Source organism: Cannabis sativa, chromosome 7 (genome assembly GCF_029168945.1).
Source record: "Cannabis sativa cultivar Pink pepper isolate KNU-18-1 chromosome 7, ASM2916894v1, whole genome shotgun sequence".
Taxonomy (NCBI): domain Eukaryota; kingdom Viridiplantae; phylum Streptophyta; class Magnoliopsida; order Rosales; family Cannabaceae; genus Cannabis; species Cannabis sativa.
This window is the reverse complement of record NC_083607.1, coordinates 52,663,434-52,724,381: the sequence shown is the minus strand read 5'-3', so window position 1 is coordinate 52,724,381 and position 60,948 is coordinate 52,663,434. Positions and strand designations below refer to the sequence as shown.

Sequence of the window (60,948 nt, the reverse complement as noted above, 5' to 3'; positions counted from 1 at the left end):
AGATTGTGAGCGAGAGTATTGTCCAATTTGGGAAGATAGTGAACTGATGCGCCTGGAAAAAATGACAAAGAGGAAACAATACTTGCAATATATCTTGAAAGAGTCGAACGATCAAAGGACTTTTTCTGAATCCTGAGAACCAGATTATGGCAGTCGGAGACAATAATGCCGAGAGGAAAACGAACTGCCTGACACCAAAGCAAAGCACATTGTAGAGCTTCTACTTCTGCAAAAATTGGGGGGAGACTTGAGGAAGATGAGGCCGAAAAACCAGCAATGACTTGCCCTGTGGAATCAGTAACTATGCACCGTAACCATGCTTGTTGGAGCTCGAGCAAAGAGCCGCATCCACATTAAGTTGAAACATACCACAAGGAGGCTGCAAATTGGTATTGCCACATTGAGTGAGGGTGGACGAAGTGTTGATCTTCGATTGAGCTTCCCTGTACTCCTCCACGTAATTTAAAACTGATGTTTCCACATCTAAGTCAGTGTAGTTGTTATCAGTAAAAATGGTTTTGTTCCTTCTATTCTAAATTGCCCATAAAAAACCCAGGAAGATGGAGAAATTATCCTTGTCAAAATGTTCAAAGCCACGCAGCAAAAATTCTTTAATATCATATTTATTATTAGTAAAATAAAAGGAAGAGAAAGAAGAGTTCTTCCAAAACTTACCTGCTCTGGAACAAGTAATTAGGGAGTGAGTGTTAGAGTCTAAATGTGTTAAGCAAATCGAACAATAAGGATAAGAAATGGACTTGCGATGAAAAATGTTAAGATTGGAAGGAAGGAGATGGTTAAAGGCTTTCCATACGAAATGCTTAATAATAGGGGGTATGTTAGAGGACCAAACAGATGTCCACCAAGATTTAAAGGCAACAGGATTAGAGGAACTAGGAGCAGAGGAATGAGAATTGGCTAAATGGTATGCAGAATTGACAGTGAAGCAACCTGAAGGGTGATGTTTCCAAGTAAGGCAATCGTTGTTAGAAGGATCAAACGGAACACTGAGAATGGAATTTATGATATTATCATCAAAGTATTGATGAAGTTTGATTGTGTCCCAGTGTCTATCCTCAGTAATGAAAAAAGAGAGTGGAGAGAGGGGGAGATAAGCCAGCTTTGAAAGGAATATTATCCCAGTTAGGAAGCCATTTGGGGTCAATGATTTTAACAGAAGTTCCATTCCCAATTTTCCAGGTGAGGCCCTTAATGAGAAGTTCCCTAGCCCAAAGAATACTACGCCAATAGAAGGAAGGAGAGTGGCCAATTGGAGCATTGAGAAAATCATTGTGTTTAAAGTATTTAGCTTTTAAAAGCGAGGCAACCAATGGATTGGGGCTAGTGCAGATTCTCCAGGCTTGCTTAGCTAACATGGCCTGATTGTGATGGACAATGTTACGGAAAACCAAACCCCCAAAGAATTTAGACTTACACAAATGGTCCCAACTTTTCCAGTGAATCTGTTGCTTATTACCAATTGAACCCCACCAGAAGTTTGACATAAGTCTACAAAAATATTTACAGACAGAGACAGGAATCCGAAAACATGACATGGCATAAGATGGAATGGCCTGAATTACCGATTTGAGAAGAATCTCCTTACCAGCTTTAGAGAAAAGGTTTTGGTTCCACACAGATAATTTGGAGCTGGCTTTTTGAAGGAGAAAAAGGAAAGATGATTTTTTGGAGCGTGAAAAACATTGAAGGACACCTAAATATTTATCGATAAAAGGCTTATTATCCATATACAAGGAATTTAGAAAAAAAAAAAATCGAGAACCAGAGTTAGTATTGGGAGAGAAAAGGATGGAGGATTTTTGGAGGTTGACCGATTGACCCATAGCCTTATGATAAATGAGTAGAATGTCTTTGATATCACTACAAGAAGAATCAGAGACGTAACTCTAGTGAAAAGCAGGCTGTCATCAACAAACAGAAGATGGGATATGGGAGGGGCAGACCTACAAATGGTAATACCATGAAAAAGGTGTTGGAATTATTTTACCAGGATCTTAGATCTACTCACAAATATGTTAATTAACAACCTAAATATGAACTTCTAAAATGAATATAAATAAACACACATAAAGTATGAGAAACCTTACATTGGGTGCAGTAGAATAATATGTCTCCTTCCACTCAGATCTCCAACCCTTGTATCCTTTCTGTTGCAGAGTATTATCAAGATCTAAGCCAGAATGTCCTTCTTTGTTGTATCTGAATTCTTCACAGTCTTCCTCACTATGATTGAGGTACTACTTGCTGTGTGTGGGCACTACTCTATCACTTAGAGATTTCAAAACAGAGAAAAAGAAAGAGATAGATAGATAGATAGAGAGAGAGAGAGAGAGAGAGAGAGAGAGAGTGGCGGCTCAGGAAAATTTCTGTGTAAGGAAAAGAATGCAATTGTGTTGTGTATGTTTCCTGAAGCCTTTACATTCTATTTATAGAATACCACACAGGGTTAGGGTTGAATTACTTGGCATTAAAAATTGAAAAAATTAAATGATAAAGGGCAATGATGTGGCCGGCCATGGCAATATGGAAATAGGCCTCCTATTTGCAATTTTCTTATTTTATCATTTATGTTTCCCATTTTCTCAAAAACTGCCAATTTTCACATTCAACCATATAAATATCAATTCTAACTATTTAATAACTATAATTAATTATTAAATAATATTGTCATTTATTATATTTATTAATTAAACTAATCAAAGTCTCTTAATTAATAAATATACCCTATAAACTTTCTTTACAGTTTCGCCATTAATAAGTGATAAATTCTCAAATAGACATAGTCTAACTTGAGAATTATAATTGATTAATTAAAACCAATTAAATGAGTCTTACAAGTAATATTGTCTCAACTAATGTGGGGACCATGGGTCTATATATCTGAACTTTCAATAAGGAGATCAAGAATTTACATCTTAAATTCACTGACTTATTAATTCTTCGTTGAATCCACGCATAGAACTTAGAATTGCACTCTCAGCTATACAGAACGCTCTATATGTTCCACCATATAGATACGTCATTAATTATCAATTGTTATAATCCTAATTTGATCAATGATCCTCTATATAGATGATCTACACTGTAAAGGGATTAAATTACTGCAACATCCTACAATGTATTTTATCCTTAAAACACTTAACCCCGTATAAATGATATTTCAGCTAAGTGAAATGAGTACTCCACCATTTATCTTCATTTGGTTAAGCTCGAAGGAAGTCATCCTTTACTTTCTATTCGCCAGATAGAAGCTATAGATTCCATATTTATGTTAACGCTCCCACTCAATTGCACTGCCGTATTCCCAAAATGTACGTATCAACCTGACCCAAAAGTAGGCTTAACTAACAAATCAAAGAACACGAATAACAATCTTGAGATTGAACCTAATCATATCAGGATTAAGATCATTTGATCTAGGATCAACTAAGTGATATTGAATTGAATAGATATTACGGTAAGTTTAATAAATCTATATCAAAGTTCAATATCGGTCCATTCCGATGCATACTCCATGCATCCAACCCAAGCTTTACTTTAACCAATGCTCTGGAAAGAACAAAGTATTTCTCCAAATGCAAGTAAACTCTGTTGTCGATTGTCATATCAGTAAAACCCCAGTGTTCTGATAAATCTAGAAATCTTTAATCACATACTCATGTTTACTTTCCATTGTGTTGACAACACAATAAACATGATCAAGTATGTGAAAAGAGTTTGGATGAATTTATAAATCAAATAGTCAAATAAGTGATAAGGTGAACCAAAACATACAAAAATGAATGAAAAATACTTCTGTTTCTTTATTGATATTGAATAATCTAGATTACATTGAAATAGAGTTTTATTTAGGGCATAAAACCCAACAAACTCCCACTTGCACTAATATAAAACTAATCAGTACATCTCAATTAATCCTAAATTCTGACGGTGCTTTTCAAATGCAGTCACTACCAATACTTTGGTGAATGGATCAGCTAAGTTGTCTTCTGTGTCCATTTTTTCCACCAGTACATCCCCTCTTGCCACATATTCTCTGATGATATGATATTTCCTTTCTATATGTTTGCTTCTCTTGTGGCTTCGAGGTTCCTTACTGTTGGCTATTGCTCCATTGTTATCACAAAGTAAGACTAGAGGTTTTTCCATTCCAGGTACGACACCAAGACTGGTAAAGAACTTTCTCAGCCAGACAACCTCTTTGGTAGCTTCCGCTGCAGCTATGTATTCTGCCTCCATGGTAGAATCTTAAATCGCGGTTTGTTTAGAACTTCTCCAAACCACTGCTCCACCCCCAAGAGTAAACACCATCCCAGATGTAGATTTCCTGTCTTCAAGACATGCCTGGAAATCTGAGTCGGTATAGCCTATGGGATTTAAAGCACCACCCTTCTAGACTAACACGTAATCTCTTGTACTCTTCAAGTATTTCAGAATATACTTAACAACATTCCAATGTTCCTAACCTGGATTTGACTGATACCTGCTCACGATTCCAACTGCATAACAGATGTCAGGTCTAGTGCATAACATTGCATACATTAGACTTCCAACTGCAGAAGCATAAGGAACTTTTCCCATGTCCTCTATCTCTTGAGGATCAGTAGGACATTGTTCCTTAGATAGACGGATACCATATCTAGAAGGCATATTCGCCCTGTTGGTGTTGGTCATAGAGAATCTCTCTAAAACTTTGTCAATGTAAGTTGTTTGAGAGAGAGCAAGGGATCTGTTCTTCCAGTTTCTAATAATTTGAATACCGAGAACAAAGGCAGCCTCACCCAAATCTTTCATATCGAATTGAGTGTCAAGCCATTCCTTGATGTCAGTCATTTTCTTGATATTGTTGCCAATGATCAAAATGTCGTCAACATAAAGGACCAGGAATACTACTACTTGGTCTTCCTTGAGTTGGTAAACACAAGGTTCATCTTCATTCTAAAGAAAGCCGTAGGTTTTTATGATTTCATCAAACCTTTTATTCCATGAGCAGGAAGCTTGCTTAAGTCCATAAATAGACCTATTTAATTTGCAAACTTTATTTTCTTGCCCTGGAAGAACATAGCCTTCTGGTTGCTCCATATAGATGGTTTCTTCAAGAAGCCCATTAAGAAAGGTTGTCTTGACATCCATTAGCCAGATTTCATAGTCGAAAGCGACTGCGATGGAGAGAAGAATTCGGATGGATTTGAGCATGGCGACAGGACTAAAAGTTTCTTCATAGTCCACACCTTCTCTTTGGGTATAACCCTTGGCGACCAATCTAGCTTTAAAAGTTTCGACTTCGCCTCCAGCGCCTCTTTTCTTCTTGTAGACCACCTTGCATCCAATTGGACGATAGTCATCGGGTGCATCTACATATTCCCAGACTTTGTTCTTTTTCATGGAATCCATTTCTGAATCCATGCCGCCTGACCATCGCTTCCGTTGCGGACTTGCCATTGCCTGTTTATAGGTTAATGGGTCGTCTTCAATACCGTCACCAACGACCATATTGATTTCACCATCCAAGCCATAACGAGACAGTTTTGTAAAAACCATCCCACCACGACGAGGAGCGGTGATCTTCTGAACAGGAACTTTGGTAGTAGTTTTCTCAGTTGCGTCGACTGAGGGAGTGGGATTATCCTCTTCTTGAGTGGAAGAGGACGAAACATTGGAAGGAGTTATATCTGTAAGCATTTCCTCTAATACAACTTTACTTTTCGGTTTGTTATCTTTAATATAGTTATCTTCAAGAAAAGTAGCATTTGTAGAAACAAACACTTTGTTATCCTTGTAACTATAAAATAGTCCACCCCTAGTCTCTTTAGAATTTCCGACAAACATGCAAATGTCAGTTCGCGATTCCAGTTTGCCTTCTTTCTTTCTCAAGACATGAGCAGGGCATTCCCAAATCCTATAATGGCGTAAACTAGGTGTACGACCATTCTATAGTTCGACGGGTGTCTTAGGGACTTCTTTAGATGGAACAACATTTAAAATGTCATTTTCTATCTGAATAGCATATCCCCAGAAGGACGTAGACAGAGTTGAATAACTCAGCATAGACCTAACCATTTCTAAAAGTGTGCGATTTCTTCTTTCTACAACTCCATTTTGCTGTGGAGTGCTTGGGGCAGTGTATTGGGATTCAATTCCAAGTTCAATTAAATGATCTTTGAACTGCATATCCATATATTCTCCACCCATATCAGTTCACAAGATCTTTAATGTTTTACCTAATTGGTTTTGAGCCAAAGCATGAAATTCCTGAAACTTTTCAAACGTTTCAGATTTCTTTTGCATTAGGTAAAGAAAACTGTATCTAGAGAAATCGTCAATGAAAGTGACAAAATACTCATAACCACCTCGGGCTTTTACATTCAAAGGTCCGCAAACATCTGAATGCACTAACCCTAGGGGTTGTTTGGCACGCTCTCCCTTTGCAAAGAAAGAACGTTTGGTCATTTTTCCTTCTAGGCATGACTCGCATACTGAAAATTCACCTAAGACGACATTTTTCAATGGACCGTCCTTGGTTAGCCTATTAAGTCTATCAAAGCCTATATGACCTAAACGTAAATGCCATAGATAAGTTTGTTCATCATTATCAATCTCTTTTCTCTTAAGGCTTCTAGGTTTAGCTACATTAAAAAGTTCAGTATTTAGTGAGATTTGCGTATCAGGTCTTAGAACATAAAGCCCTTGTTCCATGTTAGCAACACATATATGAAATCCATTATGAGAAATTGAACAATTAGAGCTCGAAAAATTCAATATATAAAATTGTGTTTGTAAACATGAAACACTAATCAAGTTTCTACTAAAGTTTGGAATAAATAAAACATTGTGTAAAAGTAAAAATCTTTTTGAATGAAACTTGATACGGGCCGTTCCTTTAGCTTTGACCGATACTAACTCGCCATTTCCAACTTTTAGCTTTAAATCATCTGGGTGAAGATTTTCCCAAGTTTCAAGCAGCTGCAGTGAAGAACATACATGGTTAGTAGACCCAAAATCAACAATCCATTTGGATTTGTCATTCTCTAAAACACATGATTCAAAGACAAAAGCATCACCTTCGTTTGAATTGTTTAGAAGCCTGGGACATTGTTCTTCTTGATGTCCCTTTTCATTACAATTCGCACATAGAACATGATGTCTGCTAATTGTATTTGAAGAAGCAGCTTTGTTAGAGCCTTCATGCTTAATCCTCTTCCTCTGATTAAAGTTTGCAATACCAGGAGGTCCCATTGCAATCAAATTCCATTCATGAGCTCGTAATTCAGATTCGAGCTTGTCCATGTCGGAGGAGTTAAAATTGTTGATCATGTAAGATACAACAAATTCATTATACTCCGGAGGAAGACTATTAAGAATGAATTGTACCCATTGTTCCGTTGATAATTCAATTCCAAGTAGATTTGCCTTTTGGAACTTCAGATTCATCAATAATAGATGCGAGTTAATGCAACTACCAGGATGCATTTTCACACTATAGAGTTCATTTGCTAAGATATTAGCTAGGAGTGGATCGGGGTGAGGGTTATTCATATTGGCACTACAACATATCAATAAAACAGAAGTAAGGTTTTGGTTCTATAAATTCATATACAAGTTCAGAAAATAACAAATAATCATGTATGTTATAAAAATACTAAATCTAACATAGTTTATTTTCCAAGGTTTCCAACAAACTGATACAGTGTCCCGTTTAGGCGAGAGTCAAAGCATCATCCATTGAATAGAGTTGTCAATTCATCTAAAATGATAAACATTCTAGCAACCTTTTATTCGATCAAGATTGGAATCCAACGTTGTCCCGTTTAGACGAGAGTCAAGGCTATTCTATCTTATGAGCTTCCACCATTGTTTCATACTCATGTAAGTCTTATACAGTCGCCACCATTAGGGTGATCAATACTAATATAAAAAACTTACAAGAATACTTATCTTTCGAGATTAAACGGTGCTAACTTGCTAATGAACGTTCCTCCATTAGGGAGAATTACTCACTAAAACAATAGCTATGTAAAACCAACAATGGAGATCGAATGCCTCTTGATTAAAGCTCATTATTTAAAAATATGTATTGTATTTAATCATTTATTTTATTCCATATTTTAATAATGAAAAATTACCAATTAAAGTTGGTTTAGTAAAAAAAACATATTTATATATATATAAAAAAAATCCAACTTTAATTAAATTTTAAAAAATGGAATAAATTTGAAAAATATCTTATTTAAGTTGTTTAGAAGAATGTAAAAATATCCAACTTAAATATTCTTCAAACTGAATTAATTAAATATTAACAATTAAGTTGTAACCACTTAATTTAAAAGATATTCCATTTTAAGTTTGTCCATATTTAAAAAATATCAACTTAAAAAATATCCAAAGAATCTTAATAACCAATTCCTAAAATTCCTAAACTTAATTTTACAATTGGAAATTCAAAAGATATTCAAATCTAAGTTGGTTTGTTAGAAATAACAAATTTTCAACTTAAATAGGAATATTTAATGAAATAATAAAATTAAGCTTCAGAAAGAATCTAGTTGGTTATAATTCTATATTTAATTAAATACAGGAAAATACATATAGCTTTCTAGAATATTATTCATCAAACTATGTTTTCTTGAATTAATTTCAAGAAAAATGAAATTAATTATGTTGCTAATAAATTTTATTAGGCTAAACTAATTTAATTAACCTAGCACAGTTATCCAAATCAGGCAAATGGGCCTTCACAATTGGGGTTGTTCATGTGAGGGGGGGTTGGGTTCAGTATGTCGTACCCACTTCTATGGCTCCCATCTCTCACACAAGGCCCAAAAAAGAGGAATTTAACCTTAAAATGAACAACTGTTATTAATTGAATAGGCCCAAAAACTAGATGGGCCTAAATAAAATCTATCAAGTTATGACATTTTATTTAGCAGCAACAACGTATATGTATCTATAGCAAAATAAACGTATGGGCTCACACAGGTACACATATTTGGATGGATCCTATCATGTTACTAGGTCATACACAGATGAAAGAAGAATGTAAAATTTACCTGTTACAAATTATTTACTTGACCTATTGACAATTGAACCATGGGTTAAAATCAGATCATTGGATCTGTCAACAAGTTAACCATGACAATTTAGATCAAGCAATAATAGGTTTTAGAAAAACTTACAAACAATCTAAAACACATACTCCTGCAACAAGTTAGATTGGATAGTTGGATGTAGGATTTGTTTAATTTTAAAATAATTAAAAAAAATCGAAAAAAAGTAAAAAAAAAAAAATAAACCTACAATTTTTGAAAAATTAGGTTTCAACTAACCTAAATATTATTTCAAAAAAAATTTGCTAACCACCTTTTAAATTTCATGTTATTTTATAAATTAAATGATAAATACATACCCTTTTGTGATTTTATAATTTAATTTAAGTAAAAATAATAAAATTTAAAAGTTAGCAAAATTATCTTATTTCCTTTTTAAAATATCATGATTATAGTAATCTTATTTTAAATTTAAATAAGGTCAAATTGCTTAAAATAGAATATTATATATAAAAAAAAAATTAATATCTGACCTTAGATTTAAAAATAAAATAAAATAATCAAAATTAAAAAAAATAAGAAAAGAGGTAAGCAAAAATTGATTTTTACCTATTTTCAAACTCAAATTTCACTAATATCTAAAATTAATTTTAAAAATCAAATTAATTTATTTCTGATAATTAGATTTGAAATATGAAAATTAAAAATCAAATTAATTTATTTTTGATAATTAGATTTGAAATATAAAAATTAAAAATCAAAATACAAAACTACACAAAAAATCGGAAGTTAATTCCGTGAAATAGCATGAAAAATCGAAGAAAACGAAAAAAATGGCAAGTGGTACGGACAGTATGCACGCAGGTGGGGAAATTGCCGAGAAAACTTGGCGAAAGGATCCCCTGGCATGATTTACGCGCGCGTGGGAAGGGGAATCACCACCCTGATTTTTTCCGATTTTCGAAAATTCATAACTAATTCAAATAAAATCGAAATCGAGTTCTGTAAAAAAGTAAATTGCTTAATTTTTTCCATACTATCCAATAAAAATAATTTTAGAAACGAAAGTTCAATTATTTTTCCCAGAATTTCCCAAACATCAATCAATCATCAATACAACACACAAAACAACATGATACCATCCAAATCACCAACAAATCGTTTTAAGTCAAAATTTCTTGCAAGCAAATCAATTACCATGGCTCTGATACCAGTTGCTGGAATTATTTTACCAAGATCTTAGATCTACTCACAAGTATGTTGATTAACAACCTAAATATGAACTTCTAAAACGAATATAAATAAACACACATAAAGTATGAGAAACCTTACATTGGGTGCAGCGGAATAATATGTCTCCTTCCACTCAGATCTCCAACCCTTGCATCCTTTCTATTGCAGAGTATTATCAAGATCTGAGCCCGAATGTCCTTCTTTGTTGTATCTGAATTCTTCACAGTCTTCCTCACTATGATTGAGGTACTACTTGCTGTGTGTGGGCACTACTCTATCACTTAGAGATTTCGAAACAGATAAGAAGAAAGAGAGAGAGAGAGAGAGAGAGAGAGAGAGAGAGAGAGAGAGAGAGAGAGAGAGAGAGAGAGAGAGAGAGAGAGAGAGAGAGAGAGTGGGGGATTAGGAAAATTTCTGTGAAAGGAAAATAATGCAATTGTGTTGTGTATGTTTCCTGAAGCCTTTACCTTCTATTTATAGAATACCACACAGGGTTAGGGTTGAATTACTTGGCATTAAAAATTGAAAAAATTAAATGATAAAGGGCAATGATGTGGCCGGCCATGGCAATATGGAAATAGGCCTCACATTTGCAACTTTCTTATTTTATCATTTATGTTTCCCATTTTCTCAAAAACTGTCAATTTTCACATTCAGCCATATAAATGTCAATTCTAACTATTTAATAACTATAATTAATTATTAAATAATATTGTCATTTATTATATTTATTAATTAAACTAATCAAAGTCTCTTAATTAATAAATATACCCTATAAACTTTCTTTACAGTTTCGCCCTTAATAAGTGATAAATTCTCAAATAGACATAGTCTAACTTGAGAATTATAATTGATTAATTAAAACCAATTAAATGAGTCTTACAAGTAATATTGTCTCAACTAGTGTGGGGACCATGAGTCTATATATCTGAGCTTTCAATAAGCAGATCAAGAATTTACATTTTAAATTCACTGACTTATTAATTTTTCGTTGAATCCACGCATAGAACTTAGAATTGCACTCTCAGCTATACAGAACGTTCTATATGTTCCACCATATAGATACGTCATTAATTATCCATTGTTATAATCCTAATTTGATCAATGATCCTCTATATAGATGATCTACACTGTAAAGGGATTAAATTACCGCAACACCCTACAATGTATTTTATCCTTAAAACACTTAACCCCGTACAACTGATATTTTAGCTAAGTGAAATGAGTACTCCACCATTTATCTTCGTTTGGTTAAACTCGAAGGAAATCATCCTTTACTTTCTATTCGCCAGATAGAAGCTACAGACTCCATATTTATGTTAGCGCTCCCACTCAATTGCACTATTGTGCTCCCAAAATGTACGTATCACCCTGACCCAAAAGTAGGCTTAACTAACAAATCAAAGAACACGAATAACACTCTTGAGATTAAACCTAATCATATCAGGATTAAGATCATTTGATCTAGGATCAACTAAGTGATATTGAATTGAATAGATATTACAGTAAGTTTAATAAATCTATATCAAAGTTAAATATCGGTCCATTCCGATGCATACTCCATGCATCCAACCCAAGCTTTACTTTAACCACTGCTCTGGAAAGAACATAGCATTTCTCCAAATGCAAGTAAACTCTTATGTAGATTGTCATATCAGTAAAACCCCAGTGTTCTGATAAATCTAGGAATCTTTAATCACATAGTCATGTTTACTTTCCACTGTGTTGACAACACAATAAACATGATCAAGTATGTGAAAAGGGTTTGGATGAATTTATCAAACAAATAGACAAATAATTGATAAGGTGAACCAAAACATACACAAATGAATGAAAAAATACTTCTGTTTCTTTATTGATATTGAATAATCTGGATTACATTGAAATAAAGTTTTATTTAGGGCATAAAACCCAACAAAAGGTTGGAAGAAGTCTTATAATTAATGATCCCAGAAAGGCCTTCAACAACCAGAAGCAAAAGATAGGGGAGAGAGGGTCACCCTGTCTAATTCCACGAGAAGGGAAAATTTGGGGAGATAGACTATTATTGATATGGAGACAAAAAGAAACTGAAGAAAGACACCGCAGAGTGAGCGAAATGAGATGGGAAGGAAAACTGAAATGATGAAGGACGTGGCGGATGAAATCCCATTCCACTTTGTCAAAGGCCTTTTCCATATCAAGTTTAAGAGCAGCCCAGCCCACTTTCTCAGTTTTACGATTAGTGATAGCATGGATGACTTCATTAGCGATAATAATGTTATTAAAAATTATATGATCGCTAAGGAAAACACCTTTATTATGCGATATAAGATCAGGGAGGATAGATTTGAGACGGTTAGCAATAGCCTTAAACACGACCTTATAAATAGTGGAGCAAAGACTGATAGCCCAGAAATCCTTGATACGACAAGCATTATTGACCTTGGGAATAAGGACAAGGATCGTCTCATTAAGAGGAGCAATGTCAGCATTGGTGTTGAGAACATGAAGGGCAGCATTACAGAGATCAATGCCAACTATGTCCCAATGTTTCTGATAGAAACCATAATTCAAACCATCAGGTCTAGGAGCTTTGTCCCCAACAAGCTGGAAGAGAGCCCTTTTGACTTCAGCAAGATCAAATTGACTGTCTAGGAAAGCATGTTGATCAGGGGTGATGGTTTTGTTAATCCCCTGAAGGATCAGGGCTATGGAATCATAATCCGTACCTTGGGAAGTGAAAAGATTAGAGTAAAAATGAACAAAAGAGTTGGTAATATCCTGAAGCCTGGAGACACTTGAATTGTCGTTTAAAGTAAGGGACTTGATGAAGTTATTGCGTTTTCTAGTAGAAGCCCGGCTATGGAAATATTTTGTATTTTTATCACCCGCTTTAAGCCAATTAGCCCTGGACCATTGTTTCCAAAAAAAAAAAAAACTTCTTCTTTAAGCAAGAGATTGTCAAGAGAATGTTGAAGTGTGTTTGCTTTTTGAACATCAGAGGGAGAAATAAAGGGGCCAGCAAAAATGTTATCAATTTCAGACTGAATTCTTTCCCCTTTGAATTTATTTTTATCCCTTCCTCAAGAAACCATAAAAGCAATGCAATTATTTTGTTTTGAAAGAAAAGACTGAAGAGGGAACTTTATGGTATCTGGAGTGACCTTAAGGGTCCAACCAATCTTAACAAGGTCGAAAAAATCAAGTTCAAGAAACCAGTGGTTTTCAATACAAAAATGGGAGTCATGCCTGAAGATCATAGGATTGCCATCAAAGACAACTTTAATAGCCCTATGATCCGAGCCAAAAAAAAAAGGAAGGTGGTGAAGGGAAGCAGTGGGGAAAAGAGTGTTCCACTTGTGGTCAACAATGGCCCAATCCAATCGCTCTAAGGAAGTGCCATGTTTCCAAGTGAAACGACTGCCAGAGAAAGGTAAAGGAGAAAGAGAGTATTTGTACAGAAAGTTCTGGAAACGATGCATGGCATGAGGGGGAGGCAAACAATGGCTGTTACGGTCATTATGGCCAAGATAATCGTTAAAGTCTCCAACGATAATCCACGGTGCCAAAGGGGAAACATCAAAGAGACGAGATAAAAGAGTCCAAGAATTATTTTTATCAGTAATATAAGGAGAACCATAATAGCAAGACAAATGAAACATATTATTATTTATAGTAACATTACAGTCTATGTGATGAAGGGAGTAAGACAAAATATTAACATGGACATCATCCTTCCAAAAAAGAAACAGACTTCCTCCTTAACCATTCCTAGGAACCTCTAGAACATTAGCAAAATACATCTTAGCTTTAGAAACAAAAGTAGAGTGAGCAACAAGTTTAGTTTCCATAACAAAAAAGATCTGAGGTTGGTGTTGCTTGCAAAGGAGGGAGAAGTTATTGAATACTCGGGAACTCCCTAATCCACGAGCATTCCAACTGAGAAGACTCATTATTCTAGGCAGAGTTGCCGAGCAACACCTGCCGATTCATCATTATCGGACATGGAAGGAACAACCGCAAAGTCAAAATTAGAGGCACGCGCACGTTTCAGCATACTACGAATAGAAGAGCCCACTTGACAGTTGTGACGGGTATAGGAATGTTTCCTGGTGGTAGAAATAGCTTTTCCTGGGGGGTTCAGGGTACATTGGATCTTTTCCTTTGGAAGATGAGGTTATGACAGTGGGGGTCATGAGAGGACGAGAGGGGAGTGGGCAATTGATGGTGGAAGAGATGGGGTTATTTTGGGTAACGCTTACAATGGTAGGTGGAGGAGATGTTGGGGGGGGGGGCAACTGTAGTAGCCTCAACAGTAATGAATATGGTAGTAAGGGTAGTGTTAGCGATACTTGGGATAAGGAAATGATCAACAACCTCCTGAGTATCAGAGTTCACAGCATTTGATAGAGTTGGTTGTTCCTCAAAAGGAATGGAAGTGGAGAACTCAAAAATGCTTTTTTTGTAAACTGACTTGGTTGGGGCTCAAAGGGCATCTTTGTAGCTAAGGCTGGGGGAAAAGGATTATTATCACAGTGGTGAAGAAATTTCTTACACTTGTTGAAAGTGTGATCGAGCTTACCACAGTGGTAACAATAGTTCTGGATTCCTTCATAAAGAAGTTTAAGCCATTTGGTAATAGATAGCTTTCGGAAGTGGACATTCATGCCACGATGAAGAGGTTTGGTTGTGTCAAGCAAAACACGAACACGCATAAATGGGGTAATAGCATCATAGAGAGAGGCAAGGTGCACCTCAATAAGATCACCGATGGTATCAACAACAAATTGGGCAAGGCTATAAGAACGAGAACCAAAAGGAATAAGATGGACTTGGACCCATAGAGGAATGAAACGAAGCTGATTGGGGAGTATGGTATCAAAACCATCTGGGATGGCAAAAATCATGAGAGAGTGATCAAAATACCAAGGCTGGCCCTCCATCACCCTTCTGCAGTCACCCTCACAACCAAATCGAACCAGGAACATACCAGAGTGGTACTCAAATATAGAGAAAGGGTAGCGGACAATCCAGGCATCTTTCATGGCTTTGTGGATCCAGTCAGCTTTGATAGTTTTGGGGTTGAGTATCTTGACAACCAAGCAGAAAGAGTGGGCTTGTGGTTCGGGATGGATGGACACATGATCAAAGTCATGGATAAGAGCTTCTTCTTCCGTGAGTTGGATGGAATGATTATCAGGCAAGGTATTCATGGTGGTGAGCAAATATGGAAAAAAAAATGCAGAGGAGACAAAGGGAATAAAGCAGGGATGGAGTAAATAAAACCCAGACAATATAACCTTAAATAGGTGAAAAAAGGAAGAGAATACCTGGAGTGAATAGCGAGTAGAAGATGAGAGGATGCTATTTCTATCCTAGCTATCGGATGTCTAGATCTCCTTCTGCCCACAATCATAGCAATGATTCGTCTCCACCTGAGTATGGCGTCTAGAATTAAATGCTTGAAAAAATCAGGGAGAAGAGGATAGCCAAAGGATTTCTGTAAGAGTAATAAATGGAGTTCTCGGTTTTGAAAATGAATAAGCTGCATTAAATATTTGTAATGATTATGGGGAAACATTAAATGGGAAAGCATTAATTGGAAGTGAGAGGTGGAAAGAGGAAGAAGAAATGGTTGGGCACCACGCGGGTAAGGTGGAAGCTGGATAGACCAGAAAAGAAGGGAAAATCCCTAGAAAGTTCTAGAGCAGACTAATAGTTTTTTTAAAATTAGTAACTTTTAAACTATTTTATATAATAAAAATGATAAGAAATATGAATAAGGTAACACATATCACTAAAAATGTCACACAATGTTTTAATATAAAAAAATATAGTGCTCAGTATAAAACAAATACAGTATTTATGTAAATATTCGCGTGCTACAGTAAAAATGAAAGAAAAACAAAAAGACAGTATCCAATGTAAAAATCCCTAGATTTTTTAGATCAAAGTTTACATTTTTATTTTAGTATGCAAAAATAAACAAAAAAAAAAAAAGAGAGAAAACTTTTTTTCTTAAAAAAAATTCGAACTGAACAAAAGAGTCCCCTCTTTCTATTTTTTCCTTCATTTCCAGTTGCACCAAAACTTTCTCTTCTCCTCCATTTTTGTTCTTAACCAAGGGACAATTTCAAGTCTGAAAAAATCGTACTAGCTGTATAATGAGAAGGGTGAGATCGTAAAGCAAAAATCATACAAGATTGATGATAAGATCGTCTTCTTTTTTTGTGAAATTTCCATGTTGGAGGTCAAGTCTGAGGTAATTAATCTAACGAAGCCTACAACTCTTGCCACACCTTCGGTAGTGAGCACCAACAACCATGGTTGCGAGCCCTTATATATGCAATAAGTCGATCATCTTCTTCTATAGTCCAAGCCCCTTTGTTTGTATTGAGCAGGAAATGAAGAATTATAGATCTGAAATAACTAGTTTTCTTTTCTTTTTTTTTTAAATAAAAATAAAAATAAAAAATAAATAAACAAAATTTCTCTTATATTCTTTTCTTCTTTATTTTTTGCTTTTTAGTAAGAGCGATAAGAAATTCGGTGGCCTTATTTTTTGTGGGGATATTGGCGACTAAACTACCTGAACTTTACGGTTTGTAACACTTAACCACAAAAACCAAATTTTTGGCGACTGAACTACCTAAACCCTGGTTCTGTTTCGCTCTGCACACCTCCGTCCAAAAATCACAGTTAAGTTCCACGGTGGACTGTCCACGTGTACACACTTGTACACGTGTGCACACTTGTACACGTGACAAATTTTTAGTGGTCCACGTAATATTAGTTTTAAAAATAATTATAAATATTTTAAAAAATTAAAAAATTAGAATTTTTTTTTCTTATTTACTTTTTTAATTTAAAAAAAATTAAAAAATTTATTTATTTATTTTTTTTTCTTTTTCTTCTTTTTTCTTCTTTCTTCCTCACCAGGTTGGGATTGCTAGCTTCGAGAGTCATAAGACCCTCAGCTTCTAGGCTCCTCAACTCCCACAAAAATGGTTTCTTCCTCACCAGGGCCGTATCCTCCACACCGGAGCTCCACAACGCCGACCAATCGGCGGCCGCCCAGGCTCAGCCTGAGCCCACTCAAGATCTTTTCTCCACGGACCCCGGTGGGAGGTGCTCGAGTCCATTTATCCAACCCGAAAGACACTATCGAGGTCTTCGTCGATGACTACCAAGTCAAGATTCCCAAGGGCTTCACTGTCTTGCAAGCCTACGAGGTTGTCGGCGTTGACATTCCATGCTTCTGCTACCATAGCCGCCTTTCCATTGCCGGTAACTGTCGGATGTGCCTTGTCGAAGTAGAGAAGTCTCCAAGCTTGTTGCCTCCTGCACCATGACTGCCCTCCCTAGTTAGGGTTTTCCCACTTTGATTTTTATTTGTGATTTTTGTGTTTGAGCATGTATTACATTTGATCATGGCTGATTTTGGGGTTAGTTTGGCGTTGGAGGGTTTTTGCAGAAAGAATAAAGAAGAAAGAAGAAAGAAGAAGAAAAAGAAAAAAAAAAAGTAAAAAAAAAATTAATTTTTTAATTTTTTTAAATTAAAAAAATTAAATAAGAAAAAAAAATTAATTTTAAATTTTTTTAAATATTTATAATTATTTTTTAAAACAAATATTACGTGGACCACTAAAAATTTGCCACGTGTACACGTGTGTACACATGTACAGTCCACTGTGACACTTAACTGTGATTTTTGGACGGAGGTGTGCAGAGCAAAACGGAACCAGGGTTTAGGTAGTTTAGCCGCCAAAAATTTAATTTTTGTGGTTAAGTGTTACAAACCTTAAAGTTCGGGTGGTTTAGCCGCCAATATCCCTTTTTTGTGTTGTTGAAACATTAAGATCGGTCCTTGAAAGGACTTGCGGTCTGATTGTTTAGGCTTTTGACTAAATGAGAGAGAGAAAGAGAGAGAGATATATATATAGAGAGAGGAGTGATATATTTAAGATTATTTACTGATTACTGTCACAGAATAGTTGTTTATACATTGTTCTCATGTATTAAAATAGTTGCTTAACAAAATTAAAAAATTGATACATTAGTTTCAGTTATGGAACCTCTGTAAATTTTGCTACAGAGCAATAGTCATTGAGATGACAATAAGCACTATGCTAATTACGAATTAAGTGGAGAACTAATATCAAGAGATTGCACTTTTATTAAACTAGTGCAGGTAATGATGGAGAAGCTACAATGCAATAGTGAAACAATTAAAATACTAACTGAAGGAAGGTTGCCAACCACTCCAACTCAAGGGTGACAAAAGTTTGATGTTTTACATAAAGCTATTAACCAAGGAAACTAATTTCACGCAATATCCATTACGTGTGAACATATTCATCAACATAGAAAAGCAATTTTTTTTACAGTTACCCAAACAATAGTGTGCAACAATGTGATAACGAAAGAAAATGGCAATCACTCAATACACTCAGATGTACAGCAACATGATAACAACACAACAACAACAGCTAAACAACTTTTATCTACTTTAAGGAGGCGATCAATTTCAAAAGATATTATTTTGGTTGATATTAACACTTTGACACCAGAAACAAACCATACATCAACTAGAAAAACAACCAAAAGAAAATCCCTGAAGAAGTTGAATATTAAAAAATCTATATTTATTTGTTCATCAATTGATATTATTTTTGGTGCAAAACTACACAATATCTACATAAAAAAATAATTGTTATTTTCATGTTATTATGAAGTTTCTTTTGTGTTGTTTTTGCAACATCTTATTTCAACTTGAAAATAAAATCATTATTGTAAAGTTTGTTATGAATTTCTTATACACTACACTGGTTGTTCAACAATTAAAGCAATAGAGTTTTACATGTTAAAACAAAAATTTATTTTATCTCTTACATTCAGACATGGAAAATAAATAAGAGAACATACATTATGTCAATTTTGAATCATGTGGGGGCATTGATAGAAAGAGATTGTAAGTATGAATAAAAATTACTTATGTTTGGTAATAACATTGTTTGTTGTTTTACAGTTGTTTTAAAATTGTAAACACATTGTTTAATTTCGTTACTTTTTAAACATGTTAATTTTATATTGTTTGTATGTTGAATTTCAGTAGTTAAAAATTTTAGATTCCTTAAATTATATATACAATTATTTTTTATATTTTTATATCATGGCTAAATATTGTTAACAGTTAAAAAAATTATTAACAACTATTGTCTTTTTTCTGAAAAAAAAAAGAAGAATACAATTATACAAATACTTAATGTATAAATTAAAATTATAATAATAGTTATTTTTTACTGTACTAAAAAAATATATAAACAAATTAAGTAAAATTATAATGTTCAATATCATGTCCAAGATACATGTAAAATTAACTAGAAAAAAAATTTAAAATATATAAAAGAAAAATTTCTTGAAAAATGTTACTCTTTAGCGCATTATCAAAACTAAGCACACTTCTCAATCACTAATTCATCCACAATAGCTTGAACCTTCTTAGAAGATTGGAATATTTTCTTGTACATTTTTAATGTATGCAACTCACTTCATTCTACCTAAGGAATAGAAATGGACGGAGCGCCTATTCTGATCAACATTGAAGTACATCATCACTGAAAAGCAAGTTTCTTGCATTCAACTGCAGTAGCAAAACAACAAAATAAAAAATTAAAGCCTTTACAAAATAACATGTAAACATCTTATAAACAATGATATATCAACATAATCATTGAAAATATTTACAAAATAACATATAAACAACGTTAACACAATACTATATCAAAAAAATTATTAAAAATCTATAAATAAAAATAAACAAATTCATAAAACCAAAATGAACAAAAAATAACAAGATTAGCAATATAAAAGTTTAACTTAAAGAAGAAGAAAAAATATAATTGAATATGTTCTCTTTCTTTATGTTAGTGAAAACTCACTTCTCTCGGGTATTTCACCAAACACGTGTCATGTGTATTTTTATATATTGTACACACACACACACACAGCTATAGAGCATTTTCTTGTACACTTTCAATGTGTTCAACTTACTTTATTCTACCAAAGGAATAGAAATTGTCACAAAGTTATCCTAATCAATTGGAAGTACTTCAACACTAGGAATCAATATTTTTTTCTTTCTATTGCAATAGCAAAACAACACGTATAAAAAAAATATAAACAATATTGCATCAAATTTATTGTTAAACTGACTAATTCATAAAATCAAAATGAACATAAATAACATCGGAGGAATAATATGAAAATCCCAGTTTGAAGAAAAATAAAAATTACAATAGCACAATTGAAGATGCCCTCTTTCTTTAGGCTAATGATTAAGAATAACTATGTTATGCATTTTGTCAAACACATGGAAGGTGTGCCCTTATATACATATAAAAAAAATTAACTTAAAGAAGAAGAAAAAATTCACAAAATTTGAGGGCAAATCAGTAAAATTAATAATAAACAATCACACTACAACAATATTCTTATTAAACTTTCAAATTTAAACACTACTACAAAATTGGGCTTTAGAGATGGTTTTTAAGGCCTTTCAGCGTCAATTTTAGTAAAATTCGCTACCGATGCTGTACAAGGCAACACTATAAGGATTAAAAATAATCGACGTTGTAAGGACCTTATGGAGTCGGTTATTATAAAAAAATCGCCTCCGTAGGATCCCTATGGTGACTCCGTAGGGTTATTATGAAATAGCTGACTCTATAGGGGCTTCCTATAATTTTTTTCAGCTTTAAAATTTTGTGTTTTAACATTATTTATTTATTTTTTTTATTAAAAATCTAATTTTATTTTTATATATATATTATTTTATTATTAATATAATTAAATTAAGTATAAATTATATATAATAAGTATAAATAAAAATTAAATTGAAAAGTTAAATAAATACAGTGTTTGTATATAAGCTATTTTTTTTATTAATATTTTATATTTTATAATATGTGTTTTTATTTTATTTTAGTATGATTTTTATAATTTTTTATGTTATGTTTTGTATAATAATTAATATATTGAATAGATATTAATACAATATGTAATATTTTAATTTTTATGTAATTTAATAGTTTTATACATTTAAATTTTATAATATGTGTTTGTATTTTTCTAGTATATTAGTATCATTTTTATAATTCTTTAAGTTATGTTTTATATAATAATTAATATTTTGAATAATAAATAATGTACTATATTTTAATTTTGTTGTTTTACTTAAAATAAATTAATAGAATTCTTATGTTAAATATTACAATTAATATTTAGGATGTATTTTTTTTTTTAATGGAGGATGTATTTGTTAATTCTTATAAAAGTAGGTTAAAGAAAGCATACCTAATTCTATTGAAATTTCAACAGCATAACGACTATAATTGAACGTTTTCAAAAAAATTAAAGCTATTAATAACAACAAAACATAATTTAAAATAATATAAAACTATCACAACAACATTTAGCAATACAAAAATTTACCATCCATCCGACCACAGTACATGTATTCGTAGAACCTACTTCACCACGGATGAATATTTAAGATATTCAAACTTATCTAACATGCATATTATTCCACCCATCAATCCGACCGCAGTACTATACATCGCAGAACCTACTAAATTACTAGTTAGTAATTAACTATAGTATACTAAATATAATTTGTAACTAACTAGTAAGTAATTTTACTCTAAATTACTATCTATATAATAATTAGCGCTCCTCACGCACCCATGATTTATCTATAACAAAAATTAACAAAAAATCCTAACAACCAAATTTAAGAGAAACTTATATCAAATAATTTTATCCTAACTCTATTAAAATTTCGGCAACATAACGGTTATAATTGAACATTCCCAAAATATTTAATAAAAAAAAAACAATCTAAAACAAGTGATGATGACTTAGATGATTAATCATCATTGCATTTCTTATTAATATTTTAATTCGAGTTTTTTGAGTCAAGTGTGTTCTAGGGTAATAGAACTTAGGGTTCTAGTTCTAGAAACATAATTATCTTTACTTTAGTTTAAGTTTTAAGATACATCTTTGGTATGTTGAATTTTATGTGATATTTTATTCATCCTTAGGTATTCTAAATATTATTTCAGTATAATTTGTGAGACTTACGCGTCAAACGCCTCGAGACTTACGAAATTAATAACTAGTGTTATACCTGAAATTCGGCTGGAGGACACGTCTCATGATAAAGAGAATGTGAATCGGTGCAATATATATTTATGGAATAACTCATTAATTGCGTAAGTATCAGAGTACATTTGTAACTCGCTGACTGGTCTTAGGCGAGGAATCAATATACGAACTGGCACTTAGTGTATTAACGAGAAACCATATATGTCGCTAAAGGAGAATAGCGAGGAACCGGAGAAAAGTAACACACACCTCAGCTTGCAATAAGCAAACAAAGTGTAAAAGTCGGATCAGCTCGAAGAACAAGAATGCGAGATGACCATCTTGCTACGAGAAAACTTCCTATAGTTTCATCTCACTGACAAGAGCGAGGCTCATAACCCTGGAAAGTCAGAAAATTTCTGTATACCTGCGATCGACGTAAGACATATCTTGTCGACCTCAGAAAGAAGAATGGTTCCAGCTCGCGATTGGGATCGCTACAATCAAGTTTCTGTCGAGACATCTCCAGATTCAACAATTAAAGACGTGTTTAATACACGATATTCTTGACCCAGTAAAAGCGGGAAAATCACAGATATATGGTTTTCAAAATCATAGCTATATGATTTTCAAAATCATACACCGCATTTATATTTTTATGTAACCAGATCCCACGATTTTAGGGATAATGGCTGTAATCATATTTTGGTCAGCTTTGTAATTAACTGCCACTATGCAATTATAAATAGTGGCAAACAAACTCAAAAAGGGACGAAAAAAAACTCTTATGAAAGAGGCCCTAAAAAAATACTTAGAAATTTGAATAAGATTGACTCGTAGATTATGCAGAATTTTAACTGCAAAACCACGTAAAAAATTGGTGTTCATATTATTATTTCTCTATAGCTTTTATTTTTTCTGTGTTGAATTATCATCGTGATGCTCAAATTTGGTTAACAAAAATCTTCGTTAACAACTAGTAACTAAGTATAGTATACTAAATTACTAACTAGTAATTAGTGCTAATTCTACCGAAATTTCAGCAGCATAACGACTATAATTGAACATTCTCAAAATTTTAAAGCTATTAATAACAATAAAACACAATCTAAAACAATCACAATAATATTTAGCAATATAAAATTTTACCATCCATCCGACCGCAGTATATGTATTTGCAGAACCTATTAAACTATGAATATGAATATGTAAGATATTCAAACTCATCTAACATGCATATTATTCTACCGATCTGACCGTAGTACAATATATCGCAGAACCTACTTCACTACGGTTAAATATTTAAGATATTCAAACTCTACTAAGCATTTAATAAAAGTTAGTAAATGTGTACCTAGAGCTAGCTAGAAACCAATCAACACCAAATAAGTCAGATCCTTGCAAATTGACCTCACAACCTACAATGTAAAAAATACTACAAAATTAAAAAAAATATTTATTTTAACTACTTTTTAGTTATATAATTAATAAGTAACTAGTTACTAACTAGTTAATTTATTACTAACGAGTTACTAAAGAGTCGGTCCCCACGGTGGCCACCCGTGTAACCCGATCCAAGTTTGGGTCTTCTCCTCTTAATCACATTGTGATCAACGCGCATGGACATGCATGCAACACATGCACACGTGAAAAAAATCACCCAACATCCTTTTGAGCCTCATGGCTTGCAGCCGCAACCTTTGAGATTGGTGGCTCGTCATTTGTGGTCTAAAACTCGTCATCTTAATGAGTCCAGGGTTTACTTCTTAAACCCGAGCTTACTCATCAATAGAAGATTTGTGGAATTTTAATATTACATTATTTAAAAAAATTTATAAATAAATTTAAAATAAAAATTACATCAAAACCTATACCATAAATATGGTGTACAACTTTTCTAGTAAAACTATACAAATTCCTAACCCAAATTTATGATATAATTAACGTTTCACATTCATGCATAAAAATTAATTCCATCCATTCACAATATATCAATATATATAAATATATAATTACCCAACACAATATTTAATCTATGTCATTATGAAGATTGCTTTGACACCAATTATTGGTTTTTATGGTCCATATCAGAGTCATAAAAGTGGAAGAAAATTTTTGATAAAACAGTTTTTTATCTAATATGAATTACAAGCCCAAGGATCTCAACATAATATATATAGATTAAATCTAATCTACTGAAAGAAAATCAATTACCTCTTGAAGCCTATCGGGGTATTCTTATTTCTTTTTGTATAACAATTGGACATCCAATCTAAGAACTTCGTTGAAGAATCCACATCTTGATCTTCCAAGCTAGACTCAATATTTAGGAGCAGACTGGGCTATTAGATCTTATTGAATGAAGATTTAGGTATTACAGTGTGCACTCAACTCATAAGACACGGTAATGAGATTTTTGATCTCACACACACTTTGAATAGTGTGTACACGTGTGTGTGTGTGTGTGTGTGTGTGTGTGTGTGTGTGTGAGAGAGAGAGAGAGAGAGAGAGAGAGAGAGAGAGAGAGAGAGAGAGAGAGAGAGAGAGAGTAGGGTTGAAAAATTCAATTCTATTTTCTCTCTGCTTCCTCAATTTATTTCTCTGTTAATTGGCTTTCTTAAAGTCTATTAACTGTTATATTTATGATACTATTTATCCCTACATATAGTGTTATAAATAAAACCTTTAATCTTTTATATAAATAAAAGATAAATATCTAATTTGATTTGAAGTCAAAATTCAAATTCAAATATAAATATCTAATAATTAAATATCAAAATATTAGTAGATCTTTTATTTTAATAGTTATCCTTTTAATTAAATAATTATCCAGTAATTTATTTAATTAATAATTAAAAGATAATTAACTTAATTTAATTTAAATTATTTTAACTTAATAAAATAATTAAACCAACTTAATCATATGTCTTTATATGTCACCCTACACGTATAGAATGGGCCTACACGTGTGGGTCAAATTTTAAGGTCTAAAATTGATTTCTCAATTTTGCCATAAACAAGATTTATTATTTATTCTACCAATAAATTATAGTTGATTAATTCTCATTAATTTCTTATTTTACAAGGATTAAAAAATATATTTGTCTCTTTAATATTATTTAGTAATAATATTATATTTAACTATTTAATATAGTTTTATCTAATAAAACTAAATAGTTAAATACCATTAAGTATACGATTTATAATTGCCATAATTAATCAAAACAATAATTTTACAAATTATTATTTGCCCTTAAAAATTTATATCCCATAGAAATTAATTCTCACTCAAAATTTATTCATCAAATAAAACCTTTTCCTGTACAGTTTTGTATAGAGGTGACTTGAAGATCATGGACCTATATTTCAAAGCTCCAATAAATCTAAGATTATTATTAATCTCATCAATAGAATGATCTGGTTTATTAATTCTATTATTACTCCACTATAAATATGGAATTCCACTCTTTGACAGTATATAATTATATTTACAGAATTCTTACTTATAGTCCATTGATATAATTAATATAAGTAGTTCACCCTTTAATTATTAGTTCATGATTAGAGTTGGTTAAAATTATTATTTTACTCTTCTAATTATCTCTTGATTCCTTATGTATCATTAATTTAATGGGAACCGTTAATCTATAACTTATTATAGATTTGAATCCATATGTTAGCAGTACTCCTAGAATTAATACTATAAGGAAACTAATATTTGACCCATTAGGAAAGCTTGGATTTCACTATTGTATAATATGTTTTGAGCCACTCATGTTATTAAGCTCCCAACATAGAAGTTGTAAGAATCATCTTCTTTGAGAAACTTTAACGAGTGAATCAAAGAACTCAATGAATACAAACATGAGTTCATGTATACACAGGATTCAGGCTGATCTACTAATGATCATCATTGTGATATGATAAAGTCTTTTCATGGTAAAACGGAAGTTAATGAAAGATGTTTATTACATATTGGTCTAGTCATGTACAATCTAATTATACACAGTACCTTTACTACATGTCCATCTACATATGTGATCAAAATAAAAATCACACACACTAGAAGTATAGTGTATAGTAAACCGTACTTAGCAGTTCCATATTCAAGATTCCGAAAACTTTAATACACTACCTATTTTATTCATATTGTATAATCTAAAGTCTCTTGTATATCTTTACGAGAATATACTTTCTCCATATGAATAAATAATTTTCAGATATTTAATAATTATACTCTTATAATTAATATATCATTTATCTTATAATTGTATTTCATATATTCTCTAAAATTTTATTCATTAATTACTGACTTTTAAGATAAAAAACCCAACAAGCACATGTATCATACCACCATCCCTTCACTTTCTCTCTCATAAAATTCACCTCACTAAGAATAGCAATGATATCCTCCTCGATAGTATTAACTTTGGGTCTTTTAAAGTCTTTTTTATGCTTACAATCCTTTGTATATTGTTTATTTTTTCCACACTTAAAATATGGATCTTTTTAACCTTTGAATTGGTTAGGATTAGACTTTGGACCCAAGGTGTTACTCCTTTAGTTATTACCCTTGTTCTTATTATGAACTTTAGAAGTTACATTTACTTTGGAAGTCTCTCCATTAGACCCCTCCACAAGCTCATCATTACTGTAATATCCAGATTAAAATAGTATTTAATTTTTTCTCTCCTTGGGATATTAATTGTGTGAGGATAATTATCTTATATATTTGTGTTGTTAGTGAGTTGAGATTGTTGCTTAGATTATTGTACCAACTTTCTAGAGAGAGTTAAAGTTATATTAACTACGAAAGTAAAATATTATGGTATTTTTACAAGGTAGGTAATCATTTAATTAAAGCCCAATGTGAAAGTTTATTAGGGTTTTATAAATTATTTAGTGGATTTTAATTAATGGTATAAGTGATATTAAATAACATTATTATAGAGTTAATGTTAAAAATTCGTAGGTTTGGATAAATTCGCAGGATTAAAAACTGTTTTACTAAAACGATCATATCTGGAGTTCTAGAGCTCGGATTGAGGTGATTTCAGTGGCGTTGGAAAGATAATTCAAAGATCTATCAATTATGTAGAAATAGATTTATCGTAATTTTAACTTTATTGGGGTCAAAATCAAGGTACAAAGTGACGACCTGTTAAGTTTAGTATAGAAACCCTAAGTTTTAAAATTCAAATTTAAAACTTATAACTAACAAATAAGATTTTTATTTAATTATTCTATTTAGAGTTAAATTAGTATCAGATTACAGGGGTTATTTTATTATTTTATTTTATGGGTTTAATTAGATTATAAAACCTAAATCTATCACATTCTTGATACGTAATATGCAGAGCCTCTAACCCTGAGAAAAATAAAACTCAATCTCAATCTCTTTCTTTCAAATTTGAATACAATTCTTAGAGAAGACACTCATAAAATCCTATACCCTACAAGTTATCCATCTCGCTATCTATCAAAGATTTATAATTTTCCTTCTTGTTTCATTCTCTTCGCCAAACAACTCATGATTTTCATCAACATAACATTGAGATCATCATCACCATTCTAATAATTGAGATTTCAAGATCTAGCACTGATTAAGAAGAGTCATCAAGAGGTAAGAGAGTTCTTCCACTTATTGTTGTGAACTTTTAGGTTAAACTATGAAATCTCGTTTTTATTTTTTTCTGAAAATTATTGTCTTAGTAAAATAGTCATATCTCTCTCAATATTGATCCGTTTCCAGCGATTTTTGTATCGTTAGAAAGCTTATTCGATAATCTAAAATTTTTATGAAGAAACTATTCACCATTTCGGTGATATTCTATGTCGAAAATTATCATCTTTCTAATATTGTTGTAAATCGTTTTTTTCATATTCCCAGAAAAAGTACTTTCACTTAAAATACCATAACTCTCTCAATTCTTGTCCATTTTTAATGATCTATATATGGTTTCAAAGCTTATTCAATTTTCCATAAGTTTCATGAAGAAACATTTCGTGAATTCGGAGTTATACTATGTCGAAAAGTTAGTTTCCTTCTGTATCATGTAATTCGTTTCTTGAATCTTGTTCTTCCAAAACTGTTTTGGTAAAATTGTAATATCTCTTTGAATATAATTCCAATTTCAGAGATTTTGGTATCATTGGAAAGGGAATTTAATTTCCTAAAACTTTCATGAAGATGTTATCTTCTAGTTCTGAACCTTTCAATACAAAAAGTTTGTATTTTTGCTAAGTCGTATAATTCGTTACTCCATATTCCTTCTCAGAAATAGTTTCAGTAAAACAATCATAACTCTCTCAGTTTTAATCCATTTTTAATGATCTTTATATCGTTGGAAAGATAATGGAATTTCCTATAATTTTTATGAAGACAACTTTTACTGAATTAGTGTAGTTGTTGGTCAAAAATAGTAATCTTTCTGCTGTACTGTAAGAGTACGAATTTTAATATTAGGGCCTTGACCCATGTCTTATTATAGGTAGTAGTGACGAGATAACAACTCTTAAGCAGCGGGATTTGAGGTAAGGAAATTAGATAGTGTTATATGTGTTTATCTGCATAAATTTGGATTCTTTATGTACTGAAATATGAGTTATGATTTGTTATTATAAGTTTGTATATGGTACTGAGAATGTGTGGTATGGACACAATATTCGTAAATTGATATATAAATTATGGTTGTTATGACTTGTATATGTGTATGTTGTATGTTGTGTATTGTATGTTGTATGGTGTATGGTGTATTGTTGTATGTTATATGTTGTATGCTAACGTCTCAGGTAAAGTGAGGGACCATGGTGGGGTATGATACGGGATAAGGCCGTTGAATGTAGAGATACCCTACCCTGCATTTTCCTGAGTCGTGTATGAGATTGTTATGGTGGGTATGATACAGTGATGTTACTGTTGAATATAGAGATACCCTATCCTATAACAATGGTAGGGCTGCATAGGCCCATGTTATTATGTGGGCAGATTAGGCCCAGGATATTGTAGGGTCAGGCTAGGCCCGGGTTATGTAAGTAATGGCTATGATATGCCAATGTTGTGATAATGACATTATTATTTATAGTATTGATATGATTATGTTATGAGTATGATATTGGAGTTATGATCTCTGTATATGTGTACGGTGTGAACAAATAATATAGACTTGTATGATAAAAGGTTTCCATATGTACAGTTATTTGGTTATAGTTATAAAAGAGCATGTATGATATTGCTAAAACTTAATAAATACATTAATGGTATGTGTGATATTATATGGTATTGTTTGATAAGCATTTCCTTACTGAGCTTTTAGCTCACCCCCCTTACTTTCCCCCTACAGGTATTAGACAGGGAAGTATGTATAGTGAGCAGGGTCAGTTCTGGTACGTATACTGTGAGCGGCTACGGGCGGACAAACGATCTAGAACGCCGGTGGTGCCTTAGTTTTATTTTAAGCAGTTGATAAATCTAACACAGTGGAAATGCATTATTTAAAATTATTTACTTACTGTATCTTGTTTTACAAATGAAGGATCCTTCTCTGTTGCATTTTGATTTTTTTTTAAAATCCACTGTTGTATTTAAATTATTTTTTTTATCTTTTCAAATTATGCATGAAAATAGTATTTTTGTAAAATAAGGCAAAATACTGGGGCGTTACAATTACATATTGATTCCTCCTCATTTCGAATATGTTTTTGGATTTCTTTCAAAGAATAATCCTCATTTTTATGAAGGATTCTCTTCCTATAATTCTTCCAAGATGGTGATAATTTTGCCACTATTGTACTAACTTGAAATGCCTCAAGAAGTTTAATTTTGAGCACTTTTAATTTTTAACAACTACTAGCAACTCATAAATTTGGGGTAAAAGAGGTTTACCATCAAGAAATTTTAAATCAAAATATTGAGAAATTTAAAATTTCTTGGTATCTTCCTCCTTGATGTTGAACTTCTTTTCAAGGTGATCTTGAATTTCTTTGACATCTTTGGTATCAGTGTATAAGTTATAGAGCCTATCTTAGAAGGAGTTGAGGATGTGTTGTTTACAAAGAAGATTGTCATCTTCTCTCTTTTTTCTTTGTGCCTTGACCTCATCGGTATCCTCCGTGGTAGACGTGAGTAAGGGCTCCAAAGTGGACTCAAGAATATAGGCAATCTTGAGTGTAGTTAGGAGGAACCTCACATTGTCTTGCCACCTAGTGAAATTGGTGCCATCAAAGCAGTCCAACCTCACCAAGTCTTAGTTCGTCATGTTGATTGGTTCTCCTTTCATTGAAAACAAAATAAGTTTTTTGATTGTTAAAAAATATAGAGATCGATGGAAGAAAATAAGTAAGATACAAAAAAAATATATAATCAAGACAATTACGATTCTATTAAAAAATGTTATAAGGACTAAAAGATTAAGTAAAGTATTACAACTCTAAGCACAAAAATACACTTAAAAGAGAGAGTATAAGATTAGAGTTACAACTCAAAATTCTAAAATATATATAAATATAAAACTAAGGGTAAATACTATTTTGGACCATATATTTTGCAAAAGTTACTAATTGAACCATCTATTTTGTTAAATGATAAAATGGACCCTGTATTTTCCAAAATGGTGAAAATAGGACCCTGTGCTTAATTTTTGACAATTTTTTTTAATATAACCAACTTGAAGACCATTCCTAAAACGAACAGAAACATAAAATGTAAACAGTTTTGTCATAACACCTCTAGATCGAATTATTATTAAATTTTATTTTGACAAAAAATCAATTTAGGGTCTTATTTGTACCATTTTAAAAAATACAAGGTCCATTTTGTCATTTAACAAAACAGATGATCTAATTGGTAACTTTTACAAAACACAGGATCTAATGGTATTTATCCTAAAAATAATACAAGATTATATATATAAAAGAGTGTATATATATATGTATATATGATATATATAATATAGAAATTTATATGTATAATATAATAGTTATACATGAGAGTATATCGTAACATACATAGTATATATAATATTATATAGGATATAATAATATATTATATAAAGTATATATATATATATATATTATATAAAAGAGATGAAGAGTAGAATATAGTAATAGAAAATAGATTGAGAGAGGAAAAAGAATCCAAAGTGATTGAAGGAAGATCACAAAAAAGTTTGAACAAAGTTTCAACAGCTTTGTCTGAAAAGCTTATTTTCTCATCTACTAACACTTAAGTGGCGTTTGGTTGGGATGAATGAAAATATAAGAATAGGAATAGGAATGAGAATAGTAATGGAATGGAATAGATATTATAATGCATACAAAAATTGATAAAAAAAAAATTATTAAATTTTTTCTCATCATGCATTGGAGTGGTCTTTCCTTCCATTTCAAAATAGAATAGTCATTCCACCAAAATGATGGAAAGGTCATTCCATTAGAATGACATTCTAAGACTTGAAAATTATTTTCTTTTTATTCCATTCTATTTCATTACTTCCAACCAAACACCACCTTAGGGTTTTATGCAAATACTTATGGGAATTATCAAGTCTCAAAGAACCTTCTAGCTTAATGTTTGAAGAGAGAAAAGTGGTGTGTCCAAGAATGAACCATAGGACCCTATTTATAGTGTTTAAGATGAACCAAAATTGAAATTGAACTCCCACCCTTCCTTGGTGGTTACCAAATGAAAATATAGGATTAAAAGGGATGAAAAATGTTGGCATGGAAGTAGGAAACGCCACCATTAAAGAGGTGAACGTTTTGCAATATTTCACTGAAAATTATTTCTAGGCAACATATCACTTGGAGTGTTACCTACAAACCCGTATTGAGAATTCATCACAAAATGTCAAAAACCTCATAACGTCCCTTCTGGTGACGTGTCGCCTAGTACGAGGCGATATGTCGCGTGGTACAGTTTCAACAACTCAAATTTGACTTTCTTAACTTCTCTTCGAGCCAACTTGTCACCAAATGTTTCAATCTTCATTTTAATAGGCATTTTAGGTCCAAATTTTACATTTTTATCTTATTAAGATAAATTAAACAAAAAAGAAAATACAAAACTTTTTTTTTCAAAAATACGGACTGACTAAACAATCCGCATATACACGTTGCTCACTACCTCCAAATGACCCCACTTACTACTAACATATATAAACTCCACTGCCACCTATTTCTATACATAATATAACGTAGAAATCAGTGGCCATCATTCCTCGTATGGACTCAATAGATAGGTAGCTAGTATGAAGGTCCATTATCATATTTATTAATATTGTATACATTTTGTTATTATTTAACGAATAATTGAAAAAAGTTTAAAAATAACTAAACATAAATCACAATTTTATTTTTTTTTAAAAAATAAAAAGTTATTTTCATGTTGTTATTAATTAAGTTTCTTTTATGTTGTTTTTGTAACAATTTATATTCAACTTTAAAATATTTGATAAAATAAAATTATTAATTTCTATGTTGTTGTATAGTTTATTACGAGTTGTTTACACTCTGTTTTTTCAATATGTAAAAAATATAGAGTTTTACGATTCAAAACAAAAACTCATATCATCCCTTAATTCTAAGGAATAAAACTTATACCAATCTTGATACATAATTTGGAGAAATAGGATGACAATAAACATTATGTTGATAGGAAGAGATTCTGAATATGATCAATAAAATTAAAAAATGTTAGATCAGCAGCTACATTATAAATATGAATTTTATGTTCAATTTATAAATTTAGGATCTAATAACATGATGATGTCTAATTACTGATATTGGAATAACCAAAGTTGTTTTTATATTTTTGTATAGTTGTTTTTAAGTTGTTTAGTGTGTTTACTGTAATTATTTTCTTCATTCATTATAGTTGTTTTCCTTGATTCACCTATATTAGCCAGTAGATTTTTTTTTTATATAATTTTAGTGCATTCTGATAATTTTCAAAAAATTAGAATAAAAACAACTCAAGTGAATTTTTGGGTACTATAATGAATATAATGTATTAGAATTTTAATATAAACAATATGTTATTTTTACGTTGTTGTCATGTTTGTTTTACGTTGTTGTCCATGAGTTTGAAAGAAAAATTATACAAAGAAATGCAAAAATAACACAAATATAGCGAAAAATGTGATTCAAAACCATAAAACAACTAAACTTAAATAAACATTTTGTAACAACCAAAAATCAAATGTAAAATGACACTAGTATATAGATAAGAACAACTGAAATAACTACATAGCATCTAAAAAATTACTACTAAAATCCTTAATCAAACATTAACACATTTTCTAATACACAAATGTTACAGGAAAAAACCCCTATAAATCAAACATAATGAAATTGGCCATCATAATGTTGAAAAACCTTATAGAAACCCTAAAACCCAACCAAAGAAACTCAAGATATCATACTTAGAACAGAACATTAAAAACTGAAAAACAACGAAAAAACACCTCAAAAAATACATTTGCTTAGTGATAAAATAAAACTGAACAACAACAAAAAATGATAAATGGCTAAGTAGAAACAAAATGAAAATATGAACGAAATTAGGATGAACATTCTATAATCACAAAAACATACAAGAATTCTTTTACAACTATAAAAAAGAAAGGAAAACAACAATGCAAAACATAAACAAAAGAATTTTTCGCATAATAGACCAAAAATTAAAAAAAAAATTACAAAAATACATTAACACTAATGCTTTTTTATTTTTACGCTTTGAAATTTTTTATTTACAAAAATACGTACTTCAGTAAAAAATAAATTATTCTTTTGTTGTTTTATAGTTTATTTAAACTTGTATTGTAGCTGCCACAATGTTATTTATTTTGGATATTTTTGGTTGTTTTGTAGTTTTTTATGATTGTTTCATAGTTGTCATGATGTTAATTTCACGTTGTTTTTTAGTTATTTTCTTACTTTTTGTTGAGAAAAGAGTATTTTTTGTAATTTTAAAAGCGTATTTTTGTAAATAAAAATTTTAGGCCGTAAAATTATAAATAAAACATAAAAATAGGGTATTTATAAATGACATTACTTACACTAGCATTTGATTATTTTCACTTTTTTTTTACTTTTTCATTTTCAACCTTATATGGCAATGGCCTTTTCTTTGAAGTTGATGCTTCTGGAATAGGTTGAGAAACACGGTCATCCTCCATTGCAATAGCGTTTACCCATTTTAGTTTGTATTTTGGGTTTTTATGATTATTTAGTAACATTTTTAGGATCTAGAATTAGAAGAAAGGATGAAGAAGCTTTAGAAATAGCCATAGTCTTGTTACTCTCTCTTTCTGTTTTTTTTTTAAAAAAAAGGCCATAGTAAATTATGAATTTATGAATTAAAAAAAAATAGTTTCACAAATAAAAAATGAGTGGAATGGGAGAACATGTGTATTGGAGAAGTTCTTTTTAAAAAAAAAATGAGAGAGAGAAATGTGATGAATATAAAAGAGTAGAATAAAAAAAAAAAGAGTATTTGAGTGACGAGAGAGGGAGAAAATCATGTCTAACATGTAAAAATTGAAAAAATATATTATATCAACATTAATGTGTAAGTAGTAATTTTTAAATTTTTAAACTTTTAAAAATGTATTAAAAAATCAATGTTAAACTTATTCAAAATGCTCCTCATTAATAAGAAAGTAATAATATGTGATTTTTTGTTGAATTGGGTAAATATCTCTTATTTAATTAATATTACAATTGTTTTTTTTAATTTAAAGAGAGAGAAAAATGAAGAGAAAAAAAAAAGAAAATGAAAAAAAAAGAAGAGAAAGGGAATTAACATGTAAAAGAGACTAAATATAAGCAATAAAGGTATTTTTGTAATTAAAGAACTTTTTGAAAAGTAAAATTGAAAAATAAAATTTATAAAAAAGTTTAAAAAACCAAACATAAATAAAAATGTAAAAAAGATACTAAATTTGACATATAGTGTAAAAATCCCTTCACTTTATGTATTTACTTCTTCCTATTACAGTAGTGATTGAGTAAAATACCTATTGATAGAGATAATAGTTTATAACCTTTGATTTAATCTAATGGCTCAAATTAACTCTCGAAAACTACACCATAATTAATATATTTATTTATTTATAATTAACTTTGAATATTATTAATTATAAATTTAACTAACAAAACTCCAAACCTAACTTCAAACTATAATGTCTACTAAAAATTTAATTTTAATTATATATTTTTTAGTTTTAAATTTATACCATTTTAATTAAATTTATTTTAAAACAATAATTATACTTATAAAAAACTATAACATGTTCAACTTATAATAATCAATATAAGCACTCTTAAAACAATCAAAACGTCATGAGTTCAATCCTTAAAGTAATATTTTTTTTTCTTTATTTATATTTAATTTAATATTTTAATTAATTAATAATTTCAAAATTTTATCATATTATATTAATTAATTTACTTTTCAAAATTATAATGTTTATTGTATTTAAAAATTTTAGATATAAAATTAGTTATTTACTTTAATTACATTATTTATATAATCATGCATAAAATAGAAAATAATACATATTTATAATATATTTTTTCTTCAACTTAGTTCAATATATTTAAAATTTTTAAATATTATATTAATGATTTTTCTTAATAACACTATATCTATATAAATTATGCATGTACTAGTTAGCTATAGTAGTATACATATATAGTTAGAAAGAGTTAATGCACATTATCCTATCTCTTGTTAAGTGACATGAGTTCAAGCGTTGACACCTTCATTTAATAATTTTATACAATTTATTTTTTGCATATTTCATTTATTTCATTTTTTTGAAGAGGTTTTTATCTCTTTTGTACCATTCTCAATAACGGTAATCATACAATCCATTCCGCACTATTTTGAGTGCATTCGATTTATACTAAGTAAGAATTTCATATTTTGGATTCAATCAAATCCACGTAATAACTCAAATCCAATTCGCAAAAGAGCGGATTAGATTGATTAGTTTTTAATGTTGAATTACTTAATGTTTTTTATTTTTTTTTTCACATAACTAACAACAAAATAAAAATAAATTATTGTTATTTTATGTCGCCAATAACAATTTAAAATAAATAAAACAAAAAATAACAAACACAATGGAAAAAATTATATGTATAAAAAAATATTTAGTTTTATTTTACTGTGTGTACTTGCATAGCAAATAAATTACCACTGTGTGTACTTACATAGTAAATAAATTTTACAACAATAAACTATTATATTTGGATGATATTAATGTCTTACCACACGTTTTATAATTATCCAAAGTTGTCATAGACTAACAAATTTAGATGAGATCGACGGTGAGATCGTTCTGATATTTTTTAGTGCAAAACTTTCATCTATTTATTATGCATTTTTATTTGACAAAATTTATTATTCAATTTTTTATTTGATAAAATTTTTCATTTGATTATTATTATTACTGCATGTGTTATTTTATTGTTCACTATTATACTTTATGTAATACAACTATCAATATATATTAACAAATAAAAATTTAAGACTTTCCACCACAATAATTATAAATTTTAAAAATTTTATAATATTAAAATTGTTCCAAACCTTAAACCTTAAACCCTAAACCCTAATATCTCTATATCATAAAATGTAACCAGATTTATCATAATATCTCTAGCAAGAACAGATACAGAAAATGTAGCTAGATTTATCATAATATCTGTAGATCGAATTATCATTAAGTTTTATTTTGATAAAAAAATCAATTCAGGGTCATATTTGTACAATTTTAAAAAATACAGGGTCCATTTTGTCATTTAATAAAATAGAGGGTCTAATTGGTAACTTTTATAAAACACGGTGTCTAAAATTGTATTTACCCATATATATTAACAGAAAAAAAAAATTGAAGATTTCCCACCATAATAATTACAAACTTTAAATTATTATAGTATAAGGATTGTTTCATATATACTAATAATGAAAAAATATTGAAGAAATTTAAATTATTATTTGGAAGAAAAATCAAATTATTCAATTAATTTAAAAACTTAAATTAAATTAATAAAAAGCATTTCTTTACAAATGAATGAATTTATGACATTATAGTTGATGTAAGAGAATTTTACCATTTACACTATGTGTAACACCCTAACTATCTTAGGCGTATTACGTGATTTTTAAACGTACTGTGCAGCTCGTTGCTAATCAACGAGGTTTATGGAAAAACGTGATTAATTAAAATTTTGCTTTTTCATTAAACTTATAAACCATTTTACAAAAGTCTCGGGATCCCGATTTATAAAAATATTTACAAACGTTTTAACTGTTTAACTTTTACATCAAAACGAAAGTCGTCTAACGACAGTTACAAAAATCTCAGCCCTGCTGTCCCGAGGATCGTACGCTCCAGGCCTAACCGCCCCGACATGTACAATCTCATATGCTCGCTCACGGTCCATCAGCAACAGCCTTGCCTTTACCTACACATGAACGTAAACTGTGAGTCGACAGACTCAGTAAGAAAAGCATAATAATATCATACATAAAACTGACTGCCGTGTCCAACACGATGCGAGTCCCGCTCATCGCCATGTCCAACATGGTGCGAGCACTACCGCCATGTCCAACATGATGCGAGTTTTGAACGTTCGGGGGACGGTACTATTGACAAGTATCCTCTGATCGGTCGAGCCGGTCATACTCCGTGCTTGGTCATACTCCGGCTGTCTGCCGACGGGATAGGTCAATAGCACCGAACCACCAACCAAGTGTCGGCTGATCGGTCGAGCCGGTCATACTCATTTCTTGGTCATACTCCGGCACTCGTACCGACGTGACAGGGTTGGGTGGTTCGAAGCCTAAATACAAATCTAATGTAATCTAGCAGGCTTCCTACATGCACGCTAAACATGTAATCTACATATGCATACTGTTATACTAATCTTACACGGATTCCGATTTCGGGTGTCTTGGGTCAACTTTGGAACCGAAGGCCGAACGGCGGATTCATCGGCTCCTAAACCATAAAAATCACAACGCTATAAGTGACACGCTAAATCACTTCCCGGGGACTAAAACTTGAAACTAAAAGTTTCCCTATCGATAAAAAGCATGGCAATACCCCTAAAAACCCAAAAACGAGGAAAACTAGGGTTCTGAAAAATCCCCCAACCGGCAGACCGGTTGCCCAACCGGAATTCCGGTTTTGGAAATTCCTGAACCCCATCCGGAATTCCGGATGCTCAACCGGAATTCCGGTTCCTCGCAGGCAGCAACCATAAAATCTCATAACTTGACCAATTCGACCCCAATTGGTCCCAAACTTTCCAGACCTGTTCTAAATACCCTAAAGAACAAATCCAAGGCAACAAACCTACCCAGAAACCACAAATACAAAATTTGCCATTGGAGCTCAAGCTTTGAGTTCCAAACTCAAGCTTGAGCAAACCACCTAAACAAGCAATCAAACTAGCTTAAAACCCCTTAAACTAGCATAATATAACCTCTGCAAACTAACAGAAACATCCAGCAATAACACAGAAACATATCATAGCATTTCATCCAAAAAATCACATATTTTACATAAAAACAACAAAGCTTTGAACACCCTATCTAGCATGCTTCAAACCACTCAATTAACATCACATAAACATACTTTGAATCACACAATTTAACCATAAAAACACAGCAGCAAACTCAACTAGAAATCATGCATGCATCTCATTTTTTCCACATTTTTCACAAGAAATTTAAGGAGAAAGGAACTAGGAAACACATACCACAACAAGAGATCTCTAGAGTAGCAAATTAGGGCTTGAATCTCTACCAAAAATCCCAGCTTTGAACCCCAAGTCTCAGCCGAAATGCAAGAGGAAAAGAGAGAGAGTTTTCTATTTGATTTTTTCTAATTTCTTTAAAATTTGACTAAGTGATGGAATTTTGAGAAAAAGGAATTTATATCATATTACTCATTTAATTTCAGCCATGTATAATAAAAATAAACCTTTAATTAACATTTAATAAATCACATAAGACAAAACACAAATGGGGCAAAAAGACCATTTTGCCCCTCCACCATAAAATCACGAAAATCATACTAACGGGGTATTTTTGGGACATTCTAAATTCCCGGCCATTCCCGACATTCCCAATGTCTAAAACCCGTCCCCAAATACTAACATACTAAGTTGTGATTTCTACTGAGCCAAACGCCGCGTTCCAGAATACGGGACACCGGAAATGCGAAATATAAAAGCTACTGATAACATACCCATGCATATCTGAATTCCATAAATATCAATACTAAATTATTTAAATAGCTATAAATAATTTCATGATTAACATAAATAACTGCTAATTTCCAAATTAACTAAGCGGGCTTTACAACTATTCCCCCCTTAAAAGGATTTCGTCCCCGAAATCTAACCACGAATAACTCCGGATATTGAGCTCGCATATCTGACTCAAGCTCCCAGGTGGCTTCTTCCACCTTACTGTTTCTCCAGAGAACCTTGACCAACGCTATGGTCTTATTCCGAAGGACTTTATCCTTTCTATCCAGGATCTGCACTGGCTGTTCCTCATAAGACATATTTGACTGAAGCTGAAGGCTCTCATAACTAAGTATATGAGAGGGGTCTGAAACGTATTTTCTCAACATTGAGACATGAAATACGTTGTGCACTGCTGATAAAGCTGGAGGCAATGCTAACCGATATGCCACTTGACCTATCTTCTCGAGAATCTCGAAAGGTCCTGTAAACCTAGGGCATAACTTGCCTCTTTTCCCGAAACGTTTAATCCCCTTCATCGGAGATACTCGTAAAAACACATGGTCCCCTACTCGGAACTCAACATCCCTACGTTTCGGATCTGCGTAACTCTTCTGTCTGCTCTGTGAGGCAAGCATTCTAGCTTTAATCTTTTCTATTGCCTCATTGGTCCGCTGAACTGACTCTGGACCTAGGTATTTCCTCTCCCCTGTCTCATCCCAGTGGATAGGGGATCTACATTTCCTACCGTACAACAGTTCGTAGGGTGCCATCCCTATCGTACTCTGGTAACTGTTGTTGTATGAAAATTCTATTAACGGTAGATATTTACTCCATGAACCCTCAAAGTCCATAACACAGGCTCTCAACATATCCTCCAATATCTGAATTGTCCTTTCGGACTGACCATCTGTCTGAGGATGGAATGCTGTACTGAATTTCAGCTTCGTACCCATTGCCCGTTGCAAACTTTGCCAAAATTTGGAGGTGAATTTCGGATCCCTGTCCGAAACTATAGACTTCGGTACCCCGTGAAGTCTCACTATCTCCCTAACATATAACTCTGCCAACTGATCCACTGTAAACGTTGTTCTAACCGGCAGAAAATGAGCAGATTTCGTAAATCGATCCACCACTACCCAGATGGAATCATACATACCCGTGGTCCTAGGTAACCCGACCACAAAATCCATCGCAATATCCTCCCATTTCCATTCTGGTAGGGTTAGAGGCTGCAACAACCCTGCAGGTCTCTGATGTTCAGCCTTGATCTGCTGACACGTGAGGCATCTCGATACGAATTCTACCGAATTCTTCTTCATACCGTTCCACCAGAAGTACGGTTTCAAGTCTTGGTACATCTTGGTGGTGCCGGGATGCAAAGAATATGGAGTAGAATGAGCCTCCTCAAAGATCTCGTTTCTCAGTTCCACACTGTTCGGAACACAAACCCTGGCTTTATACAAAAGCATCCCACTATCTGACACTGAAAAGTCTTTGGCTTGACCAGCCAATACCTCATCTCGGATCCTCACTAACTCCGGATCTGTCATCTGAGCAACCTTTATTCTTTCTAACAGGTCAGATTGCAGCGTTAAGTTGTGAAGCTGACCTACCACAAACTCAATGCTGGATCTAACCATATCCTCTGCTAGCTGGGGTGAGATCTGAACCATGCTAGCTACCTGCCCGGGACCCTTTCTGCTCAGGGCATCGGCCACTACGTTGGCTTTTCCGGGATGGTAAAGGATCTCACAATCATAATCCTTCACTAATTCCAACCAACGCCTTTGTCTCATGTTCAAATCTTTCTGAGTAAAGAAATACTTGAGACTTTTATGGTCGGTATAGATCTCGCACTTCTCCCCATACAGGTAATGCCGCCAAATCTTCAGCGCAAAAACCACTGCGGCCAATTCTAAATCATGAGTCGGGTATCGCTGTTCATAATCCTTTAACTGACGGGAGGCATAAGCGATAACCCGATCGGCTTGCATCAATACGCACCCCAAACCTTGTTTGGATGCGTCACAGTAGACTACGAACTTCTCCTCGTCCGAAGGCAAAGCTAGTACCGGAGCAGTAATCAATCTCTGTTTCAGCTCCTGAAAACTAGCTTCGCATTTATCTGACCAGATAAATCGCTGATTCTTCTTTGTAAGCTCGGTTAGGGGCATTGAAATTTTGGAGAACCCCTCCACGAACCTACGGTAGTACCCAGCTAATCCCAAGAAGCTTCTGATCTCTGTCACTGTCTTCGGTCTCGGCCAATCCCTGACGGATTCGATCTTCCCGGGATCCACCTTGATCCCATCTTTACTCACTATGTGCCCTAGGAAGGACACCTGAGACAACCAGAACTCACATTTCTTGAACTTGGCGTAGAGTCTATGTTCTCGAAGTCGTTGCAGTACCATCTGAAGATGTAACTCATGCTCCTCTTCTGACTGAGAGTACACGAGGATGTCGTCGATAAACACAATCACACAGATATCGAGGAAATCCTTGAATACTCTATTCATCAGGTCCATGAATGCTGCAGGAGCATTGGTTAGTCCGAATGACATAACCAGAAACTCGTAGTGTCCATACCTAGTGCGGAAAGCCGTCTTTGGAATGTCCTCCTCTCGGATTCTCAATTGATGATAACCCGAACGGAGATCAATCTTAGAAAAGACCGTCTTCCCCTGAAGTTGATCGAACAAGTCATCGATCCTAGGTAATGGATATTTATTCTTCACCGTCAGCTTGTTCAACTCTCTGTAGTCGATGCACATTCTCATAGATCCATCTTTCTTCTTCACGAACAAAACCGGGGCTCCCCAAGGTGACACACTGGGCCGAATGAACCCTATGTCAAGCAACCCTTGGAGCTGAATCTTTAATTCCTTAAGTTCAGCTGGAGCCATCCTATACGGGGCGTTGGAAACCGGATCCACCCCTGGTGCCAAGTCAATCACGAAGTCAATCTCCCGCTGAGGTGGTAACCCTGGAAGTTCTTCGGGAAAAACGTCCAAAAATTCCCGAACCACTCTGATGTCCTCTGGCCGAATGGTGTCTGGCCGTGTGGTGTCCACCACCACGGCCAGAAACCCTAAGCACCCACCGTGCAATAATTCTCTCGCTGACATAGCCGAGATCACCGGGATCCGAGATCCCTGAACCGAACCCACAAACACGAACGGTTCTTCACTTTCCGGTTGGAAGACCACCATCTTCCTCTTACAGTCAATGCTCGCCGAATATTTAGATAGGAAATCCATTCCTAAAATAATATCGAATTCGACTAAGCTCATCTCTATCAGATCAGCGCTTAACTCTCTACCATCTATCCTGATCGGCATAGACCTAATCCACCTATTGGAGATAACCAATTCTCCGCCAGGTAACAGGGTTCCAAACCCTGATTCATATCTATCATAGGGTCTACCCAACTTACTAAAGACTCTGGCCGCCACATAAGAGTGTGTAGCCCCAGAATCAAACAGCACTGAATAAAGCGAGTTGTTAATAAAAATCTGACCTGTAACAACTGATGGGCTGGCATCTGCATCAGCCTGCGTGATAGCGAACACCCTGGCTGGAGTGGGTATCGCTGGAGCTCTCGGTGCCTCTGGCCGGAGCTGGGGACATTCCCTCTTGAAGTGCCCGGGCATGCCACAATGGAAGCATCCCTGCCCCTTGCACTCGCCCCGATGATGCCTCTTGCAACTAGGGCACTCGGGATAGGAGAATCGGGTCTCATTACCACCAGGACGACTCCCTCTGTTCTGGTTCCCCCGAAACCTCTTGTTCTGACTCGAGCCGCCGGAAGCAGTGGGTGCCCTCTTCCTCTGATCAATGGCCGAACCACTACTCCCCCTGCTAAAGCCTGATGCAGGAGGGGTAGGAGCCCCGCCACCAACCGGAGTACTGACTGAATCTGACATGCACCCCACTGCGCCCTCAGCTCGCAGTGCCTTCTCCACCATCTGAGCATAGGTGGTGCTGTCGTCTGTGGTAATCATCAGGTCATGCCTGATCTTGGGACTCAACCCGTCCAGATACTTCTCCTTCCTGCTGAAGTCGGTCGGCACAATTCCCGAGGCTAACCTCGCCAACCGGTCAAACTGAGTAGTATACTCAGTGACACTCATGTTCTCCCGCTGGGTGAGGTGAACGAACTCTTTCCTCTTGGCGCTTCTGACCGCCTCATTATAGTATTTCGCGTTGAAGAGTTCTTGGAACCTCTCCCAAGTCATGGTGGTGACATCGTGAATCTGAGACACCATGTCCCACCATACCAGGGCGTCCTCCTGGAACTGAAATGTGGCGCACACCACTCTATCATTACCGGTGACACCCATGAAATTCAGAATTCGAGTAATCACCGTCAGCCACTGTTCGGCTTTCGATACATCTGGACCTCCCAGGAATACCGGAGGTGCTTGCTTCCAGAACCGCTCATATAAAGGTTCCAATCTGTGGGCCGCCACCACTATCTCGGCCTGGGCAGCAGGGGCAGGTGCCACTGGAACTACGGGCACGGGAACTGCAGGAGCACCCTGCTGTCTCAACCTCTGAATCTCGAGGTCTTGTTCTTCGATCCTGGCTTACATTTCCGCAAACCGTAACTCCCAGTTCGGGGCTCCCTGATCGGCTGGGGGAGCCTGGGCAGCCTGTGGCGGGTCCTCAACACCCCGACCACGAGCCCTGCCTCGGGGACCTCTACCTCGGCCCCTAGCAGGTGGGGGAAACCGAGCTCCCTCTCCCTGATTCGACCCCACGGAGTTGCCCCGACTCCTGGTAGTCCGCCTGGCGTCCATCTAGTTAGAACCGCTTGCGAAACCAAGAGTTGGCATATCAGGTCGTATTCAAGGCGAGCTTACTAATGCCGCTTAATTTGGAAATTAGAAATGAAACATGCGCCTATTCTACTATCAGGCTACTAACATGCTTCCTAACAGGCTTTTCTTTTTCATAACTGAATAAAATAAACTACTAAAGCAATAAAGGCTTAATGAACCGTGAACCGAGCTAACTGCTGATGATGATTGTACATGTCGTGACGATCTTCGGAAGACAACACCGCGGCTACGATACCAAATTGTAACACCCTAACTATCTTAGGCGTATTACGTGATTTTTAAACGTACTGTGCAGCTCGTTGCTAATCAACGAGGTTTATGGAAAAACGTGATTAATTAAAATTTTGCTTTTTCATTAAACTTATAAACCATTTTACAAAAGTCTCGGGATCCCGATTTATAAAAATATTTACAAACGTTTTAACTGTTTAACTTTTACATCAAAACGAAAGTCGTCTAACGACAGTTACAAAAATCTCGGCCTCGTCCCGAGGATCGTACGCTCCAGGCCTAACCGCCCCGACATGTACAATCTCATATGCTCGCTCACGGTCCATCAGCAACAGCCTTGCCTTTACCTACACATGAACGTAAACTGTGAGTCGACAGACTCAGTAAGAAAAGCATAATAATATCATACATAAAACCGATCGCCGTGTCCAACACGATGCGAGTCCCGCTACCGCCATGTCCAACATGGTGCGAGCACTACCGCCATGTCCAACATGATACCGAGTTTTGAACGTTCGGGGGACGGTACTATTGACAAGTATCCTCTGATCGGTCGAACCGGTCATACTCCGCCTTGGTCATACTCCGGCTGTACCGACGGATAGGTCAATGATCGAACCACCAACCAAGTGTCGGCTGATCGGTCGAGCCGGTCATACTCCGCTTGGTCATACTCCGGCACTGTACCGACGTGACGGGGTTGGGTGGTTCGAAGCCTAAATACAAATCTAATGTAATCTAGCGAGGCTTCCTACATGCACGCTAAACATGTAATCTACATATGCATACCGTTATACTAATCTTACTCCGGATTCCGATTTCGGGTGTGCCGTCAACCCGACCGGAACCGAAGCCGAACGGCGGATTCGGCTCCTAAACCATAAAAATCACAACGCTATAAGTGACACGCTAAATCACTTCCCGGACTAAAACTTGAAACTAAAAGTTTCCCTATCGATAAAAAGCATGGCAATACCCCTAAAAACCCAAAAACGAGGAAAACTAGGGTTCGAAAAATCCCCCAGCCGTGACCAGGTTGCCCAACCGAATTCCGGTTAGGAAGTCGAACCCCCATCCGAATGGGATGCTCAACCGAATTCCGGTTCCTCGCGAGCAAGAACCATAAAATCTCATAACTTGACCAATTCGACCCCAATTGGTCCCAAACTTTCCAGACCTGTTCTAAATACCCTAAAGAACAAAATCCAAGGCAACAAACCTACCCAGAAACCACAAATACAAAATTTGCCATTGGAGCTCAAGCTTTGAGTTCCAAACTCAAGCTTGAGCAAACCACCTAAACAAGCAATCAAACTAGCTTAAAACCCCTTAAACTAGCATAATATAACCTCTGCAAACTAACAGAAACATCCAGCAATAACACAGAAACATATCATAGCATTTCATCCAAAAAATCACATATTTTACATAAAAACAACAAAGCTTTGAACACCCTATCTAGCATGCTTCAAACCACTCAATTAACATCACATAAACATACTTTGAATCACACAATTTAACCATAAAAACACAGCAGCAAACTCAACTAGAAATCATGCATGCATCTCATTTTTTCCACATTTTTCACAAGAAATTTAAGGAGAAAGGAACTAGGAAACACATACCACAACAAGAGATCTCTAGAGTAGCAAATTAGGGCTTGAATCTCTACCAAAAATCCCAGCTTTGAACCCCAAGTCTCAGCCGAAATGCAAGAGGAAAAGAGAGAGAGTTTTCTATTTGATTTTTTCTAATTTCTTTAAAATTTGACTAAGTGATGGAATTTTGAGAAAAAGGAATTTATATCATATTACTCATTTAATTTCAGCCATGTATAATAAAAATAAACCTTTAATTACCATTTAATAAATCACATAAGACAAAACACAAATGGGGCAAAAAGACCATTTTGCCCCTCCACCATAAAATCACGAAAATCATACTAACGGGGTATTTTTGGGACATTCTAAATTCCCGGCCATTCCCGACATTCCCAATGTCTAAAACCCGTCCCCAAATACTAACATACTAAGTTGTGATTTCTACTGAGCCAAACGCCGCGTTCCAGAATACCGGACACCGGAAATGCGAAATATAAAAGCTACTGATAACATACCCATGCATATCTGAATTCCATAAATATCAATACTAAATTATTTAAATAGCTATAAATAATTTCATGATTAACATAAATAACTGCTAATTTCCAAATTAACTAAGCGGGCTTTACACTATAATTATATTATTGATTGTATTGATTATTTTGTACTCTTTTAGCTATAATTATTGTTGAGTAGAAAATAAAATTAATATATAAATTCAAAATTAATAACTAATTAATTAAAATTATAAAAAATTATAAGGTAAATAAGTAAGAAAAATTATAGGTTTGGAGTTAACTTTGGAGTATTGTTAGTTGGATCTAATTATTAATATTTAAAATTAATTATAAATAAAAAAAATATTAATTATAGTGTAGTTTCCAAGAATTAATTTAAGCCATTTGATTAAATCAATGACTATAAATCGTTATATGTATAAATAGGTAAAATGTACAATACCTATTTTATTAGTTCCTACATATAATATATCACTTTATTTTTTAATATATAATATATCACTTATTTTAATTTTAAAATTATATTACTTAATTTTTAAAGGGTAAATACCATTTTGGACCCTGTGTTTTGCAAAAGTTACAGATTAGACCCTGTGTTTTGTTAAATGACAAAATGGACCCTGTATTTTCTAAAATAGTAAAAATAGGACCCTGAGCTTAATGTTTGACAACTTTTTTTTTAATACAACCAACTTGAAGACAATGCTTAATACGAACAGATACAAAAAATGTAAACAGTTTTCTCATAGCACTTTTAGATCGGATTATAATTAAACTTTATTTTAACAAAAAATCAATTCAGGGTCCTATTTGTACTATTTTAGAAAATACAGGGTCCATTTTGTCATTTAACAAAACACAGGGTCCAATTAGTAACTTTTGCAAATCAGAAGGTCTAAAATGGTATTTATCCATTTTTAAATAATATAACATTAAAGTGTCCAACACCATATTGATGTAACGCGTTGTAAGTGGTTAACAATTTCTTTGTGTTATTTATTAAATTAAAATGTGTAGAACCCAATATTAAATTCCACTAAATAAGAGTATGCCCTTTCGCAGTTTTTGACTCTAAGGTGGGCTTTAGCATTTTCTCAAAAAAAAATAATAATAATAAATAAATAAATAAAAAAAAAAAATAACAAAATGATAATTTTCTATCTCTACTCTCATCTAATCAACCTACCAATTTAACTTTGACTCACCGACATTTCTCTCTTCAATATATAAATATACAATTATGTAAACTGACACAATTGTCTATAAGAAGGAGAGCAAAATCAAGCTTGTTAGAAGATATATACGTTAACATGATTTCAAAATCACCATCCCTAGCAGTACACAAACTGCTACTATATTCTCTTCTTTTTCTCCAAACTTATTATTCATTGGCAACCTCAGCCAATTCAAGTACTGCTAAAAACTTCATTGAATGCGTCTCAATTAATTCTGAGCTTTCAGTTCCAGTCGTCACAACACTTTTCACACCAAACACATCGTCATTTACTTCTGTCCTCGGATCCACACCAACTAATCTCAGATTCTTAGAGCCCTCAGTTCCGAAACCCCAGTTCATCTTTACACCACTCCATGATTCCCATGTCCAAGCAGCTGTGATTTGCTCAAAGCAATTAGGCTTCCATTTCAGAGTTCGTAGTGGAGGCCACGACTATGAAGGAGTTTCCTACGTTTCTGAGATAGAAACTCCTTTTATTCTCATAGATCTCATCAACCTTCGACTCGTCCATGTTGACATCGAAAATAACTCGGCTTGGGTTCAAGCTGGTGCTACAATTGGAGAACTTTACTACAAAATTTCTCAGAAGAGCAAAGTCCATGGCTTCCCAGCTGGGATTTGCCCGAGTGTTGGAATTGGTGGCCATATCACTGGTGGAGGTTATGGTGCCATGCTGAGAAAATATGGCCTCGCAGCTGATAATGTTCTCGATGCTCGACTCGTTGATGTTAATGGTCGAATTCTCGATAGAGAAATGATGGGAAAGGACTTGTTTTGGGCGATCCGTGGTGGTGGAGGTGGGAGCTTTGGAATCATTCTTTGGTGGAAGATTAAGCTTGTACCAGTGCCTGAAACAGTGACATTTTTTAGAGTTGGTAAGACAAGGTGCAACCAAACTCGTCTACCGGTGGCAACAAGTTATGGATAAGCTTGATGAAGATCTTTTCATTGATGTTCTATTTCAGATAGTTAATTCTAGCACTAACGAAAAAACACTCAAGATTAGTTACAACGCACTGTTTCTTGGGGACTCTATTAGACTCCTTAAGGTTCTTGGTGATGGTTTTCCTGAATTGGGTTTGGAGAAAAAGGATTGCATGGAAATGAGTTGGGTTGAATCAGTTCTTTATGTGGATGGATACCCAAAAGGAACACCAGTACAAAGCCTTCTCCAGGCAAAAAATAGATTCAGAACTTACTTCAAAGCAAAATCAGATTTTGTCTCAGTTCCAATACCTGAGAAAGCCCTAGAAGGATTGTGGACAAGGATGTTGAAGGAGGAGAATCCTGCTATGGTTTGGACTCCATTAGGTGGAATGATGAGTAGGATTTCGGAATCGAAAATTCCATACCCTCACAGAAAGGGAATCCTTTTCATGAGTCAGTACTTAACTACCTGGGCAGATGGAGACAAAGACCCAGAAAGGCACATTGATTGGATTAGGGAGGTGTATGAATACATGACACCTTATGTTTCCAACTCTCCAAGACAAGCTTATGTCAATTATAGAGATCTTGATTTGGGGATTAACAAGAACAACATGTGCTTCGATTGGCCAATTACTGATCATTGGGGTATAAGGTATTACAATGAGGATAACTTTAAGAGATTGGTACGTGTGAAGACCAAAGTTGATCCTCATAATTTTTTCAGGCACGAACAGAGTATTCCACCTTTAATTATTTACTAGATTTTATTTCTATAAGCACAATGAATAAATTGAGAAGATAATTATGAATTCTTCTCTTTCTTAAATTTTCATGTCGTCATTAATTGGAAGATGGATAATAAATTATAAATATTAATTAATGATGTTGGTCGGGCTTTCTATTAATCTTTATATAAATGTGCAAGTTATATATTATTGTATGTTTTACTTGTGTTATACGTACTAACTTACTGTAGTTATTATTGAATAAAAAAAATAGTTAGATTTGATATTAAATTATACTATTTAAATTTCCAAGTAATATGCATATTGTAGTAGCTTGTCACATGGGACATCAATTTTTAATAAGTAAAATTAATATTTGGGTTCAAGTGGACAAGAAAGAAATACAACTTAAAAAACAAGATCCTCGTTTTATGTACTGTTAAAATGTGGTTTGAGTCTGAACCTTGATTCAATTAATATGTAATATTTCACGTGCATGAAAGTTAAAAAAAAATACAAAGCTGGATATTGCTCCACCGGAGCTGTGGCAGGAGGGCGTGCAATAGCGAGAATACTAACATTTCAAAACTTTTTTAATCTAATTATATATTTATTTATATTTATTACTTTGTATAAATTCCTAAGTAGAAATTACATAAATTACAAACTTTTTTGTAGTGTTTATTCCAAAGTCAACCTCTGACGGAGCAAGTTTCGACGATCGCGGAAGAGATTTTTCGGTCTGACGCTGTTGGAGGTCACAGACCTGATGGAAGTCTTCTGTGAGAAATTGGGTGTAATGCTCTATCGCATAGGAACGTCATGTGTGTGATTTTATAAACTATTTTAATACTAATAAATTAATTAATTATTAAAAAACGTATAATATTAAAAACTTAACTAATATAAATCACTAAGGGTCTGTTTGGAAACAACTGTATAATTACTATGCAGTGTAATTAATAGGGTAGTAATTACACTGTATAGTAATTACATTGTATTTTAAAATACAAGGTGTGTTTGGATGTCAAGTGGTAATTACATGTGAATTCCTAATATTATGTTTGGCATGATAGTTAGTAATTACACAATAAATTAATATTATAATATTTAAAAATAAATTTCATCAATTAATAATATATAAATAAATAATAATCTCTTCATAAAATAAAGTCAAAACTATACCAATTTAGTAGCAAATATTTAAAATAATTTTTTTTAAGACTATCTAATTGCTCTTGCGTTCCATATATTTTGAGCTATTATATCTCTAAAATTAAACATATATTGCTTGTCATCATCTGTTGGCCCGTCACCAAGTTCTTTATCTGAATCTGAATCTGAATCAAAATCAATATTGTTCAAACTTTCACAATTTCCTATCTCATTTTCCATGTCCTCTTCGAAAAATTCATCATCCCAATTCCACTTGCGAATAAAGTTGTGAAGTACACAACATGCTAATACAATCCAACCTTGTTTTTTGATGATTCATAGAAAAAGGGAAAGTCAATACATTAAAAATAATTAAAATATCATATCAATTAATTAAAATAATTTGAATTTATTTTTGGTATGTAATTACACCCAATTCTCATGGGGGGGTATGAGAATTGGAGAGAGTAATTGAGGCCGCCCAATTACCTCTAATTACACAGTTACCATGTAATTACGTGGCTACACAAACACGTCAAACTGTGTAATTATCTCCAATTACATCCAATTCCAATTCCCAGGTGGCTTTCCAAACGCGCCCTAAATTAAAACAGACATCTTAACGGCAGTAGAAAGGTATTTCTCGGATCTCTGTTATAAAAGATTTACCCAAAAGACTATATACAATAACAATTCAAAATACAATAGATACAACCAGTCCAAAATAACTCCTGGCAACTCGGCACACAGGCTGATAGGATCAATATGTACATTGTTGGAGAAGACTGTCATCTCATGACTGTTCTTACTTTTCCTTGCCCTTACCTGTACTACAGAGCACTCGTGAATCACATAAACTCAACTATAGGTAATATAACCAGCCATATGCATAAAAATAGATATGCTCATACATTTGCATTGCCTAATCAGGCAAGCCCGTCTCATAATGCAATATCATATATAATACCATTGCACCATCTAATCAGGTGAGCTCGTGCCACGACCTGACACCAATATAACGCATCGCCTAATCAGACGAGCTCGTACCTACGCCCGATACTCATATGTCACTAACGCCCGTACCTACACCCAAAACATCGCCAAGAGGAAACTGTTGGATATTATTTTACCAAGATCTAGATTTACTAACAAGTATGTTTCATTAACATCCTAATAAGAATTCTAAAACAATGAAATTAAACACATATAAAGTTTAGGAATCTTACATTGGGTGCAGCGGAATATAAGGACTCATTCCGTTCAGATATCTAGCCCTTGATTCCTTTCTGTAGCAGAGCATTATCAATATATGAACCTGGACCTCTTTCTCTCCTTCCTTTGATGTCGAATCTCCTTCTTGTTGGTTGATTTTCCACAGTCTTACACACTATGATTGAGATACCACTTGATGTGTGTGAGCATTCACTCATTCACTCAAGGATTTCGAAATTTAGAGAAAAAAAGAAGAAAAGAAGAGACAAGGTGGCGGCTAGAAATTTTTCTCTCAAGGAATGATATGTATCATCTTTTCTAGAAGTCATCACTACCTATTTATAGGTAACCACCTAGCTTTAAGTTAGAATTATTTGGCATTAAAATAATGAAAAAATAAATGATAAAAGCCTACAATAGTGGCTGGCCTGGGCTTTGGATAATGGGCCTCACTTATGCAATTTTGCTATTTTATCATTTCTGCATCTCATTTTCTCAAAAACGCCAATTTTCAAATTCAACCATTTAAATGTCAATTCTTATTATTTAATAACTAAAAGTTAATTATTAAATAATATTGTCATTTAATATATTTATTAATTAGACATATAAAGTCTCTTAATTAATAAATAAACCTAGAATCTCTTTTCTTTACAATTTCGCCCTTGCTTAGTGAAAATTCATAAACTAGACATAGTCTAACTTTAGAATTATAATTGATTAATTAAAATCAATTAATTGAGTCTTACAAGCAGTATGCTCTCAACTAGTATGGGGACCATGGGTCTATATATTCGAGCTTCCAATAAGCAGATCAAGAATTTATATCTTAAGCTCACTGACTTATTAATTCTTCGTTGAATCCACGCATAGAACTTAGAATTGCACTCTCAGTATATAGAACACTCTATATGTTCCACGATATAGATACGTCATTAGTTATCCATTGTTATAATCCTAATTTGATCAATGACCCTCTAATAGATGATCTACATTAAATAGGCACTAAGTTACCGTTACACCTTCAATGTATTTTATCCTTAAAACACTTAGCTCCGTATAAATGATATTTTAGCGAAGTGAAATGAGATCTCCACCATTTATCTCTGTTTAGCCAAGCTCGAAGGATATCATCGTTTCACTTCTAAATTTCTATAGAAGTTATAGATTCCATATTTATGTTAGCGCTCCCACTCAATTATATTATCTTGTTCCCAAAATGTATGTATCACCCTGACCTAAAAGTAGGCTTAACTAACAAATCAAAGAACATGTATAATACTCTTGAGATCGAACCTAAACATATCAGGATTAAGATCATTTGATCTAGGATCAACGGGTGATATTGAATTGAATAGATATTACGGTAAATTTTAACAAATCTAATCAAAGTTCAATATCAGTCCCTTCCGATGTATACTCCATACATCCGATGCTGGTAAACTTTGCCAATGCCTTGGAAAGGACATAACACTTATCCAAGGTGTAAGAATACCTTGTTGGGTTTTATGCCCTAAATAAAACTCTTTACAATCTGATTAGTTATCAATATAAGAAATTTGAAGTGATTGATGTTTGCATGAATTTTACATGCTAATGGTTTAATATGTTTATTACAATTACACACACAAAATCAGTTAAATCCAGATCATATGTTTATTGACAATTACAGTATCGTCAACACAGTGGAATGTGATTGTGATCATATGAATCAAAAGTTTTGGTCCCTGTTTCATCAGTGTTATTGAATTTACACTAATGTGATAATCAGCGATGATGTGTACTTACACTTGGAGTAAGTGTTATGTTCTTTCCAGGACATTAGTAAAGTATACTAGTTTCGAATGTACGGAGTGTACATTGGAATGGACCGATATTGCAACTAAGTTAAGATATTACAAACTTACCGTTGTACATATCTTTCCAAGTCAATATCAGTAGTTGATCTTAAGATTAAAAGAATCTAAATCCTGATATGCTTAGGCTCAACTCAGGAGTGCTATTCATGTTCTTTGATTTATTAGTTAAGCCTACTTTTAGGTCAGGGTGATAAGTATATTTTGGGAACATGATAGTATAATTGAGTGGGAGTACTGAACATAAATATGGAATCTATAGCTTCTACTGGTGTATAGAAGTCAAGTGATGATTCCCTTCGAGCTTAGCAAATAGAAGTAAATGGATGAGCTCTTGTTTAACTGACTAATTATTAGATCACTAAACACCATTTACAGGTAGCTAAGTGTTTTAAGGGGCAAAATACATTGAGGGGTGAGAACGGTAAAGAAATCCCATCTCGATGTAGATCATCTATATAGAGGATCTTTAAATCACAATAAGATTATAACAATGGTTAAATGAGATAGCATATTGCTGTTACGAAAATTCTGTTTATTACGCAAGTGTACGTATCAAGTAGTATCTCACGCAAGTGAGGTCGAACCACAGGGAATTGGATTAAGTACTACTAAATTATACTTATGATTCTATTTGGTAGAATAATAAGTTTGCAATTTAAAAATAAATAACTCAGAAATTAAAGAGAAAATAAACGAAGATTAATCAAGATGAGAGATTAGGGAGGTGAATCCTGTTGATAAGTTACCTATGTTAATGCCTAATTGCTATCCTTATCTCAATGTGAAAGACAGATTATAAATTAACCTAACTCCTTTCAGATCTTTTAGGTTCTAAATAATATGTTCTCTAATTAACTTCTTAATTAGATCAACACAACATCAGCATTAAGCAATAATCTATTAGTCACTAAGGCTATGTAAATACTTTCGTTTTACATCAAAACCTAGACTATCCAAATTTTAGCATTCCTAATTCTCACTTTTCAGATTTCGAATTAGGATCATAGAGCATGTAAAAGGTGATCAAGCTTACACATGAAATTAAACACAAATAAAGATAGTATTCACACATAAGATGAAGGAATGGCAATTATTTATTAACTAGGCATAAACTTAAACAACATTCATCATCCTCCCTTATTGGGAAATTTAGTTCATAATAACTCTAAAAACATCCATGATTAATTCAGAAATAAAAACAAACATAAAGAAGAATAAAAAAGGTAAAAGAAAGAAACTAGAAGGTGGTATCGCTCCGAGTCTTCAAGATAGCTTCCTCTCCACTTTGCCTCCACTATTAGGTCTGTTTTTGCTTAGATCTGACCTTCAATGTCGTATTCCTTATATAGGGATGAGTGGTGAGCCTCCAATTGAGTGAAAAATCAAAATTAGGTCAAATCTGCGATTTCCGTACATAGTCGCGACTAGCATTTAAGCTGGTCGCGACTACAGGCAAAACTCGAAAACCGAGTTTCGCCTATCTTACGAAGTCGCGACCGGGGTCGCGACCGGGAAAAAGGGTCGCGACACGGCTCTGCGGAGGTCGCGACTACGATGCTTCGAGACCCGAATTTTCCAATTTTTTCCAAGTTTGTCCCAGTTTTTCGCCATTTGACTGAATTCGAACTTTAACACCCCGGGAACCTGAAATAATGAAAATCAAGCGTAAAACTGCTCCAAAAGACACCAATAGACGAGATAATGCTAACTTTAAAGACCCGAAATATAGGTTAATTATAACCTAACAAAATCCCCCAAACTAGATTCTTACTCGCCCCCGAGTAAGATAAAAAAAAAAAAAAACTAACTACGCTATCAGATAATCACTACACTGCTGACTCATGCTCTGTTTCCTTCCTTGCATAAACTAGAATTTTGATCTTACTAACTCTAACAATTAACTCGGATGCTCAATTATAATCACTATGTACAACTGCAACAATCTACTCAAATGTGAAACATTGTTATAAGAGTTTTACTCTTACCATTAATTCCACAACCCGATAACTCATAAGCTTGCATGCTTACCTTTCTCCACTAATGTTGACAGTATTCTTTGGAATCATTAGGTCTTTTCAAGGTTTAGGTGATATGGCTCAGATATTCAGGGATAGGCAAAAAAAACAATTTTTGGCTCAAAATATCATAAGCGCACAAACAGAACCCACAAGCTTCTTACTTTTCTTTTTCAATACCCCATAGCGTTCCCACATCTACCAAGATTGAGAGAAGATATATTTACTATTTTCCAACATCACTGAACTCATATACTTTATTTATTTTTTTCTCTTCTTTTTTTGTTTTTATTTTTTTTTTCAAGTATTTTTTCAGTGACATTGAATTACACAATTTTTTTTTTCTTTTTTTTCTTCTCAATCTTACAAAAAATTTTCTCCCTCTCACTATTTCGTCACACTAAATGTTTCTTTTCCCCCAAACTAATCATATAGCTTATGATATCATGGATAATCATGGTGAGAACAAAGATTAATAGTGTGGTTGCAAAATTTCAAATCAGTGGGTGAAAACTCAACAGGTTAAGGCTCAGAAGGGTAACTAGGGATACACATTATGGTAGGTTTGAAAGGCTCAAACTATCCAACAAATGCCTAAGTCATATTCCGATTGAACACTATCAAGGATTTCGCCTCAAAAGAATAAACATGCAAGTTCTAAGCTATCCTGTCAATCTTACCACAAACCATAGTAAAACAGTTATAACAATTTTCACAAATTGAGTACTTGCAGAAAAACACAGGTTTCTAAGCATCCAAACTAATCCAAAGAGTTAACAAAATCAAGCACACAGTTATTTTGCAGTTTCAGATCACATCACACTAATCAGCAGTATACAACTATCATCAAGCTTATTACCATTCCTTAACTAAAACAAAAAACTAAAACAGAAAATTAAAGTGCATTTTTTCTTAAGCCTCTCCCCCCAAACTAAATATTACATTGTCCCCAATGTATACAGTAAAATGCAGAGAGAAGAAACTTACCTGAGACCCTTTCAGAAAGGGTTGGGTGGTGGCGGCTGGTCATAGGGATACAACCGAGGAGGTTGTGCCAAGTAGTTCGGGTCATCAATCCCAATGTTCATTCTGTTGATGAGAGAGTTGAGTTGCTGAACTTGTCCCTCATCATAGATACTCCTCTGCACCATGTATTGTTGCATGTGGTTGTTCTGCTGAATTATGTAACTCAGCTGTGCATGAGTGTATTGTGTGGTAGGATCGATGGGCCCAGGCAATTGAAGTGTTTGCTCCTCTTCGTCTTCTTCAACACTAGGCTCACGTTGCCGCCTACGCCCTTGCGGTGCATCAGGTGGTGGCTGCCCATAGGGGTGTGGCGCTTTCAGCCTGTTGACAAAGGCGATGTCCATCTTACGAAGTGGCAACACCGTGTTGTCAAACTCTAACTGGGGAACTTCATATGCCCCGCAGAGTTCTGTGATAACCCCTGCCAAACCGAAACCACCTCCCGTGGCTCCTTGCACGATTTGGTCAATGCTCTGCCGTATGACTTGTCCAATGTTAATGTTGTACCCTTTCATTATGGCATACACATATTTAAGGCGATCCATTTGGACATCGGAAAAATGCTTGTTAGGCACTAACCGAGCACTCACAAAATACAGCCATGTTTTTGCCACCGGGTTAATCTCACAACGGTACAGAATATTGGGCGACCCCTCGGTACCATCATTGTCATGGAACCTCAACCCAGGAAATCCCACTGTCTCCGCGACATCCACCATATCAAATTGCTCTTCCTCCTCAATAATTCGGAGGCGTTGCTCCTCCCTAGTGTAATATGGGACAGAGAACATCACATTGAATGCGTCAGCAGTGGCGGGAACCTTCTTTCCACGAACCTTTACTTCCCCATTTCGACGGTCGGGCCAATTTGCAAGGAATTCACAGGCCATAGTAACATTAGCCCGACCCCGAGTATCCACAAAACTTCCCCACTTCATTCTTTCAATTTGCGCTCTGATTGTCTCAAACCGAGGTTGGCGCCTCAATGGATTTTCAGGGAATTCAATACCCCTATCTTCAATATAGGCTCTATTCTTCAACCTTACGAAGCGATTGTGAGCCTCGATACTACCAAAGCGGGTTCTATAAAAACCCGTTGGTGGTGGGTTCGAAGACGAACCTTCTTCAACATTCCTTGTCCTCTTTGGTGCCATTTCTTTTTCTTTTTCTTTTTTTTTTTCTGAAACTTTTTTTTTTCATTTTTTTTTTCTAAGAAAAATTGGGTAGCACCTCCCCTTAAATTTCCTCTATCCCAAAAATACAAAATTCACTCAATCAATGTTCCTAACCACTTAATACCACAATACAATAATAATAAACCCAATATCATCAATATTTTTACACCACACACAATTATATCACTCAAAATTTAAAATAATTAATCAAATTCTTGAAAGAATGAAGAAAGTGATACTTACAAACCCGAAAACGCTTTACTCCACCTCCATTGTTGAATGTTCTTGAAAACTTGAGGTTGAGGGTGACAACAATGGTGATTTTGTTGGATTTGGGTATTCTTTGGTGTGGGTTTTGATGATATGTGTAGATTGTTGAGTGAAATTGGGTTTTTGATTAGATTGGGTTTAGGAAATTTGAGAAAAGATGAAAAGATTGAAGATTGAAGATGAAAAATTGAATTTTTGAGAGGAAAATAGGGTAGGGTCAGCTGAGAGGATTTGAAATTTGAATTTGGTTTGTGTAGGGTTGAATGAGGGGGAAAGTGTGAATTTATAGAATTTTTGGTCAGCAAGTCGCGGCCTGGCCAAAGGCTAGTCGCGACTTGCTAACGAGGAAAATTTAGGTGTTTCTGGAAAATCAGCAAGTCGCGACTGAGGTCGCGACTTGAGAAATAGGTCGCGACTAGGCTTAATGCTAGTCGCGACCTCTGGGCTTCAGGTCGAATTTATTTTTTTTTTTTTTCACGCTTTTCACGATTCTATTAAAAAGAAATAATGTGCAGTACTAAAACTAAAAATTGAAATACTAACAAAACAACCAAAACAAAATAATACTTGGGCTGCCTCCCAGAAGCGCTGTGTTTATCGTCATGCAGCTAGACGCTGAGCCTTGCACTTCAAAGTGGCGCCAGGATCATGGCGGACTTGGCTTGGTCAAACTGACCTCCCAAGTAGAGCTTTAACCTTTGTCCATTGACTTTGAAAGTTTTTGGACTTTCACCTCTTAATTCCACCGCTCCATAAGGAAACACCTTGACCACCGTAAATGGCCCCGACCATCTTGATGTCAGCTTTCCAGGAAACAGTTTCAGCCTTGAGTTGAAGAGTAGCACTTGCTGTCCTGGTTGAAACTCTTTCCGTATTAGACCTTGATCGTGCCACTTTTTAGTTCTCTCTTTGTATATCTTGGCGTTTTCATAGGCTTCGTTCCGAAACTCATCTAGCTCATTCAAATGTGATCTTTTCTCCTATGAGCTTTTAGTTCCATGTTGAGAGTCTTCATGGCCCAAAAAGCTCTATGCTCTAACTCCACCGGTAAATGACAAGCCTTTCCAAACACCAACCGATATGGGGACATGCCAATCGGTGTTTTGAAAGCTGTTCTGTATGCCCACAGTGCGTCATCCAACTTCCTTGACCGATCTTTCCTTGATCTTTGCACTGTTTTCTCGAGAATCATCTTAATCTCTCGGTTAGAGATTTCAGCTTGGCCATTACTTTGGGGATGGTATGGTAAAGCAGTTCGATGTCGAACACCATATCTTGAGAGGAGTGCTTCAAACTGCTTGTTACAGAAATGGCTCCCTTCATCGCTTACTATTGCTCGAGGAGTACCAAACCGAGAAAAAATGTTCTTTTGTAAGAAGCGGAGAACTGTCTTTCCATCATTTTGAGGTGTAGCTGAAGCTTCGACCCATTTAGACACATAATCAACAGCCAAAAGAATGTACTGATTGCTAAAGGATGAAGGAAAAGGACCCATAAAGTCTATTCCCCATACATCAAACAATTCAACTTCTAAAATTCCTGTTAAAGGCATCTCGTTTCTTCTTGAGATATTACCTGTTCGTTGACAACGATCACATGCCTTTACAAAAGTAGTAGCATCCTTGAATAGCGTTGGCCAAAAGAATCCACTTTGCAACACCTTTGCAGCTGTTCTATTTCCACTAAAATGTCCCCCACATGGTAAAGCATGACAGTGATTTAGGATAGAATACATCTCCTCTTCAGGAACACATCTCCTTATGATCTGATCGGCGCAGTGCTTGTAGAGGATTGGTTCTTCCCAATAGTAATGTTTCACCTCAGAAAAGAATTTCTTCAATTGTTGACGCGAAAGCTCGGGTGGAGTTATTTTTGCAGCCAAGAAATTAACATAGTCAGCGTACCAAGGTACCATCAGGTTTTCCCTCACACTAAAGAGTTGTTCATCAGGAAATTGCTCATTTATTTGTACCTCCTTTGTATTCTGACTCTCTTGCAGCTCTAATCTTGACAAATGGTCTGCTACCAGGTTCTCGGTGCCCTTTTTATCTTTTATCTCTAAGTCGAACTCTTGAAGTAAGAGTACCCACCGAATCAGTCTTGGTTTTGCATCCTTCTTGGTCATAAGGTATTTGATTGCTGAATGATCTGTGTAAACAATTACCTTATTTCCAATTAGGTAGGGTCGAAATTTGTCACAAGCAAACACGATTGCCAGCATTTCTTTCTCTGTAGTGGCGTAGTTTAATTGAGCGTCATTCAGAGTTCTACTAGCATAGTAGATTGTGTGGAATACTCTGTCAACTCTTTGACCCAGAACCGCTCCAATGGCATAGTCACTAGCATCACACATCAACTCAAACGGCAGTTCCCAATTTGGTGAAGTTACTATCTGTGCTGTAATCAATTTCTCCTTTAAAATCTTGAAAGCTTTTAAACAATCTTCTCCGAACTC

At 34.0% G+C, this 60,948-nt stretch overlaps 2 protein-coding genes and 1 pseudogene across 2 annotated transcripts; 1 reads left to right on the top strand and 2 right to left on the bottom strand.

Annotated features, from left to right (window-relative positions):
• Positions 1 to 1,473: 1,473 nt before the first annotated feature.
• On the bottom strand, positions 1,474 to 13,942 carry LOC115696624 (uncharacterized). The gene is made up of 5 exons (XM_030623518.1): positions 13,413 to 13,942; positions 12,268 to 13,188; positions 1,784 to 1,964; positions 1,607 to 1,714; positions 1,474 to 1,509 (listed from the first exon to the last, which is right to left on the bottom strand). Exons 1-5 carry the CDS (start codon positions 13,940 to 13,942, stop codon positions 1,474 to 1,476), a joined length of 1,776 nt encoding a protein of 591 aa, XP_030479378.1.
• Positions 13,943 to 14,674: 732 nt separating this feature from the next.
• On the bottom strand, positions 14,675 to 15,493 carry LOC115696625 (uncharacterized). The gene has a single exon (XM_030623519.1). It carries the CDS (start codon positions 15,491 to 15,493, stop codon positions 14,675 to 14,677), a length of 819 nt encoding a protein of 272 aa, XP_030479379.1.
• Positions 15,494 to 48,168: 32,675 nt separating this feature from the next.
• On the top strand, positions 48,169 to 49,936 carry LOC115696891 (berberine bridge enzyme-like 26; annotated as a pseudogene).
• Positions 49,937 to 60,948: the final 11,012 nt, after the last annotated feature.

Coding starts and splice junctions, on each gene's coding strand:
- LOC115696624 (XM_030623518.1), bottom strand. CDS start 13,942: ATGTTTCATTTGTCTTGCTATTATGGTTCTCCTTATATTACTGATAAA. Junction 13,189..13,412: donor ACCATAAAGTTCCCTCTTCA/GTCTTTTCTTTC, acceptor ACAATGGTCCAG/GGCTAATTGGCTTAAAGCGG. Junction 1,715..1,783: donor CTCTCCCAATACTAACTCTG/GTTCTCGATTTT, acceptor ATAAATATTTAG/GTGTCCTTCAATGTTTTTCA.
- LOC115696625 (XM_030623519.1), bottom strand. CDS start 15,493: ATGAATACCTTGCCTGATAATCATTCCATCCAACTCACGGAAGAAGAA.